Source organism: Patella vulgata, chromosome 8 (assembly GCF_932274485.2).
Source record: "Patella vulgata chromosome 8, xgPatVulg1.2, whole genome shotgun sequence".
NCBI lineage: Eukaryota > Metazoa > Mollusca > Gastropoda > Patellidae > Patella > Patella vulgata.
In genome coordinates, this window is record NC_065886.2 from 10585357 (window position 1) to 10657445 (window position 72089).

General features: G+C 37.5%; 1 protein-coding gene across 1 annotated transcript; it reads right to left on the minus strand.

Moving 5' to 3' along the window:
- Window positions 1-9377: 9377 nt before the first annotated feature.
- On the minus strand, window positions 9378-13221 carry LOC126830993 (uncharacterized). Its single transcript, XM_050561608.2, has 3 exons — window positions 12480-13221; window positions 11810-12136; window positions 9378-11335 (listed from the first exon to the last, which is right to left on the minus strand). The coding sequence occupies exons 1-3, from the start codon at window positions 13143-13145 to the stop codon at window positions 10952-10954; spliced, it is 1377 nt and encodes a 458-aa protein (XP_050417565.1). The 5' UTR covers window positions 13146-13221; the 3' UTR covers window positions 9378-10951.
- Window positions 13222-72089: the final 58868 nt, after the last annotated feature.

Here is a 72089-nt window from a genome sequence, read left to right on the forward strand (position 1 = left end):
CATCACAACCAAGTCAGTAACGGGTAAATCCTCATCTGTTTGCCAAACAAGCATTGATCCGACGTGGCATACTCCTAATGAGACGTCTAAGGTCATTTTGGTCCAGATTGTCCCATTCCTGTTGCAACGCAGCAGCAAGTTCTTGGACATTGGCAGGACGTTGTTGACGTTGACGTAACCTCTGTCCAAGCATGTCCCAGACATGCTCGATGGGGGAGAGGTCGGGACTCAGTGCTGGCCAAGGTAATGTGGTGATGTTCTGTTGTTGGAGGTAACCTGTAACGATCCTGGCCCTGTGACATCTTGCGTTGTCATCCTGGAAGATGAAACGGCGGCCATGACGTCGTGCGAACGGCACAACATGGACTGCCAAGATGTTGTCCCGGTAGTACTGGCCTGTAACACGCCCTGCAACAACATGTAAAGCCGTTCTTCCAGCAACAGTGATGCCTCCCCACACCATAACAGAACCACCCCCAAATCGATCATGTCTGATGACGTTAACGTCTTGGAAGCGCTCGTTTCGACGACGCCACACCCTCCTACGTCTGTCCAAAAAATCAACAGTGAACCTTGACTCATCTGAAAACATCACATTGCTCCAGCGTCGATTATCCCAGTGTTGACGATCCCTACACCAACGACGTCTTGCCTGAATGTGATGATCTCTCAAACAAGGGATCACGCGAGGACGTCGGGCGCGACGGTGACCCCTATGCAGTCGATTCCGAATCGTCTGGCCACTCACTCTCACACCAGTGTCTGTTTGAAGACGAGCGCTGATCTGATTTGCTGTGATGACACGATTTCTCAAGGCCAAGGTACGGATAAATCGATCCTGGGCTTGAGTTGTCGCCCTTGGTCGACCTGAGCGTGGTCTGTCCTGTACAGATTGTGTATCACGGTATCTGGACCATAGCCTGCTTATGACAGACTGAGAAACATTCATCGTCCGCGCCACAACCGCCTGTGTTGTGCCGATCTGTAGCATGCCAAGGGCACGTAACCTTTCATTTTGGGTAAGCCGACGCATATCAATATTTGTTTTCTGGTCACTAAAACAATTAAACTGATGTTTCCACCCTGGAATTCAATGCCACAATGACTGTAACATTCAAAGTCAGAGTCGTGCAAATCTTGGGTTGGACCCCCATGATGATCCCAAGCATCACCTGCATTCCATGCGGTAGCTATTGGTGCGTTTGGGCGTCACATGTAACTGGAAATGTTTCTTCTGTTAGGTTCTATAGTGACTTTTTTCGTAGTCATTTACATATTTTAGTATTATGCCCCCAAAATCAAATATCCCCTACTTTTTTTGAATAGTATATATTCGGTGTCTTCCCACTCAGAATCAGTCGGGATACCCATGCAATTGAAGTCATACCATTCGTTACAATGATCACAGCAAATCATTGGATTCCCATCGTCGGGTTTCCTGCAAACGCAAAAAAACTCAATTTCACCCGGATCAACCGGGATTGGATTTTTATTCTGTTTTCGACATACGACCGGGTCAAGTAAGATATCCCCGCGGCAGTAGACGCCGATTAATCATTTTGTTCATCTGAACGTTTACTATAACTTCTGTCATACCTACTACTACTACTCACCCCTTCATCATTTGAACAAGTCAGTCGTATATAAATTGATGTGGGGAGATCCATAACCCCTGGGACTTGTAATAAGTCAGCAGGTTTTAACTTGCCGCACAAACGCGAGGCTGCTGCATAAATACATTCTGCGGTGTTTGAGTTAACACCAATATCTAATAACTCTTCGATAGAGCATTTATTAATGTTTAGTTTATATTCCATTATACACTACTAAATATCAGCTTATAAATTCAATTTATTCTAAATTAAATTGAAATATCGTCATAACAAACACTCAATACTAAATATTGGGTATATAATATTGTTAAATAACAACCTTGTATCCTATGTAATACCTCAACAGAATATCTAAGTTTAAATACACACGTGTAAAAGCACGTGTGGGAGCGTGCTAAAACGCACGTGCGTTAACCTATAAAATGTGTTAACGATTTTGTATGTGCTCCGCGAGACACGCACAGGATACAAATCCTCACACATAGAATAAACAAAACTAACTATGATATTACTACATCTACTTATTTAATTAAAGAAAAGAAAATATTTATTGTTATTCGTACTACCATTAAAGTGGCACGAGGCAATATAACTATTCAATTCGGGATGACGAGGTCCAACTCGGAGGCGAGACCGTGATAAGCTGGCGACGGTGTATTTTTAGGTCATATCTTGATCTTGCATATCCAGTCCGTAATAAAGCGGAAGCGGCATCATATCTTGGTCTTGCATATCTAGTCCGTAATGAAGCGGAAGCGGCACCATATCTTGGTCTTGCGTATCCAGTCCGTAGTGAAGCGGAGGCGGCATGCACAACAGTAAGCAATTTTCGAGTCGTAGTGTCGCCTAGAACAGACAGTAGTTTTCTAGACGCATTGTTAAAGGATGAACAATCGTTAAAAACTTTTATTGCCGATCTATTGAAAAATGATAACACGAGAGCATATTTACTATCTCAGCCCGATATTATAAGTAATTTAAACCAGCGTATATCTCATTCAGAAAATAGGACTGATGATCTAGAACAATACTTGAGACGTACATGTCTCAAGTTTAGCTGATAACCTGAAGTCGGACCGGGTGAAAGGGAAAACACCGATTATATAATTCTTGACATTATGAATTGTGAAATTACTAATCATTTGAATGTCCAACTCTTATTACATGATATTGGCAGATCGTATCGCTTTAGTCCGGTGCGCCCAGGTTATTGCATGGACATTATAGTTCGATTTATAAGCTATCGATTCAGATATGTAGTGTTCGGAAACAAAAAGCGTCTAAAAACAAACAATAATAACATAAATTTTAAAATCTATATAAACGATGCCCTAATTAAAAGCAGGTCGATTCTGTATAGGAAAACCAGAGCCCTTACAAAAATAAACTTATAGAGGGTTGTTGGACAAACGACGGTAGAATTATGGTGAAATCTCTAGACTGTAAAATATCTACAGACCGTCGTCAGTTGATAAGGCCACAGGGTACTTTTGCCAACGCAGCAACTATCACCAATAATTGTCTGCCTGTTAACGACCAAACGGAATAAAAATTAATTGATTCGAGTCACATTGATGCAGTTCCAAACACCATCCAAGAATAGAATTCTCGGGGTCCGCTATCATCCACCCCTACAAATAGAAATTACGACACTCCATCAAACGAAGGTTTTCAAACGGTTGGCGCGCGATCAAGAAGGTCAAATGCCATTAAGCTTCCTGGTGATACCCGGTTTACATTACCAACACCAGATCTGTATAGCAGACGCTAGGTCAACTGATTATATTGCCATAGCTGCATGGAATATTCATGGATTGAATTCAGTAATGGATGATAATTCCTTTATCAATTATATATCTTATTTTGATATCGTACTGTTATGTGAAACCTGGTTAAAAGACGGTATGGAGAGTATATCTACTGGAAAGGTTTCACCTGGGGTGTTCACGGTTCGTGAATCGTGGCAACTTATATAAACTTGGTAAACGTAACTCAATCTGTGGTCGTTTAGCTATTCTACATAAGTGGAGTCTAAATAAATATGTTTCTGTAGTTCGCAGTGAACCGTGGGGTTTATGTGTCGTTAAGATAGATCGATCTCTGTTTGAATCTTTTGAAGACGTTTATATTATTTTTGTTTATATCCCGCCAGATTATAGTTCATTTACAATATATGTAATTTTGATTTATTTCTTGAGATAGAACAGATTTATGTCCAATATTCTAGTATAGGTAAAGCTTTGATATGTGGGGATTTCAAGAGCAGAACAAGAGATGAACCTGAACAAATAGAAAATGATAATTTAGATAGATATATTGGAACATTAGCTCATGTTTGTAATAATAGAAATAATATTCCTCGACTATCTCAAGATAAAGTTTTAAATTTGTTTGGAAACAAATTAATTGATCTATGCAAATCAACCGACTGTTTAATCGCCAATGGTCGGCTAGGCGAATATAAAAATTTAGTTAAATTTACGCTTTGCTCACCAAGAGGAACAAGTGTTATACAAATTAATTGATCTATGCAAATCAAACGACTGTTTAATCGCCAATGGTCGGCTAGGCGAAAATAAAAATTTAGTTAAATTTACGTTTTGCTCACCAAGGGGAACAAGTGTTATAGATTACCTTTTAGTCCCAAATGATTATTTAAATCTTATGCATAATTTTGAAGTTTTAGATGTAACGGGATTTTCGGACCATTCACCTTTAAAATTTAAACTACAGGTTAAATCTCTAAATGGTATTTATTAAATGGGACGTATCTAGAATTAATGAATTTCACGAGGTAGTTATAAGCAAGTATGAATCTCTAAATAACACTGTTTTGTGTAACGGGAACATTCATATTCTTGTCAAAGATATCACGGATATTTTTCGTGATATAACTGTTTCCGTATTTGGAAAAACAAGCCAACAGTGAGGCTGATGTCCCCCGCCGAAATCCCCAAATAAATAGATGACACATATTGAAATAACGTTGGGTTTTCCTATATATGGGATCACCAAAACGCTTTTGATATATCAATTTTATCAAATAGAAATTCGTATAAAAGATCAGTTTTACCAGACATGGTTCGCCACAGTAGACGACTCAAGTAAACTACGGTTTTATAAATTATATAGAACTATTCATGAACCAGAAACTTACCTCAAATCGAATATTCAAGTAAAGCATAAAACAGTTATGTCATTTTCGTTCAACTAAGCATTGAAACCGGACGATATAATAAAATCGAAAGATATAAAAGATTATGCAAATGTTGTAATATGAAAGCTGTTGAAGATAAATTTCACTTTCTGCTGTGCTGTCCCGCTTATATATCCATCCGTAAAAAATATTTTTCGCGATATTTTTGCTCTTTTCCATCTCTTCACAAACTAAAAAAAACCTCATGAATCATGGTGATAATAATATAAAACTACTTTATCTTGGAAAATATCTGTATCACTCAATGAAAATTAGAAATGGCAAACTTCTTTAGGTGTGTTTGTTTTTTTTTTTTGTTTTTTTTTTGAGGGGGTGGGGGTTGAGTTGGGGTAGGATTATTTAATTATGTATTTATATATGAATTTATTTTCAGTGATATACTGTTATCTATGTATATATAAATTACAATGCGTACTATTTATATCTATATATATTTTTGGGGCTATAGCAAACATTTTGCTTCGCCTGTAATAAAAAAAATTACTGCATAACAGATACACACTAGCTTACATAATTTTCACCTATAATAAACATTATGATTTTCCGTTAGATTTTGGCGGGGAAATGAGTTAATAGGTTTTGCTGTAGCAAATTCAGTTGAATGACACACATTTTTCCAAGGTAAAACGTAGTATGGAAGCTAACATAAAAGGCATTTCAACTAATCTTTTCCCTCGGCTAGTCCACACCGTTATGTATTTACGATAAATGTAAAGGAAATGTTCTCAGAAACTACTTCTCAGAACTTGAAACAATGGGGAAAGAGGGCTGCCATCTTTGTCTCTACATGTTTTAAGCCATTTGATTGGTAGACTAGACATGGGTGTAGCTGTTTACGTATACAAGAGATTGCAATATCTAGTACATCAATACGAAGTACATAACCTGGTTACTCCAAATATGGTCCCAACTCAAGTGACTTATTAAGTTTTGCCTTCGGACCGGGGAACTTAATACTCTCTAAAATTAGACCATCGTGTAATCGAATTGTTTACTGTCTTCGTTACATAACCAATAAATAGATCTAACAGGTGAGAACATAGCAAGCCACCAAATGCGATGTTCGATAATTAAAAAACTTCCCACATACTACACACCCGCCCCATATCTATTCCACCCACAATATTCGAATGCAAACAATAAATGCGTGGTTTTACGTAAAAAGATGTATCAATAGTAGCAACTGATAACGGTAAAGCCACAGTAATAATAGATACCTGTCACCTGAACTAATTAGTAAACAACACCTTGTCAGACAGTTCAACCTACAAGCAACATTAAAAACCCTTCGCGACAATAATGAAATAGACAAACAACTATATGAGAAATTAAACATATCCCATCCAACGCCATCGTATGCTAAAGTACAGGTTAAAATTCATAAAGACCCAATCAAAATAAGACTGTTAACTTGCTCTCTAGCGCTAATTCCTATATTAAAGACCTGGCAGAGGTCTGTGAAAGACTTAAGCAAAATGATGAAAATGGTCAGTTAGTTAGTTATGATTTACTTGATGTATTCACCAATATACCAAGAGATGAAGCAGTAATTCTTTTACGACAACGAGTTGAAGCTATTTACCATAAATTGTCTACAGACCTCAAAATCGATAGTATAATTCAACTCATAGAGGATTGCGTTAACTCTGCTTACTTCTCATGGCAAGCCGATATTTATGAACATGTCCATGGGTTACCCATGGGTTCTCCAAAAAGTCCACTCGTAACGGAAGTGTACATGACGCATTTTGAAGAAACTGCCCTCTTGTCTGCACCTTTCCAACCAATACAATGGATGAGAAAAGTCGATGCGTATTTGTCATCATGGAACCAAGGAAGAATCCTCAGCACCTTCTTGATCATCTTACAGTAGAACTAGAAAATGACAACTAGCTACCATTTCTAGACATATTGGTGAACAACTCTACTGATAATCTATAAACCACTGTTAATTAGACGCGGTAAATTATTGTGTGACGATGAACTACAACACATCAACAATGTCCTCATAGAATACAATAATTACCCAGAAATCAAAGTTAAATCTATAATGAAGGAAACCCTGACGCAAACGCGCAAACCACCCGAAGCTGTAAAAAATAATCACTGATAAAGACGGAAATTCTAGCCAGGAACTTGACAGTGTGGAAAAAACAGAATTCTCCGAGAAGCCATATAGAAATCCAGAAACATAAGCCTAAATTAAAGAGATTCGGGACATTTTCTTCCAAATCTATGGGTAGATTTACTTAATCCTTAATTAGTGTGTAGTTAATATTTTCTCCCCCGCCCCCTCGTTTCTTTTTCTTTTGACTGCTAAAATGGTTTCTACTTGTTATCTATATATTACATCTTTTCATTTCAATATTTGATTCTTTCATTTTAGTATGGATTTGGTTGAAGATTCAAATATAACGAAAATAGGAAGCATCGAGAAGGCCTGTGATAGGCAGATTTAGCTGTAGCATAATGTATGTTTACCATTTTAGTTTATTTTAAACCGAGCTATCGCCACCTTCATGCTAATCCAATCCTGAATAATAGTTGCATGTAGATAGTTGGTTGTTTCTATAAATGTAGAAAACTGCGTTCCTTTTCTTTTATTTATAACTAGCAGAATGCCACCTGGCCTATGTTACTCCCCGGTCCGAGCTACCCCTATACCCCAAATTTCAGACTCTGGGCAGACCTAGGGTAGCCGCCAACCCCGAACAGACAGACAGACAAACAGACAGACAAACGACAGTCACAAATATTAGTATAGATTTTGCTATTTTATTTCTTTCGTAGCTTTCTGTTATGTTTTTTTTTTATAAACAATCTTGAACATCCAGGTTTGTCAATCAGTAGAAGAACTGTCAGTTGACTAATTTCAAACTAAGGGATTGGGGATGGTAGTCTAGTGGTTTAACGCGTGCGCGTGAAATCATAATGTATGTCATTGAGCCAAGTGGTTTCGATTCCCCGCTTGAACATGACAAGGTTTAGGGTCGCTTGTCCAACCTCTTGTTTTTTTTCCGGCACTCTAATTTCCTCCCAGCACTGAAAATTGAAACATAGTTTTTGTCGAGTGGACGTTAAACTTTATTGCTCTCTCTCTCTCTCTTGTTATTATACCAAGGACACGTAAGCTGTTTTGCACCGTTGCCTTTTTTGGTTTTGTTTTAATTCGTTTTATATTATTAAATGCACCCATTAAATGTCAATTGTTTTGGTTAATATTTTTAGTTTAGAGACGGAAGGATAACCAGATTAAGAGAATAGCCTACACGGCCTGTGGTTACATTTTTACTGGTATGGTTGCGTCCAATTTGTGGGTTTCAAAGTTTCCACGGTGAACCCCATACAAGCTTTTGAGCAAGGAATTCCCAGGTGTTACTCCGTAGAGAGCGTACAAATTATAGGCAGGCAAAGAGATATTGTGGTCTGAATCCAGTTGATAATTAGAGTTCCCTCTCTTTAAATATTGCTTCTAAAGCGCAGAGGAGACCACACTATCGCACAATCTTCCACAGAATCAAAATGCCCGTAGCTAGTTTTAAAAGCCCCCAGGCCCAGTCACATCTTCTTACAAGGGGCGAATACCAGACATTAGCCTAAGAATTGAAATATATCACCCTTAAAATAGCAGACCGACAGGCGATGCCTTAATGGATAACTGGTTAGGGTTATGGATCAGGGATGGACTGGGGGATGGCTTGTCCCCTGTGCCTGTCCAAACTCTGTAGGTGCTTTGGTTGAAGAGGCGAGACATTATGTGTAAAACCGACTGTAAATGGGACCACGAAGAGTATATCCCAACGTTTCTAGCTTATGCACAAATATAAGTATAAAAAATATGACGTAAGTTTAAAACGAAAACTGTTCCCCAAATTACAGGAGAAAATTACCCTCTTTAGCCCTCCACCCCTCCCCCATACGTGTTAGAGATAGTGACAATGTTTTGGGCCTAGGGCATTCATGAAGTGACTAACTGCTTGGGAATGTACACGGCAAGTAAATACAATACAAACAGCAGACAAAATGAAATGAAATGAAATGAGGTTTAATGTCCTACTGTTCTGCCTCGACTTGGCTAATGAACACGGGCACACGCCATTCAGTGTGCAATGAGGGAAATTTTGCCCGGATAGCGGCACTATGGCCTACTCTTATATCGAATTCTAACTGCCACGGGATCTTTAACGTGCGCCTCAATGTATACACGGGGCCTCGGTTTTTCGACCCATCCGAAATACTAGACAGATGTCCCTTTCCGGCCCTCCGCCCTGTACCACTGACAAGGGGAACAACGTTGGAAAATCCCGATGAACCTTCTCGCCCAATGCAGGGATCGAACACCGTGGCTCCAAACAGCAGACAAAACCAGAGGACAAGACACTCAAGTGAATGGATCCGTCACAGGGGTTTGGTCACATTCCCACCCAAGCCCGATGGACTTTATGGAAACAAGTGGAGGTTTGTCTGAAAGTTTCCTTATGGACCTCGACATATTACGTCTGCACCATTATTCGGATGCTTCCGGCCAATAACAAAATACGTGCATGTATTGGTATATTTTCTATAATTGTTTTCAAATGGAGTGCGGTCTGAAGTAAATTGTCTACTTTTAGATATTAAAAAAAAGCATTTTAAAAGAATTTTATTCAACTGCAGCAGATAAATGAAATTAGCAGGATTAAACTGATATAAGCAGGAATACAAAATTCAAATTTTAATATTGATACAATACGAAACAAAACTTAGTACACACAATATTATAATAAAGGGCGAAAAAAATATATGTTAAGTAAATAAAAATATAAAAGGTAATAACTATATAAATATAGATAGCATTCAAATGTTCAAATTTGGAGAAGGCTTTTCCTAATAATGAAGAATCAATGTGCACAAGTTTTCAAAATATTAAACTAAAACGGTAAGATATGTAAGTGCCATTAAATAACCCGGAAATTTGGCAATCTTTGACATTAGTGTGACGTATACACACAGACATTTTCATTGTTCTTGTTGAAAATATGAAGTCACAAGTAATTTTACGTCTGGCTGTTCTGTTCTGAAGATAGAAAATACTGACTCATTTATCTGCAAAAGGTAAGCTTATTTTTTTTAAACATTCTTTGTCGATGAATTTATATGAGTTGTTTTATATGACAATATATTAATATTAAATTTATTTAGCCTTAAAGGGGGATTATGGAAGATTGGATAAATAGCTGACAGTTCTCACTATAATAGTTAATAAATAAATAATGTAAAGGGAATATGTTGAAAATTATAGCTATCTCAAGCTATTGAACATAATTAGATGGACGACCTCCTTTAAAGATGCATTATGGGAGATTAGATAAAGAGCTGGCAGTTCTCACTATAATAGTTAAAAACTAGATAATGTAAAGGGGGGTTTGCTTAAAAATTTTAGTCAAATTGATCCACTCTGAACCGATATATTAGCGATTGAATTGTAGGCCTAGCCTCAATCATCATTACTCAAGTCGGTACGATAAAACACAAAGTCTCCATTATCCATTTTGATGTTAAATCATCCATCACAAAATGTATTCAAATCCAGTATATATTTAAAATTTAGAGAACATTTCAGGCCTAAAGAAAGACCTGCGATACGTAGATTTAGCTCTTGTATAATGTATGTTTAATATTTGATTTAATAAAATCCAGCATGATGATAAAGGTCGATTAAATGAATTGAATTTTGACAAAGTTCTAATCTAATGAAGTATTTCAGCAAGTTTCATAAATATATGTCACGCACTTTGGTATAAGAGCGTTCGAGGGGATATACAAAAAGCATATGTCTAAAACAATAATTAAGAATTAATACAAATTTTATAATTTTTCTTTTCCGTAATTTTAAGTCTCAGTTATAGGCGTACGAAAATATCTTCTTGTTACCAAACTATTAGTGATAATGTCAAGATCGTGGTGTACTAAGATGGAATTTGTCTGAAGGTCGTCTTTCGTTCAAGACACATAAATAAAATTAACAATCCATTATTAGAATTAAAACTGAAAAAAATATAATTGGTTTGAGAAAAGCACATATCTTAAACAGGAATTAAAAACTTCACAGATGGCATTTGAAATTAATTGATTTTTATATTTATGAAATGGTATGTACAAAAGGCCGGAACAGATTTGGAAGACCATTGGTTTCCATGGTACCTGCAGACCCCTGTACAATAAATGGACCCATTGTATTGAGAACTGCATCAAAAATATACGGTACACCATTTGAATTAGGTGCTAGAATGAGATCCATGATAGCTCGCGGTGTGACATCATAGGCCACTCGGAATGGGGTCAAACCTGCATGGGCTGTTGTCGGGTAAACCTCAGAATAACACGAGGCCTGGATTCCATTTATAAGAACGTGACCGGATTTCGTCAACGGGGAAAAGGCGCCCGTTCTTTCAATTTCCTTTACATACTGCACCATTTCTAACAACTGCCCATCGCCATCAACCGTTACCAGAAAATCCCCTACCTGAAATCCAAATATTCATATATAAATGTAAATCCTATCATATTCGCAAGATGATTTGTGTTGCAACATGTCAGCGAATTCGAACTCATCGCATCGCAGACATCATAGACACAAATACAATGTTCTATTGTTTGCTTTATCACCAATGTGGATTAAACCGGAACTCAATCCTCATGTCGTAGATATATTGCCGGTACCAGGTATCATTAGAATTGTATGATAAATGTAGACCCTATCGCTTTCATAGGTACGTGTGGACGGATGGATGGGCCAACATGATAACGCACAATATCTGGGGTATACAAAGAATTCGAAAATAAGCATACATATGTTGTCTTAATCAGATTTTACTTTTATCGCCCACAATTACGTTCACTGAACAATAATGAATAATTCGGGAAAGTTTCACACACAATCAATAAAACAAAATAATTCAATATCCTAACCTAAATCCCTGTAAATATTTCACCATACCTTGACATCTTGTGCCATTTTATAGATGAAAGTTGAGTTAACAGCAACCGGAAGATAATGCCGATGACTGATGGGTAATACATGTGTCTGTGTTGTTATTTCCAGGTAGCTATTGGTCGAGTTGAGATCGTAATGACCATGACACCATACTTCACTGTAACCAACACTACCATCAGGGGAGATAACTTGTACTTCGTCGCCAATTTCTATATCTTCTATGTATTTAACACCATTTCGTGTTAATAGTTCTGTTTTAGCGGGAAAGCATTTTGTTTTAGCGGGCTTGCGTTTAAGACGAGGTATCGCTATAGTTGTGGCAACATTTTTCTGAAAAATTCAAAACAAAAATATTTTATCTTTATCCGAGTACAGAAATACATTTCCATCGGCCGTTGCGAGAGCCGTTTATAAGGTTTTATCAATTTATTTATCAATATGCCATACCTAGTTCAAAATTGTTTTTCATCTATTGTATTTAAGAAGTAAGGGAAATCCGAAATTCGAGGTTCTACTGCCTCCATCCCTGTTCTATTAAAACCTGGTTATTAGAGACGATTTGGGAGGCTGCGTACAGACCATAATACCTGTCTATAAAAACGTTATTTATTGACTTGGTACCAACAACATGCAACCGCTTTATAAACAAAAATTACCCCAAAAAACATCTTACTTGTAAATTCAAAATTGCAGTCTCATCCTTTACTTCCTCCGGTGTGTATTCTAGACCAAATGGTAACAAAAACTCATACTCCGGAGGAATAGCTGAACAATCTCCAATGTATGCGCCAGCCGGTGGGTTTTTGAATGTTGTTAAGTAATCTAGTCTACGATCGTCTCTATATTTTTCTGCCACATTCTTGTATATAGATGTGGAGGTAAATTGTACCAGTTTACCTTTACCTTTATTATAGGTCTTATAAACATCATCGTAGGATTCAGCACGGTATAGCTTGCCTGTGTGACGGCTGGTCTTGTGATTTCGTTGGTAGTCCCCGAGTTTTTTCAATGCTTTTGACAATGCAGCTTTGGCCTTTGGAAACTTCCTAGCTTTTGTAGTTGTACCTGTCCGTACATATTCATTTAATTCGCTGTGAAACGCCGTGTCCGTGGTATAAGCTATTATTATTCTCATCTCAGCTTGGTCAATCACGTTTTTGTATTTTGCACAAGCTGCAGGCAAATCTTTGTACATTGTAGCAGATTGTTTCCATGCTTCTTTAAACGAAGTATACTTGGAAGCCTCTTTGTCCAACTCAAGAACAGTAACAGACTCACTGAGATTTGCAAAGGTTACAGCTACAACTACTAACAATGCACAGTATCCTCGGAAATGCATGTCGTGTGTCTAGACCGGTAAATCAGGAATCAACAATAATAAGTAAGAAAAACAGAATACGCTCAAGTGGGTAGCTAGCACTTTGCAGCTCGTATTTATAGGCCCCAATAATGATCGTGACTATCATATTAGTTACCATGCAATCAGCATTTCCAGAGAATGTTTCTCCCCATGAATTGCATTACCCAACCTGCTACATATAATAGACTGTCGTAGTCTAGGACATGTTTACGATGTACGTACTATATAATTGGTCAAATAAAACGCAACCGTTCTTTTCGATATGGCTGTATTCCTTTCTTCAAAATACGTTGTATTACATGTATAAGTATCATTTGTAGTATTTCCAGAGAGTAACTTACTTTTAAAGAACCTTTTTACTCTGTCACGATTTTGCCTATATCGTTTTTTAGGACATCGAATTTTGTCTAATGGTTTGGATTGTTCGTACTTGGTTTTATTTTATTTATACTAGAAACTCATTTTATGTTTAATGCTATTATAATTAGCATACGGCCATTGATTGTAATTCCGTACTATTTCTGATTATAATATTCAAAACTACCACCATGCGTACCACCTTGAGACCCAGTATTATAGGATCCACGCAATCAATCTATCTACTCATAATTCGACGAAAATAGCATCTTAATAAAATCATATTTAATTCAACACCATATTTAAACCATATCATGAGCATGTATATCTGCTAAAAACTAATGTCATTCCATCATTTGGTATTCACATACAACCCCTTTTGTCTGAGGCTGGTATTGCGAATACCTCTTTCTTTAGGACTCCACTGTGGGCTGTTCCAATCTCTCTTCGGAGAGCTAAGGTCTTAAGTATGGTGATTATACCCCCATTTATAGAGGTGGTTCGAAAGATGGTGATCGGATAGTTTGGGCTACCATGAAGCCATCCAAGACCATTTCTGTTCGCCTACCACCTGCTGCTTATATTTTTAACAGCTGAGCTCCAGGCTATTTTCCAAGTCTTCGAGTTCATTCAGTCCTCATCAGTTTTGTAACACATTATCTGTTCTGATTCTTTGTCCTCGTTACAAGAAATTAGTAACAACAGCTTTATCACCCATTAGTAACAGGTATTTATCGTCTGCTACTATCATACGAGTTCATCAGCAAGGACAGTCATATGGATATCAAAGGGAATGATCAAGCAGACTCGTCTGCCATGTCTGCTTTAGATCCCCCCCTCCCTTATCCGAATTCTTAACACTCTATAAAGATTTTAAATACATTATAAATAACTTCATTTATGGTCGCTGGTAACGGTCTTGGAATCTTGCAGACACAAACAAACTTCTTCATCACATTAAGCCCCACTTAAGAGATTGGCCAATCTACTATCAAACTAACAGGAGAGATGAAGTTGTGTTGTGTAGCTCACGCATTGGTCATACACATTTTCATCTTGAAGCGAGAGCCTCAGCCAAAATGTGAACACTGTCACAATTGACAGTTAAACACATTTTGATTGAGTGCATGCATCTCAAAGATATTAGATCAAATTATTACAGATGCCAGTCACTTTGTCAATTATTTGCTCAACAGGAGTTATATTGTAAAACGGTAAACTTTTTAAAAGAGACAAATTTTTATCGAAAATTGTTATGTGTATATATAGTTTTGTTTTTCAGGATTTATAGTTTAACTATTAATATACATTAAATTTTGTTATTTAATTTTAATTATATCGACTGTGATACATGTTTTTATTGATGTATATATTAACGTGATATTACTTAATTTGTCTCGTTTATGTTACCATATGTTTGGCCCAATATAGCCCGGTTGAAATCAGACCCTATTGGGGTGTGCATGTATATTATCACATTTTATTCGTGGTATGTTCTGTGGGATAGTACTGAAAGACGGCGTCATAGAATTAAATAAACAATCTTCATCATTCGTATATTAAAGTTCAGTATTAAAAACATTATTCACATCCAGCACAACCATATATGGGCACATAAACACATACAGAGATTTTTATTTTTTATAGAAATTCTCTTGCCATTCTAAATTTTGTTTGTCAGAAACAAAATATCATCGAAGATCGTCATTTTTCCATTATTTGTTTCTAATTTGCCAGGTTGGTACAATAACTGAATTAATCCAATATTTTGTTTGAATGTATCTGAAATTTGAAATTGGATCAAATCATTGACACCCGGGTTATAACTCCCTTACTTACGCTCTCGCAATTAGCCATTACAAGGTACCAAATTAGTCTCAGTCTTGTAACTTTAACAAATAACTTTTAACATCTTAGTTTAATGTTCAAAAGTTTGTCCACTGAGCCCATCCATTGGACGACAAGCTAAAACACAAATAAAGTCGGGGACTGGAGATGTTCAATAAAAATCACACTATGAGGCCGTCTGCTGAATATCTAAGTGATATATTATGTTAAATAATACACCACTGGCTATCGTAATCTCTTGTGGTAAATAATATACAACTAGTTACTTCTTTTTTTAAAGTTTTGTAGACTCTGATAAAAATTGTGGCCTCTAAACGGTCCACAAGGTAATATACGATTTTCGTACAATCGGGGGCAATAATCCAAGAATTTATGATTCGATTTGTGCCAATATCGCACCATGCCGAGATGCGTGGGATAAGTTTCATTAAAATCGGATACATATTTTGATCCGCCGAGGGTCCACACACATATGTAAATGGACTTCCAGGTGCCCAGACGAACGTACATGAGCGACAGCATAATACGTTCACATGAAATTGTGAGCGTATAACAAAACGCCAAAAGCGAATAAACATTGTGATCTGCAGTGTCCACAAACACATGTAAATGGATGCTCGTGCTGACGGACAAGGGGGCTGTGGTATAATACGTCCACATGAAAATGTGGGCGCAAGGTGGGCTATTTGACTCAATAACACGTGGAAGAAGTGCCGACACGTCTTCATCAGCAATTGATCATATAGCGATGTTTTGAAAATGAATAATAATGACTTGAATGCATGTCTGTCATATTCTTTTACTGAAGACTGGAGTACGAAATGAGGGGGGGAAAGATTACAGGCCGAACACATTTATGGACTCGTTCTATCCAGCCAGCATTACCTACAATTCAATGGTACATCCTTCATTTTTCTCAGTCTAACGAACTAATTGTATGGATGATAAAGAGTTCCTTAGACTGAGAAAGGTTTTAGATAGTAAAATGAAGGATCTCTTCAGGTTTTAGACAGGAAATAGACTCGGATCATATAAAGCAGTATTGTAATGGGAAATGAAAAAGAAGAATTGTGCGAAAAGTTTTTAATTTTCTACTTCACAGGGAAATGTATAAATGGTATATATTCTCGGTAAATGTTGAAGGTCGGTGTCAATAAGAACAATCATTAGTCGTATATATTGAATTTCTTTATTAAGACTAAGATTAAATAAAATGATTCACATTCAGCCCGACCATATATGGCCACATAAACACATGCAGGTGGGTATTTTTACAGAGATTCTCTTGCTGAATGCCCTTGCCATTTACTATTGTTCGCTTTGTAATGAAGATCTATTTACAGACAATATTTTACACAATTTACCCAACGCCATAAATTAAAACTTATACAATATATTATTTCCAAGGATTATTTTGGGTACAGATATTCTTTCATTGGAGACCACCTTCAGAAAAAATACGAAGAAGTTTGTGGTTTATGTTTTCACGGAGAGTCATTTCGGGACTAACATGTGGTTCAATTTTCAGTCAATAATTCGCATGTAAGTAGGGGTCCATAGCAGAGTAAGGACAATGGAAAACCCGGAGAAACCCCAGAGCGGGGTGTCCATCCGATCTGTATCAAGGTAACATTAGCAGAAAAAACACCCAAAAAACTTTTTTGAAAACTAATTACCGATAAAATCCAAACAACCCAAAATACCGAAAAATCACTAAATATCGGGGAATAAAACAACACTAATTTCCGTAAAAAAAAACTGGGTCATGGCTCAGGCTAAGCCACGTATATAAATTGTGGGGAACTGTAGGTCACGCATGAAAATGGTGGACACTCTACGTCGGTAATGGGTAACGCTAGGCGACGCATAAATAAAGTGGGACACTCTAGGATGGCCATGGATCACAATAGGTCCAGCATAAGACTTATAGGGCACTGTAGGTGGGTCATGGGTCAGTCTAGGTCACTTATAAAAATTGTGGGGCACTCTAGTTGCTTTTTCAAACGACAATTTCTCCCGTTTACACCGTTTCAGCACGGCATTTTCTTTATGAACTATTTATAAAACATCCCGATGCAGGTTGTAAGCATTCTTCAGCGGCTTTTGATCTTTTAGATTTTGGTGTTCAGCATTCAGCCGATTGCGATATTCCATGTTTGCAAGTCGGAGCAGCCTAAAAGTTCATCAAATATGTTTCAATCTCCTCCTGGTAAAAGGTCATGGTCTACTTGCAGAAAAAAAAATGTACAAGGGTAGGGTGCCCTGAGCTAAAAATAAATCTGGAGAACTCTTTACAGTTATGACACTACATCTATATATACAACAATCCTAGATGGTCCTTTATCATAAACTATCAAGAAACTGTACCTGTCTGATATATGCATTTGAATGTCCGTTAGAATAGATTTCGTTTGTGTACAAGGGGCGAACATATTTGTTTTGGGTTTTCAATGTTAATGGGGTTACCTTCTTTTCCGAAAAGAATGAACGCCCGCCACCATTCGTTTAAATCGTGATTTGCTATCAGACGAACTCTGTCCCGAGATTCGATTGAATCTCTGGTCTTCGAGCATGCGCAACGGGGCTCAGTTTTGGATCGGCCATTCCCGTGTGCTTAATGTGTGCCGCCCAATTTTGTTTAAATATATGCATTTAAATTTATTTCAGTTTTTGTAGATATATTAGACCAATGTTTTTTATTTATATGTTCTGTATACCCATAGACAAATAGGTCTATTTATATTGGTATTTATGTGTGAACATGCCTTTTTAAACTTAAATTTGAAGCCCCATTTAAGAAAGTATGTTTATTCAAGAAAAGTATTAAGTAGATAATGACACACTCTTTTAATCAATCTGATAAAGACGCGGTTTTAAACTGCGCAAATTTCTGCAGTTCAGACGCACTTTTATCGGCCAAATCAGTTAATAGATGAAGACTGCATTTAAATGAATATTTCGCTCTTATTCTGTTACGGGGGGGTTGGATGGCTGAATGATCAGCGTGCGCGCGCTGTATCATAAAGTCTGTCATTGAGTCGACTGGCGTGGTTTCGAATCCCCGGTTGTACGTGACAAGGAGTAGGGTCGCCTGTCCAACCTCGTGGGTTTTCTCCGGGTTCTCCGGTTTCCTCCCACTGCTAAAGACCCCTACGCGCAAGCGAATTATTGAAATAAAATTAAACCACATGTTAGTCCCGAAATGACCTAGTTTGTGTCGAGTGGACGTTAAACCCCATTTCTCTCTCTCTCACTCTTATTCTGTTACATCCGACCAGTTTTCTACTATTATAGAACAAATATTGCCTCTGTACTGTGTAAATAAAGTGTTAAAAAGATTTTCGGTGCTGGTTCTGTCTGACATGGTATTAATAATTTCGAAAATACGGATTTACTAATGAGTCCAGCCATATCATCAAGATCTGACAAAATTTTATTGAAAATTTTAAGAGTAGTTTGTGCAAATTTATCAGCCATATTTCGACGACCAAGAATAATTTGCGTATGAGCCGAGTCAGCGATTATTGCATATGTACCGAATCTGGAACCCAATTTTGTAGTTTCGTATATAAAGTGGCGTTTTTCGCTGACTTTAGGATTTCCGAAACATGTTTTAAAGATACACCAACGCGTTCACATGATTTTCTTTGAACTGTAATTGTTGTTGGAGTGTAATTAGATTTGAGTCCCGCGACAGCCATACATGCGGTTATAATCGCGTTGACGTTCTTATCGGAAAAGTTGTTTTTTTTTAGTTGCATGATCAAATCATGGCATTCTGAAGTGTATCTTTGATTTTCGACATCATACAAAATTACTTCTTATCCCCAAGAGGTTGGTATTTACAACCAGTTGTTTATTTGTCAAAACTTTATTATTATTTAGCCTTCGCGCGAATCAATGCGTTTGAGGTCTTACTTAGTCGATTGTTATTTTAATCATAATGATCCTACTTTATATACTTATTTTTCCTATTTAATGTGGTCAAAGTCTCATCGATAGATGTCTGTGTCTCTCTATTAATTAAATGTATCGTGCTGGTATCTGCCGATGGTGTCTTGTCCACTATTCCGGGGAAAAAGGGAAAGTCGAGATAATCGTCATATAATTTTAAAGATTTATTAGAATCATTTATATTTCCACCCAGCTTTCTAGTCTTTGTCTTCAGTCTAACCAGCTTACTTCGAATATCTTTGATATCAAACGTCACGCCAGCACCGAAAAGCTTTTTAACGCTTTATTTACGCAGACAATCTCTAATGACGTTACAAACGCCTACTGCAGGGAATTGTCACCTTAAAACATCAATAGTTGCTATGGTAGATATAATCCGCAGGTGTGTAATGTAATTGAATGAATTAACATATTCAATATTAGGACATTTCGAATAGAATGATTCATATATCCATACATATAACCACACACGTTATTTCCAGGGATTGGTTTGTTTTACAGGGATTCTCTTCGTGGTGTTCGATATCATTCAATTTAAAAACAGTGATTGTTATTCGTCGATAGTTTAAATAATTCACCTTCTAAGTAACAATATTAAACACGTACCGACATGATTTCAAACCTGTATGACGGCTACAGAAATTCTCGCTACAAACCAGGTCATTTCATATGGTTCAATATTATTTCAATACTTCGCTTGCACGCAGGGGTCTCTTGTAGCGGGAGAAAACTGGATAACCTGGAAAAAAAATCCCACGAGGTTGTAAAGGCGACCTACTCCTTGTCACGTACAAGTGTGATATCAAAACAATGACAGACCTTATGATTCAAAGCGCTCTCAACACCCCACCCACCCTGCCTGGATCCCACTCCATTTCTGCTATAGTCGGTACTGAAATAACTAATACACAAAATACCCAACACAAAACCCGAAACGAACAGAAAAAATTAACGCAAATTATACATGTTCAAATCAATCATTTAATAATGAATCTGGAGATTAGGGTAATTGAAACATATGGATTACCTGGTTTGCGCGTCATTGGAATGGAGAATGAAAGGGGAGATATCCATTTGATGTCACGCGATTACCGCCAGATATTCCGGCTTCCAGATGCCGATAAAATTTTAGAAATAATTTAGTTATTTGTATTGTTATTATGCTAGGCTACTTTAAACATTTAGACATAATTTGTTGACTCATAATATAGATCATACTTTATTAATTAATAATATTACAAACAAATAAGTTCCCATTAGATGTTTTATTTTTAACTATAGTTCCAGAAATGTCACGCGATTGCCACTGTTGACAAAGAGGTCATGCAGGAAGTTATCGCTTTGATGTATCATTGCATGAACTAATATAGACATACAGGTGCCGTCAGGAATTGTATCGTAATCAACACTTAAAATATGATAATCTCGACTTTATGATTTATTATACGGCAAATAATTGTTCATAATACATGGTGTGTATTTTTGATATCGTAGGAAGCGTGACCTAATTATTTAAAAAAAAACAGCGTTCGTGTTTGATTCCCGCGGTAAAATAGTGTCATGCGTTTCCCGACTTACAATGGCAAATATCTACATAGATTATGATGCCATTCGAGGCATTTTAATGTGTAATAGTTTTTTATCCATCACTATCGGTAATTGTATCTGTATCGACCGATGTCTGTCATTGAGTCGACTGGCGTGGTTTCGAATCCCCGGTTGTACGTGACAAGGAGTAGGGTCGCCTGTCCAACCTCGTGGGTTTTCTCCGGGTCCTCCGGTTTCCTCCCACTGCTAAAGACCCCTATGCGCAAGCAAATTATTGAAATAAAATTAAAACCATATGTTAGTCCCGAAATGACCTAGTTTGTGTCGAGTGGACGTTAAACCCCATTTCTCTCTCTCTCTCTCTCTCTCTCTCGTATCGGCCGATATATTTCGCTGTCAATATCTGATATCGGTAAAACTGATAGGTGCCATATCGGACCATCACTAGTCACACGCAACAGGGGAATCGAAACCACGTCAGTTTCCTCAATGACAGACCTTGTAATACAGCGCGAACGCGCTAACTGTTCGACCATCCAATCCCACAGAGACAGAAACGCCCACTCGACACAAATTAGGCAATTTCTAGGCAATATCAAAAAAAAGCGGAAAAAAAACGTCAAAAGTTCCGGAAACAAGAATTATCAGGAAAATTTTATCCGTTTTTGGCTTTCCTGTAATTTACAGAAATTCCTTCAATTAACATAAATTCCATTTTCAAATAAAATACAGAAAAAAAAAATCCCGATAATTCTGTTTCCGGAGCATGAAAGAGAACAAAATGTCATTGAATTATACGCAATTAACTCTTCGCTGTTGTGACAGGTCCCAGGGCTTACCATTGACTTAATGCGCAACCTCTTTCCGCTAACATAAGAATACGGAATATCCTAATGTATTCGGTAGACGAGAACAAGGTAACGCAAACCGCTAGTCGTCAGTGATTGGAACGGGGAAAGGCTTTCAGGTTAAGCTTGCAGTGCTATCAATTTGCAGGAACACGAAATCTGCTATAGAGACAAGCCGGTTTACAATTATGTACACTATTTTAATTTAAGCGTGTTTGGATTACGAGATAGTACAACATACACACAGAACGTGAAAACATAATTTTATATATTTATGAAAATACTTAAAATCTGATTAACGTATGATGAAAAACAATATACTGTATAGATCTTATAAATAATAAATACTATAACATGATAATTATTAGGAATGATTATATACGTATACTTGCAAAAACAGAAATAATTCGTAAATTCCTTGTCATTCCGCCGTTCATTATAAAATGGAATAAAACATTTTATCCCTAAATTTCACGGATATTTCCTGTTTAATACTGAATATTCCATAGAAATACATAAAACAAGTAATTTGAAGAAATAATTGACACTTTTAACGCCCCCCCCCCCCAAAAAAAATCAAAATAATAAAAATAAAAAATAATTTTTTTTAAAAAAAATCATAAATTAACAGAAAAAAAGAGGTACTAACTACGGAATTCGGCCAAATTAAAAATGGATAATTTTTACAGTGTAGGGGGTCTTTAACTCTGGAAGGAAACCGCTGGTCCCGGAGAAAACCAACGAGGCTGAACAGGCGACTCTACACCTGGTCACGTACAAGCTGGGAATCGAAACCACGCCACTTGTCTCAGTGACAAACCTTATGAATAAACACGCACGTGTTAACACCACAACAACCCCTTCCCCCGGGAAAACCCGAACTGAAGGAGAAGATAGGATCTGTGGGATACGTTTCACTCAATCTGATTAAAATACAGATCTATATTTCGCTTCGTTTTTTATACTTTCGATGGTCTACACTACATGAAGATATGACAAGTTATAGCGATATGACACGTCAGGGGTCGTACGCGCGGAGTTTGACCCTATGACGTCAAACATTAATTAATCAATCAGCGTTGACGTTTCTAGTGGTTTACCCACAGTTCCATGCATGTCACGCCAAGAAGTCGCCGTAACAGTCCGTTGCATTGTCTTATCCCTCACTTCAGCCAAAAAGCCGGTAATATAACATCTCTTCCAGATCCGAGCGTAAAAAGGACAAATTAAACGAAATTTTGAACTATAAAAGATCTGTGGTTTAATCAGATTGCGTGTCACTAAAATAGGGGAAAGATTGCAGATCGAACTCATTTATGGACTAGGTCTATCCATCCATCATTATCTTTCATTCAATCATTGATTTTATGGATGATAGACTAAGAAAGGTTTTAAATGTTAATATGAAGGAACCCAGAAGACATTAATTAGACTCTAATCATCAAAAGTTGTTTATTTTCTAATTCACAGGGAATTCATGTTATATTCTCAGGGATATTCTCAGGGATGTTTTTGAAGGTAGTTGTCAATCGGAATAGCCATTATTCGTATACATTCAGCACGAGCATATTTGGGCATATAAACACATACAGTGGGCGGTATATTTGCAGGTATTGTCGTCTCATTCAGTGCGTTTTATCAAAAAAAATCTGTCATTGTTCACTTTGTATGGAAAATCTATTTACAGCCATTTTTTTTATATAACTTATCTCACGCCATAACTGAAAACAGATTAGGATTATTTTATTTACAGATATTCCGTTATTGGAGAACACCGTGACGAATAATATGACCAAGTTCTGTGGTTTGTTTTTACGGAGATTTATTCTAATAATGCCAGTTACTGAAAAGAAATGTTAATCAACTTTCAAGTCTTTACCTCTTAGAAATGCCCAACGGTTAAACACTGCTCGCTTAACATTCCTTTTCAGTACCAGCATCGAACTTTGGAACGGCATCTCCTTTAAAACAAGGACTAGTTCTTAGGTGTTTTTAAAAAGAATCTAAAAATAGAACTGTTCCAAAAAGTCTTTAATATGTGGCGATTATCGCATTTACCAAGCTTTTAATGTTTTATATTAAATATGTGATTATATATTGTTTAAATCAGCTTTACACACTGAACTTTATTAATTATTATTTTGTCTGCATATGTTTTTGTTCTCAGAAAATCAAAATATAGATTTATTTTCAGTGCGCCTTTTGTCATGAATGCTTTAATAGTAAATCATGTATTTCAATTGTATAGACTCGCACCTGATCTGTAATAGAACGAATTTACATCAGCAAAAGCCGTACCCCGAGATAAAGCAACATAAAAATAATAATACACATTAAAGAGGTATTATTTAAGATTTATATAAAGAGCTGGTCGTTCTCGCTATAATAGTTCAAACATAGATAATGCAAAATGAATATATTGAAAATGTTATTTAGATTACTTTATTCTGAACGAAGTTATCAGTATTTGTAGTTTTAACAAAATGTGTGCATAGATTATTTATTATCGTAACCACGGTTCTGGTATATTCGAGAGTAAGTCTCGCTATTCCATCTTTAAATAAAATCAATAAATGGCTGAACCGTTCTAATCTATTTCAAATCGGAGCCACCCGATGACCTACATAGTTGATTATGGTCACGCCATTATAATATAAAATTTGAAACCAAGATAACGAGCGAGCTGCAATATGCAGATTTGGTTAATGCATCTTTAAAATTATGAATGCTAAATATAAAGTGTAAGTGTATATGCTTGATTGATTGATTGATTGTGAGTTGATGCATATGTCCAATATGTCAGCTTTGTTGTTTAAAATAATATATGTAATCTTTATTTATTTTTACGTCGTGTGTAATCTTAGCAATTATAAGGCCCTGAATTATTCTCAAAATTACCTAATGGGTTTTATTTTTTATAAATATGCATTAATGTCGACTTTCTCGAACAAGGTAGATGAAAAGATTCACCTGTGAGTGATTAATTTAGTGAAACGAAACGAAAAAAAGAACCCGAAAAAACATTTTATTCATAAACTGTATATACTGTGTAGCAAAGGGCGGAAGGGACCCACGATGGCTCAATGAGTAAGGCGCTGGTTCGCTAACTTGGAGGTTGAGGGTATAGCCGAGAAAGTTGATCTGGACGGACGGATGGGGTGGGGTGTGGGAACGACGTACAGTCTTTCAGATGGGCTGAAAACCCGAGGTCCCCTGTGCTCATTGGCGTGCACATAAATGAGCAGAGAAGAGAATATTAGTTAAAGATGCATTATGTAAGATTTAGATGAAGACCTGGCTGTTCCCGTCAAAATAGTTCAAAATAGATAATTCAAAATCAATTTCATTCAAATTACTTTATTCTGAGCGACATTATCACTGTTTGAAGGTTTGACAGGGTGTGATTGTTTATTATCGTTATAGTCACCAAATCTAAATGTATTGCCCACAAATGTAAACTCTACCCGTAAAATAAGACTGTCGTGGTTTTTAAGAATTCTGTGGATATTTTCCAGGCCAATAAAATAATTACCTGGTGGATTCCCAAACCCATCTGGGAATTCCTCATAAATTCTGTTAAAATCAACAGGAACAATATTGAATAGTTTATCAGATTATCCTATTGTTAATATAGATATATTATTATGCGGTAGCAGAGAATCGGCAAATAAAATAAATGCACTGTTTATAAGAGGTTGAAAAAGTTTTAAATGAAAACTCAACATGTAATTGTTTACACAGTACTTTTGTGGATCACATTCTCTTCTCCTTCGTTTTATACCCAATCTCATGGGTTTTTTTTTATTCTCTTAGTTTTTTCTTATATTTGTCAGTGTAAACATAACACAATGCATTTGTACTACAATTACCAAGATTTAATTTCTACTCAAGAACCATATTTAACATAATGTACGTAGTGATGTTATAGATCCTTTCTCACTTTTATTCAAAGTTGCTATGATGTAATTTATAAATTGGGTAATACATAAATAGTTATTTTTTTTAATTTTAGTATATATACTATTTTCTCTATAGTGTTTAAAATTGTAATGTTTATAACATCTTGTATGGAATTGGATGTTCTGCGTTTTTGAAATTTGTGCCTACTCATTTTGAACTGAGTTCAACAAACATGTTTAAATCAAAGCATAGCCATGTTAAACTCAATTGCATTTTGAATTATTTCAAATTGTCAATAGATTATTTTTCATTGTTTACATTTTCAGGTTGGGTGGTAAAACAGGCTGCTGGGGACGAGGGGGGGGGGGTGAACGAATGTGGGCGAAAACTCTTACACTACTCTGTGTTTATTATTAATATTTTCTATGAAAAAACCGGTAAATAGGACAAGTTCAAATTTTATCGGAGAATTATTTTAATTTTTGTTTTGCATGTATATATTTTTTTAATAAACGCATTAAATAAAATCTGTAAAAAACAAACAGTTTATAAATGTATTTTCGGTGGGTCTTTTGTCATGAAATTTTTATGGTAAATCTCTTATTTCAATTGTATAGACTTGCACCTGAGAAGGGGAACCTGGGCCTTCATTGATGTTTTCCGTATACACTTCTGGGGATTTGCCGTTTTCGGAAGCATCTCAAAGATACAAGATTACGGCATTACCGTTGCCAGTCACTTCATCAGTTGTTTGCCCAACCGGGTATATACAGTAAAGCGCTAGATTTTTTAAAAGAGACAAATTTTTATCGAAAATGTTAATTGTATATATTTGAATTTCACCTTCATGTTTTAAATATATATACATAAAGTTTATATTTAGTTTTATTTGATGTTTACTGTGATATTTGTTTTTATTTATGTATATATAGATAATGTGATTATTTGTTTCTAGTTTGTCTCGTAACATCATCATATGTTTGGCGCAGTATAGCCCGGTTGGAGCTGACGTGCCATTAAACAACATTTCATTCATTCATTGCAGTTTTCGGAGAATTATTTTAATTTGCATTATTTATTGTCAAATAATAGATATTAACGCGTTTTGAATGCCTGTCTTGGTTTTGTTGTTATAAGAAACTGTATCTGAAGAATTAAATGACACCAATTCAATGTAAATAAAATTAAATAGGAACACAAAATATTATCTTTCTGTGGTAGAACCCATCTATAAATATATATTAAACAAAGATTAACTAGATTAGCAATGAACTGACCAGTAAATGCTATGGTTACACTTTGTTGTTGATTTTTTGATCTAGAATATAAAAAGAATAAACATTTCCTGTCAGGTTTAGGGAAATATTGGGTGTCTCAAAATGTCATTGGTTAACCTTATGATATATCTGGAGAAACGACATAACCATTTGTTGCTCTGTGTCTGTACTGAAAAAAAACGTTCAGCCAGACGACAATTTGGCGAAAAGTTGGAGCCGGGCAAATAGGTTAGAATTAACATTGAAGTCGATGAGGAAATTAATGGTGGGCTGCATCCTATATGTTTTAATCCTGGCAGTGGATGCGAGAGTTAAATTTGAAGATATAATCTCTAAATTGTCAGAAATGTAATTGACTTTTTGAGTACAAAATAGTAAAATGATAAAATTTTAAAAATATTTTCTAAATTTGTGAGAAAGATCTTCGTTTAATAAGAGAGAGAGAGAGAAATGGGGTTTAATGTCCACTCGACTCAAACTAGGTCATTTCGGGACTAACATATGGTTTAATTTTATTTCAACAATTCGCTTGCACGTAGAGGTCTTTAGCAGTGGGAGGAAACCGGAGGACCCGGAGAAAACCCACGAGTTGGACAGGTACCCCTACTCCTTGTCACGTACAACCGGGGATTCGAAACCACGCCAGTTGACTCAATGACACGTCGTATGATACAGCACGCACGTGCTAACCATTCGGCCATCCAACCCCCCTCGTTTAATAAGTCCCCAAACATACGCATATAAAATATTAGACTGGGTGATCCAACAAGGGTGATAGAAATGCCGAGATAGGTTTTCAGGTCTGTATTTTCACTTTTTTCTACCATCACCTTCAGTACAAAATATCTCAAATGACAGCTCATCCAAATTTTGCAGTTATATCGTACACTATCTTCTGAATAAGCAACAATATTTTCATATATAGGGGTCTCTTTCTTCGCTTCACAATACCTGCTTGGAGAGAGGGCGAGAGAGAGAGAGAGAGAGAGAGAGAGACAGAGATCATTTCGGGACTAACATTACGGTTCATTTGTATTTCAACAACTGACATATAATCTAAACTATTCGGTCACGCACCGCTTGTTTTACATTTGATTACCAGCTAGAATGAAAATAAATGAAATGAAGTTGGCTTTAACTTGCTGTTTTTCTGCAACTGGGATAATGAAAACGGGGAGGGGGGGGGGGGTTATTGCTTGGGCAATTCCAATCGCCAAGTCATTTTTAGGTGCATGCCCAAGTGTTAACGACGCCCCCATCCACTGGTAATCGTCATTGGATCACAATGTGGTCCAGATAATCGCGGTTATAATCAGGTCCCAGTGAGTTACGGGTCATTTATGCTGAGCACGCAAAGTTCTACTGCCTAATGCAACTTTCCTTGCAATTCATTTTTGTGCTGTATGCGGCGATACACGCGGGCATTCACAGATGAAACAGGCGCATAACGATTTAACCATGTGTGCCTTTTGACATCACACTCTGATTGGCTAATGAAAATCGTTCGCTCAAACTATTCCCAAAAATTCGCTCTGGAAGCAATCTCCACTGGAAAGAAATTCCAAACGCGTTCGCGTTCCTGTTAGTATAAACGACTCCATTCAAATAGTATTTAAATCAATCAAATGCGATCGCCACGCTACGTTCGCGGTGGCATTCGGGCTTAGTGTAAACGACCCGACAGACAGTTAGCGGGGTCATACAATGGGCAGGACGTACACATTACTCTTTTGGAAAGTTGAAACACTTACAAATATTATGTATTTGGGACAGCTAACAACTAGATCAGTGTAAATTAAATAAAATGATCATATTTGTTGAAAAGATTAAGTTTGTTTCCTTTAAAATTATGAAATATTTTTGTCAATTTCGTCAAACAACTTTTCCAGCCTTTAAGTAAGACTTTACATACATGAAAGTGAAGCTGAATGGAGGATAGTCTTCTGAATGAATACCAACAGACTTAAAATTGAAGCTGGATATTGATAGTAGACTTTTGAATGTAGACTAATTATAACAAATTAAAGTGAAATAGCATTTGAGGTGGAAGGATACCATATAATAACCAACCACAAAAATCACACATGAAATGAATTGTTTACATCTTTTTTACGTTATCAGTTTATTGTCAATACAGCTAGTACTAAGAAAAACTGATTTATTTTCACAGTCAAATTGGTTGACATGTTGAAGACTAAACACGGAATCCGATCGTGGCTCGTGCGTTATGGTCACATTATACAAGCTAAGAACGCGATTTTTTGTACAATCAGGGGCCATAATTCAGGAAGTTACGTTCCGATATGCGCAAATAGGACACAGATCACCAAATATTCCTACGCCGTCACCCACGAAACAAGGGCTAAAGCTATTTTTAGTCTTCCTCTCCCTTTTCCTTTTTCCCCCTTTTGCATGCCGACTTTTGTTGACTTTTTGGTGTAGAATCGAGGAAAAGGGTTTGAAAATACATTTTCTGCCAGGTTTTGGTGAATATTCATAATTTTGATGCGGAAGGATACAAGAGTTGAGAGGTTGGTTAGGTTGAAATGTATGGCCTGAAATTGCATGTTTACTTGTCTCTACTTCCAGCTTGTGTATCTCAAGTTTTTCATGAAGAACCTCATACATGCTTTTGGGCAAGTGGTTGCCACATGTTGCTCCATCTGTGGTAGAAAGCGTTCTACCCAACGAAAATTTGGGAAAAAGTTAGAGCCGGTCTAAGATACGAGAATTAACATTGGAGTCAATGGGGAAATCTTTAGTGATCTGTGTCCAAATATCGAAAGGAACAGAGATCAGTGGGTTATAATCATACATTTCAAGTTTACAATACATCGGATAAAAATTGTGACCTCTACCGTGTTCACAAGCTAAAAACGTGATTTTTCGTACAATCAGGAGCCATAATCCATGAAGTTACAGTCCGATACATGCCAATATCGAAAGGAACCTAGATCTTAGGGTGATAAACCTATATTTCAAGAAATAATTTGAACATGTAAAAACAGCATTTTCCGTCGAGAGAGGGATAAAGAGACATATAATAACGCCCACCCGACACAAACTAGGTAATGCAGGGACTAACATATGTTTCAATTTAAATTCAATAATGTGTTTGCGCGTAGGGGATGGTGGTGTATTTAGCTGTGGGGGAAGCCAGTCGACCCAGAGAAACCCCATGATCCTGGACAGGCGACCCAACTCCTTGTCACGTACAAGCGGGGATTCTCAACCACGCATATAGCTATCGCCACTCAAACTTTGTGCGTTTCACGAAATAAATTAAACTTTCAGAGAGGGGGCGGGTTATCCGGTGTGTAGTAAGGTAACATTAGCAGACAAAACAAAACAAAAAGGTATGGGAGAGCATGGATGGTAAATAATGTACCCCTATGTTAGTAATCTCTTATGGTAAATGATGTACCTCTATCTTATTAATCTGATATTTAAGTAATCTCATATTTGAAGCTTCATCAAACTCGTCCCCACCTTATGTCTTCGTCAGCACCCTCTTCATATAGAAATGAATAATAATGACTTGAATGAATCACTGTCATATTTTGTACGATATGTGAACGGGGAAAGATTACAGACCGACCAGACTGTTGTACTAGTTCTATCCATCCAGCATTGTCTGCGATTGAATGCTACATTTGTTAATTGTATGGATGATAATCAAGTTTAGACTCGGATCACATTAACCCGCTATTATAACGGTGAATGAAACAAGTGGAAAAAGTGTTTTTTATTTACTACTTCACAGGGAATTGCATTCAGGGTATATTCTCGGGGATGTTTGTGAAGGTCGGTGTCAATCGGGACAGCTAATGGTCGTATACATTTGAATTCTATATTTAGATTACGATTAAATAAAATGATCAACTTTTAATACGACCATATACGGGCACAGAAACACATATATGGATTCTCTTGTATACAATTGGAGTTTTTCTGGGGATTTTCAATCTTCGGAAAATTGTATTTATTTGAACTTAAACATTTTGGCAATTAATAATATTGACGCGTTTCTAACTTCTGACCTTTTTACTATACACATAGCTGAGGGGGAGCGGGACGGACATTTTAATATTTACAAAAGCAAAGGTTGATCAAGGGAAAATGTATAGTCGTTCTGATGGTACGAAAACCCAAGGCCCTCTGTACACTTGGCATGAACCTAAATCGATACAAGAGTAACCTTAGTGCCGCCGTCTGGGCACAATTTCCCTCATAGCACAGTGCATGGCGCAAGCCCGTCTTCATTAGCCAAATTGGTGCAGAAAAGTAGACATTATACCCAATTGCGATATGTAAATTATTTCTTGCTGGAAAAAAACGCCGCTGTCTGGTTAAACTCTTCCTCATTGCATGGCGTATGCCCGTCTTCGTTAGCCTGGTCGAACAGACAGAAAAAGTAGGAAGTTAAAGCTCTAGAAGGTTAATATTATCTAAATCAAACTCTAATGACGTTACAAACGCTTAACACGCGTTTAAGCCACCTTAAAACATCAATTGTTGCTATGGGAGATATAATCTGGAGGTGTGGATTTGAATACATTAACATTCAATATTAGGAGATTAAAAATAAAATGATTCATATTACTCAGCCAAATTAAAAACAGCTTGACACTGATGAATTTCAACAAATATTTTTTTCTGGTAAGTCAAATAAATTTTAAAGTGTTTCTAACGATAGTAAGTAGTAAGAAGCCTTTAATTTCATAAAATTGTAAGGTCACGTGGATCACGTGACTTTTGTGCATATAAAGATGAAAAACACGTGCAGACACAAACTCGTGAGGTCAATCGATGCAAGTTTGCTTAAACTGAACACGCACACGTATCTTGAACTGGACTTTCGGCGAGACGTATTCTTGTTTTCTGTTGATGTCAAGGTCGTCTGTGCACAACATAACACTAAAATAGTTGCCTTAAACCAAATATTAAAAATCTAGTCCGAAAAATCCCGAGTGTCAAGTTTTTAATTTGGCTGAGTATACATGTAACCATACCCGTTATTTCCAGGGATTGAGTGGTAGTTTTTTTTTGGAGAGATTCTCTTCGTGACCTTCGACATAATTCAATTTCAAATTTAAAAACAACCACCGTTCTGCATTGAAACTGACATCCGATAAATAATTCACCTTACGCCATAACAATATTCAACACGTATTGACGTGACTTCGAACATGTATGACCTCTAGAAAGATTCTCGAGACAAACTAGGTCATTTCATATGGTTCAATTCTATTTTAATGCTTCAATGCAGGTCTAATAGCAATATTAAACACGTAAAGACATAACTTTCAACCTGTATAACATCTACAGAGATTGTCAACACAAACTTCACGCAGGGGTCACGTGCAACGGGAGAAAACTGGATAACCTGGAGAAACCCCACGAGGTTGGAAAGGCGACTACTCCTTGTCACGTATAAGAGTGGTATCATGATTTAAAGCACACGAGTTAGACCACTCGACCCATTTCTATTATAGGCAAAATACCCAACACCAAAACCTGAAATAAACAGAAATGAAATGGGTTTCAAGTCCTTTTGTACTTGCCCCGTCGGTGCTAATGAAGATAGTCTAAGTTTAAAATGATCCTGTAACCGTTTTATCTAATTATATGAAACTGTATTACATCCAATAATCAGTGGTGTTGAAGCTTGTCCTGTAGTACGCCAGAATTATACAATAAAGTATGTCGACTGTTAATACTTTCTTCACCATTTTACTAGTAAATCATTCTTCTGTGTACATTCCAGGGACAAAATTACTCTTTAACACAACTATATGGAATACAAGTTATTGAAAGATTCTTTGCTTGATAAAGACGAGAAAACTCTCATCGAAACGTCGCCAGAAATAAATCTTTCAAGTAATTTGTATTCCATATAATTGTGTTACTGTTATCCAGTTACTAAATGCCGCTCAAACAATTTACCACAACTCTATATTACACAGGAGGCAGACCACAGTCAATCTCCCTATTGACACTACTGTTGCCTATGGTCTCTTTTTCTGGCTATACCTTTTTCCGAAATTTGGCTAAAAACTTTGCACTACAGACAGAGAAACAGCTGGTCATGTTACGGACCACGAATTTGTATGAGGTTGACCACCGAAATTCTGAGAAACACAGGCTTGAAGTAGCATACTAATAACATGTAACTTCCAACCGTACATATCGCCGTAACAAACCTCTTAATTAACTCCCTCCACCTCTAAACCATGAATATTTACCATAACCTGGAATAAAATGTCAATACAAACTCTCTTCTGCAAAACAGTGAATTGGGGGAGGGGGTGCAAAATATAGACGCACTAGAAAACGAGATTGCAAAAATTAATTGTGGTCTGCCACCACAAGGGAACAGCATTCCAATTTCAGCAATTCATTATAATTATTTTTTACGATTTAACATTTAGGTATCCGTGAAAACTGTATGTAGAGCTCGTGTATTTTTGGAGATGAATTTCTAAAGGTGTAACTGAAATGATTGAAGACTGTAACCCATGGTATTGGAAGAGATCCCAGAAAGCAATATCCCATGATGTGCTAAATGGAACCTCTCTCGGTCCTGCATGTTTCCAGATGACGGCGGGTATTAAATGATTAGAATAAAAAACACCCCTTGAGTAATTTGACCGATAATGTTTGCAATTGTACTTAAATTATGCCTCTACCTTCTACTAGATATGTTTAATTAGCCATACTAGTATAACAGTCTCTTATTTTAAAGGCGTCACAAACATTGATAAACAAATTTAAGTTTGCAATCTGAAACCAACAAGATCAAGTCGTAGCTTAAAATAAAAACATCAGAGATTGCTATCGGTTTGTTACACGTGGATTTCCCAAACCTTTTGTTTTCTTATAATGAAATGGAAATGAAATGTTGTTTAACGTCCTACAGTTCTGCACAGACTGGGATATTGAAAAGGAACATACGCTTTACAGTATATGGGAGAAATGTTTCCAGCTTTACGTGCACGCCAATGTGTACACCGAACATTGGTTCTCGTGCCATCCGAACGACTAGACATTGTCCTTGTCAGACCCTCCATCTTACACCACTGACAAGGGGAAACCACGCCGCAATTTATTTTTAAGTAGTGACGGGTATCGTGCACCAAGAAAACTTTATGGGGAACATTTATATTAGAAATATTTTAAGTATCCCATTTTAAGTCATTATACCCCCGGATTAGTCCAATTGTATGCATGGAAACGGACACATTTCTAAATAGCAATCGACCACTTACAAATAAACCACATGATCACCGCGATTACTCCACGATTTCAATCGTAGATATATGTTCAGTATCCCATTTTGAGTCAGTATACACGAGATAAGTCCAATTTTATGCGTGGAAACAGACATTTCTAAATAGCAATCGACCACATACAAGTACACCAAATGATCATCACGAGTAATATTTTTATTGTAATACATATATAAACACCTCTAGCATTAACGTTAGTGAAACATGCAAATACAAGCAAACAATATCACGACCATTAATATTATTGTAATATATACCAATACCTGATACGAACATCGGTAGCATTACCTTTGTTGTTAAACATACAACAAACACACCACACGAGCATCAATCGTATCGTTTCCATGTATACAAGTTGGGCTTGTAATATGTTGATTCGTTTTAGAGTTTGGGCAGATTTTCGCTCCGCGTACGTGTGAATATATGAGCTAATCTTAGTTCTTTTACATCATGATGGCAGTTATCTACCAGGATCACCATTAGTACAAGTCAAGTGCCTAGCCTACAAATTCCTGGAGGGGGTAAAGTCGCTCGACAGTCGTTTAGCTATTAAATGAAATTTAATGTCGAATCTTATTAAAAATCTTCGACCTCGACTCGACAGCAATTTTTGGTTTCACTAATGTATCATTTCAGAAAGTTTATACTCCTTTACCATAGAATCACATCATTTACAGATTCGCAAGGTGCGCTCCCTAAATTTAGCACGTAGATCAACCAGCATGCAGACAGGCGGGCAGATAGGTAAAACTCATCAAAAATAATGACTCAATTCAAGTCTTTATCGTGGTTTAAATCACATCAAATATAAACCTTCGTGTACGTTCTAGGATACACATAGATTCATAAAAACGCTATGGCACAACATTTCAGCGTCTAGAAAGACGACGATGTTATACGGATCTTTTCCGTGTCCCCTATCACGTATGAGAAATACACACATATCGATGACGTTACACGCAAAATCGATACGGATACGGAATAGGAATTTACGCTGATTCCACGATCTGGTACCTGCAGATACGAATCAATACGATCAACACGATTGCTACGACTGACCTCAATAATGATAAGACTTGATAGGGTCACAACAATAACTCCACGCTTAAAACCACGATTTCAATCGTATCGCGAATCGTGATAGTGGAAGCCTAGCATAAGGCACACTTGCATGTCCACGAAAACCTCGGTCTAATGCAAATGGATGGACAGTTTCTATATAACCTGCAAAGACGCGTACATTGGTAATTTGCACATTGAACATTGGTAGTAGTCACCTTATACTTTTAGTGACAAAAGCAGGTGGCTACTACCAATGTTCAATCTGCAAATTTACGGGGAATATACTATGCATTGAACCATGTTTTTATTTGTGAGAACCCGGTGATTATGTTCCTATAAATCAAAAGATTATAACAAGCACTTGAATGTGGGGAGCGATTTGATTAGGTCAGTTTGCTATGAGTGGTAAGAATCGGTATTACTGTCCAAACCCTTAAAATCAAAAAGAATATGCCAAAAGACTTCGGGGAGGGATGGGGTGGGGGGAATTATAAGTGAAGGCTATTCTTAAGGTCCAAAAATCCTAATATCCATTAACATTTGAAGAATGATATGAAATCTTTTGTTAAGATGTTGTAGATCTTATGGCGTCAGTTGCCGCCTTATAAAATCGCTGAGCAATCATTTTATTTACAAAAATACGCACGTCACATGTAAAACATGTTTTATTTATTTATTTGCAAGACAACATCACATATACAAAGATCATCACAAATACAAACATAATACAGCACAATATTTGTAATTTTGTTCCAGAATTCAAATGACCTTCCATATGTCCTGTATGAAAATAGAATCAAACGAAACTATTACACTTGATGCGTGAGCATCTCGTCGATTAAAAAATTTTGAGGTAAAGATACAAGGGCATATATTATTAAAAATTGTTGAGGTGAAGATACAGGTGCATATATTATTTTTTTTAGGTGAAGATATAAGGGCATATATTATTTTAATATAGTACATAATTTATTTTAATGTTTAATCCTAAATCCACAAACAATATATCCATCTTATTTTGAAAATAATTTATATATTCATTGAGATTGTATACATAACATGTAGAATGTAAGTAAATGGTTTTACAAGAGAAAAAAATATTTAAATTTTCATAGCATACACATATAAAGATAATTTATACAAATATACAAATGAAATGAGGTTTAACGTTCTACCTGTCTGCGCCGACTAGGCTAAAGAAACAAGCATACACCATGCAGTGTACTACGAGGAAAATTTTGTCCAGCCAGCGGCGTTACGGCCTACACGTAGGGCTACATCGAATTCCAACTGTCAAGGGTTCATTCACGAGCACGCCAGTGTGAACACGATGCATCGGATTTTCATACCATCAGAACAACTAGACACTGTCGCCAGATCCTCCGTCCTACACAGCCACTGAGGAACTTTCTCGGCCAACACCGGGATCGACCGACCCCGAGACCGACCTGGTGATACCCCCGTCAGACCTTTGTGGCGTCCTAACTGCGCTGCTACGGCGACGGAAAATGGTCTCAGAGCGCAACAACATCGCCATATGCGTGGTAAAAGCGTGGTGTAAACGCCAGATATCGTCCTATGGTCTCGATGGTCGCCAATGATCGCCGAGTCACGACGTTTGTTTTGAGCATGTTCAAAGCAAACGCAATGGTTATGCGATCTGGCCTGGAAAGCTGTGAGTACTCGACTTTTTTCAAGTTTGTAATTGATAGGAACATTTTCTCGCGTTGTGTTCACGTTTGCCGCGACCTTGTGTATTTTCTGGTCGCCATACGGTCGCAACGTCTTACTCACTGCCGGCTCCCCTTATACACTCAACACTAATGTTATTGTAACATATATATACCATTCATGAATATCATGAGCAATAAGTATTGTTACATATACAAATATACTACATACACGATACCTCTTCACTGGTTATCAGCTATCCACAAATATAGGATGCCCCACGATGACAAAAAACAAATCTTGAAACATATTGATAGTTATAACACTATATTAACAACCCTAACCAATTCCATTTCATAAAGAATAGCGAGAGAGAGATAGAGAGAAATGGGGTTTAACGTCCACTAGACACAAACCAGGTAATTTCGGGACTTAAATGGAAAGAAATAAAATGAAATGAAATGGAGTTTAACGTCCTACTGTTATGCTCCTAACCTGGGCTAATGAAGACGGGCATACGCCATACAGTGTGCTATGAGAGAAATTTTGCCCGGACAGCGGCACTACGGCCTACTCTTATATCGAATTCCAACTGCCAAGGGATCTTTTACGTGCACGCCAATGTGTACACGGGACCTCGGTTTTTGTCCCATCCGAACGACTAGACAGCTTTCCTTGTCAGCCCCTCCGTCCTGCATCACTGACAAGGGAGAACCACGCCGGAAAATCTGGATGAACTTTCTCGGCCAATGCAGGGATCGAACACCCGACCTCCAGGCTAGCGAGCTAGCGTCTTACCCACTTAGCCACGTGATCCCCTTAAATGGAAAGAACGATCTAAGTCACGTTTTTGTCTTTTCGCATAAAAGGCAAAACAGGCTTTTGGACTAGAATGCTTGACGCGAACAGAAGAACGAGTGGGTTTAATTACAACTTCAAAATGATGTTTTATACGACTCTTAATTACCAGTGCTAGGGTGACCCGTGCACCGTACAGGCGAATGTACACGTTTCTGTGTCTTATCTTGAAGTGATTTCTGGCATACACTACGCACTCAGCGGTAGAGTCTATGATACTATAAATATAGCCATCGCACGTGTAATTCACTACACTTCTATCAACTATTACAGCCGTAAAAAATCTATTGTTGACGATTCTGAATAGCAGTAATATTTAGCTTATTGGTTATTACAGCAGCTTTAGAAATTACGTTCGTTTATTTTTGAAATTGGTTTATCTTTAACTGTACCATTAGGAGCTGCATCTTTTGGTTTAGTACAAATAATATCTCTGAAATATTTGCGTTGGGCAAGAACATGATACTAGCAGTAGTTTCATTTTACTTTTAAAAGGTTCTTAAAACAATTGTTGAGTTGCGTAACGTGCGTGTTTCTAAATTCAATTTATTGTTCCAGCTTTCTGTCATGTTTCGTAAAAAAAAGTAGTCTTGATTATCCCGGCCTATTAATCAAACGTAGAATGGTTAAGCGAGAATACTTTCAAAACAAGGGCACGTAACTTATTTTTTACTCACACGTGCTCGGATGTTATGGGCGACACTCGGACCATCTTTCGGTGTATTATTTATGGATGATTAAATGGTCATAGCCTATTAAGCACAGCATGGTCGTTTATTTAGTGACTATAAATGTTTGAAGCTGATTTCAGGCTTGGTGTATATATAGATATTGTGGTGTAATTGTTGAGATATTTAGGGATATTTATTTATGGTGGGTCACCCTACCAGTGCAACAACTGACTTCCACTTTTCAGCCAAACTAAGGTCAAATAAAGGTTACGATGGACGTATTTGTCCGGGAGGCTATTTCAGAAGGGCCTAGGTTCGGACGGTTTTGCCTGCAATTGATTGTTCCACAGAAAGCTTATACAATTTGCTACCAGATGGCGTCATTAACTGGGTTCGTTGTAAAAGTGACTTAGATCGTTCTTCCCCGGGGCTCTTAAATGGTTCAAATTTATTTCAATAATTTGCTTGCGCGTAGGGGTCTTTAGCAGTGGGGGGGGGAGAACCGGAGGACCCGGAGAAAACCCGGGAGGTTGGACAGGCGACCCAGGTTGACTCAATGTCAGACCTTATAATACTAGTCATTCGGCCATCCAGCCCCTCCATAAAGAATAGCCTTTCGTGATGCATTTCATAAGACATACGACAATAACTGACAATGGCAATGGATCAATTCCTGATCAAATCAACCCCAATCCATCGTCTGTGGTGATGGTATTACAAAAATGGATATTAACATCTCATGGACATTAATCAAACACTAACTTATACGATTAAAGATAGCCAGGCAAATCGTGGAAATACGACCATAGATAGATAGCAGCATATCCGAAAGGAAAACGTGGATGTTGACCAAATATGATATTTTGGCAAAGGGGGCATAACTACACAATGCTGAATATCGATATGGTTCGTTTTGGAATAGCAACAACGCTTCACGCTAAATATGAAAAAAAATCCGTTAAAAACTATTGCGTATACATCGTTTTCGCCGAAGGTGAGTAACTCTGGCACGGAATATCGAATAACACTTAATATCATATCATGGCCACTATAATTCCCGCAGAATTTGAAAAGAATACACTGAAAACTATGGCCGGTTTTAGGCAAAATATCCATAACTCCAGTAAGGAAGGTCGCGGAACGTTCAATAATATATTACAGAGTTTGTCTATCTATGACCACAATGTTTCACACCAAATGTGAAAGGGATCCGTGAGACATCATAGCCGCTATCACGATTACAGGACAATTGTTGACGGGCGGGCGGACGGACGGGGTGACGACATAATACACCCACAGTAAAATGCGAACGTATAAAATATACTGACAATGACACTGATGATTCATTACACGAGTAGTTAACATCACAAAATATACAACATTAGTCACCATCAAGAACAATGATAAAATACAGATCTATATTTCGTTTCGGTTTTTTTTTTATATACTTTCGATGGCCTACACTGAAGATCTGACCACTTGTGCTGGAAGTTCGCGCCAGAGGTCGGTACGAGCGGTTTTGCCCTATGACGTCAGAAATTGATTAATCAATCAGCTTTGACGTTTTTAGTGGTTTACCCACAGATCACCCCAATAATTCGCCGTAACAGACCGTTTCATTGGCTAATCCCTCACTTCAAACAGAACGCCGGTAATACAACAACTCGTCCAGATCCTAGTATAGTAAAGACAAGACAAAACGAAACAGGATCTGTGTTTTAATCAGATTGGAACAATATACATATATTAGTTAAAGATGCATTATGTAAGATTTCGCTAGCCTGGAGGTCGGGTGTTCGATCCCTGCATTGGCCGAGTAAGTTCATCCCGATTTTCCGACGTGGTTTCCCCATGTCAGTGATGCAGGACCTGCAGGGGGGCCTGACAAGGACAGCTGTCTAGTCCTTCGGATGATACGAAAAACCGAGGTCCCGTGTAAACATTGGAATACACGTAATAGAGCCCTTGGCAGTTGGAATTTGATACAAGAGTAGGCGATAGTGCCGCTGCCCTGGCAAAATTTCCCTCATAGCACACTGTATGGCGTATGCCCGTCTTCATTAGCCCAGTATAGGAGCTATGTAAGATTTAGATGAAGACCTGACCGTTCCCGCTAAAATCGTGACCTCGCTTCTCCATTTTTAAATTAAAGGGGGGGGGGGGGTCGTATTCAATTTGTTTACATCGCCGCATTTCAATTGTTTAGAGAGTTGATTATAGGCTTGTCATGTGAATAACTGCATAAATAATAACTGACGCTAGAAACAAGACTTGCAATAGTCAGATTGAGCTCTTACATAATGCATCTTTATAAGCTTTCAAAATAAACTTTCAAAATATGAGTTCCAGACAAATGAAATAGATATCAATAATTCGGAAAAACTATGAGACTGATGGCCGCGAAAGATGTGTTTTTGCCAAAGTCATCCTGCCAGTGCCACGTGGATTCAAAATCCGCTCCGTGTCTTTTGCCATTGATATTACTGCGACTACAGACAGGGACATCAAGGTACCACTACCCGCCTCCAAAACGAACTGGACAACTGTGATTTGTGAAGTCTCGATCGAAAGTTGAAAATGGTCTCCCATTTAGATTATAAATCCCGTTGATTAACGAATCGCCGCTGAATGAAAGTCCGTTTCTATAGCTACCAATCAATAGACGACAATTATCAGTCTTGCTGGAGATCGCAAAATTGTTATAGTCACTAAATCTAAATGTATTGTCCACAAATGTAAACTCTACCCTTAAAATAAGACTGTCGTGGTTTTTAAGAATTCTGTGGATATTTTCCAGGCCAATAAAATAATTACCTGGTGGATTACCAAAACCATCTGAGAATGCCTCATAAGTTCTGTTAAAATGAACTTCCAGACAAGTTATTCTTCTCGATAGGATGCGTGTCCAGCCAAATTGCTTGAAACCACATATCACCTCTGTAATCGGACCATTGACCGCTGGTTGTATGAAGGACAACATAACCTTCGGTGGGAACAAAGCTCTTGTAAAACCGTCAGGACAATCTAAAACAAACGTAGATAGAAAATGAATTATTATGCATACCTCTAGTACAATGGTTCTCAACCCTTTTTCTTGCCAACGGGACACCTTGGAACACATGAACAAATAGCGGCACACCTGGCTAAATATATATGAAAAATATTTGAATTTTGCAAAATAAAAACGTGGTAAACCAGACGGAATACAATCGTAGACAGAGACTAGTTATAGAGTGACTCCAACTAAACATTTTTCGTGTGCCGTTCAAAGTTTCGCGGCACACTGTTTGATAATTACTGCTCTAGTATTTTTTCATACCTCTAGTTTTTACTAAATGAATTATAAAAATATTATAGCTTGCAATAATAAATACATGGGAAATTAATGAAAACAAACAAAGTCAAGACTATTTTTTTAACGGATGAAATTAATAGTAAAGTATGGAAAAAGAGATTTAAGCCAACTAGACTCTATTTCTATATTTCTGTTTTTGTATGATAAAATGTTTATGTATGATTAGTATTTTGAAATGTTAATGTTACACACTTTGAATTTAATGTGAACTTGATACTATGTCGTATGTTGTTGTTTTTCTTAAAATAAAGTTTAAAAAAGAAATAAAAATAAACGTAGATATTGACAAAAGGTTATTAGACTTGTGTAAGTATGAAGCTTCTTGTTAACCTGTCAGTATAACAATGACAATCCACCAAATTGTCAAACAATGATTACCTCACGAAGTCTATAAAGATCAGTTGGGGACGGGGGAAGGCAGAACTAAGGCGAATGGTTTAAAGTGTGCACATTTGATCATATTGTCTTTCATTGAGTCAATTGACGTGGTTTTGATTTACGGCTTGTACGTGACAAGGGGTAGGATTGCCTGTCTCTGGGTCCCCCGGTTTCCAACCACTGCTAAAGGCCCATACGCGTAAGCACATTATTGCAATAAAAAATGAATCATAATATGTTAGTCCGGAAATGACGTAGTTTGTGTGGTGTGGACGTTAAACCCCACCTGCCCCCCTCTTTACCGAACCATTTATCAGACTCTAATTTATCCATATTACATTATATATTTGTGGCTCTTGTTGTTTGTGTTTATTCTAAAGCGCCCCAGCCCCCATCCCCACGCAGCTATAGTCGGGGAATGGCAGAGGCCTTGTGGGGTTACACTATTACTTCCGGTAATACTGCTTCCGGTTTCACCAGAATCTTATAAGGAATTGTCTGAGTGCTTTTCGTCCATTTAGCCGAACATTTTCGTATAAAGTCAACACGGTTATTGCTAACAGTATCAAACTGTAAGTAGGCTTGCATTAGTTATCTCTGCTGACATTTGAAGTTGTACATCCACGCCGAGCGATATTAAAACGCGCGTTAAATGGAGGGTTAATCCCCTCAAAATACAAAATTGATATTTATTTAATGTTACATTATCGATAACCATTTGTACGCTCCAAGGGAGGGAGGTGGGCAGTGTTCAATAGACATGATCATGTTTTAACTACACTTTTCTATTAAAAATTAGAATATACCTTTTATTATATATTGACATTGATCACCATAGTAACCGATAGGACACCTTGTACAATTTGATTCACCACATACATATTTCTGTGGACTATGCTGTTTATCGTACCGACTTTAGTAATGATGATCGGGGCTCGGCGGAAATTTCAATTTCTTACTTCTCGGTTCATAGTGGATCAATTTGAATGAAATTTTCAGCAAATTGCCTTTACATTATCTAGTTGTTAACTGTTATAGTGAGAACTGCCAATTCGTTATCGAATCTCCCATAATGTATCTTTAACCGTGATTAAACCTGTACTATCGATGGCTCTAATCCAGGAAGTTACTAATACTGTCCGATGCGCCAATATAGCATGCCACCGAGATCGTTGGGCTAAATTGGATAGACATTCTGAGTGTCCACAAGTTAAAAACGTTATTGTCGTACAATCAGGGGCCATAATCCATGAAGTTACTTTTTGATACATGTTAATGTCAAAATGAACCGAGATCGTTGAGTTATAAACCTATAAAATCGGATCAAAATTCTGACCGGTAGAGGGACGGGTGCGACAACACTATACGTCCGCATGAAAATGTGGGGGTATAAAAATTTAACGATAAAATGGATAATCGGGGCTAAGTGTCGGTTGTCAAGTACCGTTGCTACGATAATAAACAATAACTTCTACCAGAATAAAGTAATTTGAATGAAATTTGCAGTATATTCATTTTCTGTTTTTGAACTATTATTAATAGCAATAACGTCCAGGCACCGAGTTCACTAAACAGGATCAGAACAGAGATTGTACACTTTACGAATCTTCTCGCAGTATATTCTAAAGTATTTACAAATACCACTGAAATTTAATTTAATACATAGTTAAATACATATATACATGTTACCTTAGAATAATAAGACCATATCGTTACATACTAAGTAAATATTAATAGTGATAAACCACTAGGGGATTACAATAATAGCTACAGATTACATGTGAATCTTTTCGTTTCTTTCATATCATTTTGTACGGTGAGAAATATATGGATATTAAAAGATTTCAGAAATAGAGAAGAACCATCAAAATAAATTTTGTGCAACTGAGATCGTGGTAGATTGCCTATATATATAAAGTCATGTTTATCAATTAAGTGATGGTGCTGTAAAACATATTTTGAGCAATCAAAAATATAGTGAAACGAATTTTCAATGCTTTTATTGTCCCATGTACAGTATGGATTTTGAACGATGTTTGATTTATTATTAAGATCATAATTTAGACCACTACAGGTGTGGCGTATACGATTATGGTAGGTAAATGGATAATTTTCTGCTGCCAATGATTCTTAATGTTGGAGGTTTGACTGTAGTCTTTATATTGGTTTTAAAATCAGATAAAGATAGTGTGGATTTTAAACCAGGACGTAAACTATTGAACTGTTGAATGTTTTTAGTAAAAGATGAGTTCTTTGTTACAGTTAAAGTGGTACTTTAAGATAATTACAGTTTCTAAGATTATAACTATATTGCCATGATAACCTATTATCTCTTGAAGACGGCCCTGTTTTGTGAATAAGCTTGTGTAATAAGCGCAATCGTCTTATCTTTCTGCGGTCATGTAATTTAGTCCATCGGGATCAGGTGGCTAAGTGGGTAAGACGCTGGCTCGCTAGCCTGGAGGTCGGGTGTTCGATCCCTGCATTGACCGAGAAAGTTCATCCAGATTTTCCCCTTGTCAGTGATGCATGACGGAGGGCCTGACAAGGACAGCTGTCTAGTCGTTCGGATGGGACGAAAAACCGAGGTCCCGTGTACATATTGACGTGCACGTAAAAGATCCCTTGGCAGTTGGAATTCGATATAAGAGTATGCCGTCGCGCCGCTGTCCGGGCAAAATTTCCCTCATAGCACATTGTATGGCGTATGCCCGTATTCATTAGCCCAGTTTACGAGCAGAACAGTAGGACGTTAAACCCCAATTCATTTCATTTCATTTCAATTTAGTTCATGCAGTTTCAAAATAAAGCGATTTACGAGATGCATAAATAGTACAACCAGTTACCGTGTGGGCAGCTTTAAGCTTGAATTTTTCAAGTTTTTCTGAGTTATAATTTGAACAGTTATCCCGTACTTCGCAGGCATACTCAAGAAATGGTAAGATATAACATTTATATAATTTATTTAAATTGGATTGTATAAGTTGTAATTTAGCTTTACGTAAGTGGTTAAGTTTAAAAGACGCGTATTTTATTATAGATTGATTCAATATCATAATTCCATTTAAGGTCATCTTAGATATACACACCTAGATGTTTATGAAAAGAAGCCGTATGTAGTTTATTTAATTAATAAGGGAAACATAACATTTCTGTTAATGAAGATCATTAATTCAGTTTTTTCAGGATTAAAGGTTATTTATAGCCATTTATGATTTAAATCATAATTCAATGCACCTTCAACATCCCATAAATCTGTTGACGAAGAACACAGCGTTGGGTTATCAGCAAATAATCTCGTTAAACCTTTAAGATGATCAGATACATCATTTATATTAATAATAAAAAGCAGAGGACCAAGAATCAAACCTTGTGGAACGCCAGAATTCGTAAACAAAGTATCAGATAAACAATTTTCTAACATAAAAATTTATTTCTGTTATTTAAGTAATTATAAATTAGTACGAGTCCGTCATCTTGAATTCCATAACTATTCAATTTCTGTAATAATCCTTTATGAGAAACTTTATCAAAAGCTTTGGAAATGTCGAAGACTAATAAGCCTGTGTATTTTTTTTTTTTTTTTTTTTTTATCTAATGATTTGCAAATATACTGATTTCTATAAGTTGATGTACCGTAGATATGCCTGGTAAAACCCCCGATTGGTACTTGTTAAAAAGTTCATTTTTTGAAAGATAACTAAAAAGATACTGATAAATTAATCGTTAAAAAACTTTAGATATACTATATATTTAACAGAGAAATGGGTCTATATTTTTTGGGGATCCGACCTATAACCTTATTTATACAGAGGAATAACATTGGCTTGTTTGTGTACTCGGGAATATGTTCTGTTTTATAATAACTTTGAAAAGTAAATAAAGAGGATTACAGATACTATATTTTACAGATTTTAATACTTTATTTTTAACTGGCCCGGTTCCGCTGGCTTTGGGATTCATTTATTGAATTTAATACATTTTTGACGTCCGTTAAAGTAAAGAAATAAGGGGGGCATATTGTGTAACGGCGTGTTGGGAATTCGGGTAACACTTTCATATCATGTATTGTCGAAATAGATGTGAAATACTGGTTCCAAAGATTGGCTTTAGATTTAGATTCGTTTACATAAAAACCATAAGTATTATTTAAGAAGGGGGGAAATTGATGTATTTATTTGTGAAGTGGGAATGAAATGTTTCATCGCTTATCCCTTTGGGAAAGATTGGACAAAATTGTTCACCTTATTTTAACTAACATATAGGCCTTTATAAAGCTTTTGTTGTTGCAATGTAGCAAATACATCAATAAGAAACTATGTACAAGGTGTTGTGTTTCTGGACCAAAGATATTTCTCATAAACAGTGATCGAAAGTTGAGTAAATTCTTAACTTAAATCTGAGAATGCTTTGTGAAGTCGGAGCCCGCTCTTTATCAAAATCTTGCATAATGTGGGTAAAAAAAAAATAAAATAAAAGCAAAACAAATAGAAGGTATTTTTGTTAATTTTGTCTTGTAATCCTTTTATAGTGAAGCCGGTACCATTATCATTGCAGGAAATAAAATAAAATATTGTTTTGCGTATCATTACAGGCCCGGGACCGTACAGCACAGTGGACGCTTACGGATGCCCCCCCCCCCCCCCCGCCCGGATCCATGAACTTAATTTGATATTTCTTGTTTAATTTGTTCATGTGTTGTGCATAGTGTCGAACATCTACACTTACTATGATTGTTATCCTGTAGCGAATCTTGGCGCTACACCAAATGGCTACGGTTGGTTTGTCTACCTGTCTTGATAAAATAGCCCTTACCTGTTTGTAACAAACTTTATTATCCACAATATCTGCAACAAAACAATTCTCCCCGTACTCGTAAAAGCTGCGTAACTTGGTTTTTTTATCATACATAAATCTCCTACAATTTTCATCATTTAAACATAACCGACTACATCTTATTCTACTGGAACTGGGTTGGTAGCTAATCGGAATTCTTAGATAGGTACACCTTTCACTTAACTCTAGTATTACTTTCGTTTGGGTGTATTGGGCACCAAGATACACACACCACATGTACAACCACAGCGCCGAGAATACAGATATTTTTCATCGAGGTAACCATATTTCGTCTTCCAGTGATACCCAACGATCAACTGCCCAAGTCTGTGTGCTTCGTCTTCCAAAGATGCCCAAGGATCAACTGCACAAGCCTGTCTGTTTCTAGAAATCAACATACCTTGTAAGCACCCAATGAAATTTTTAATTATTTGTCATCTTTATGCGTGGTAAAACTCAGTGTAGTTTTTGGTGATGTTTTGGAACATTTATCTAAGAAATTTTGTTATTCACCACACAAATTAATTGAGCTTTATTGGCAAGATTTAGTCGGGTCACAACCCTGTGATCCCTGACCATTTCTCGGAGAACAAGGTTTGACGACGGTTCCTGATAAAAGGGGCCCTATAGTGAAGGTATTTGTAGTTTGCTCACTCTGAAAACCACGGGCTTACTCGGAAAACTATGGGCTAACTCCAGGAGAGCCGAAAATCCAAGATGACATTCAAAAATCGTCTTAAATTGACCTTGACAAACATTGTTGGCGAAATGACCCGTGTAATATATCATTTTATAAGGTTTTGTTGGTGGCCAGACCCCTTTTGAACAGTTCTCGATTCATCTCACAAACGATTGCTGCAATATGACGAGAAACACGAATATACCATATCCAAGATGATAAAACTAATTTGAAAGGAGATAGCATACAAAAATTAAGCTACAGACCTACAGCTATCATAATACATTATAATGCACTATATAATAATGTATTCCGCAGTATGACTGGTTAATCTCAGAAAATAGGCACCAAGAGTATTTTGAGTCATCTATCGGACTTGCGCACTTAGACTGAGAAGTAATGTTATTTTGGGAGTTATCGACTGCCAAGTTGTTTAAACGCTGAGGCATGGGGCATCTGGTGTGTATCGTCTCGACACATTCAGGGTCTAACAGAAGTTATATTACCAAATCTGCATCTTTTTCATAATGACTAAATGGATATCTCTGAAACGCGGTAAGGATCACGCTAAGATGATAAAGTTATCCTGTAGATTTCAGAGTTAGCAAACTACAAATACCTTCACTAGTGTCCCTTTTATCAGCAACCATCACCATACCTTGTTCCCCGTGAAATGTTCAAGGATCGGGGGTTAGTGACCCGAGAATTATTTGGACTTTATTTTACCCAAAAACCATTCCAAATAAAATATTTAAAGTAAAACTTTGCGTAAAATACAATTATACACCATTACGCAATGTGGTTTCTGCCAGAAACAAATCTTGTGATCTAGCCGTAACACTATCTTTTCAATTTACACGCATTAAAGAATTATAGTTCAACTTATTGCCATGACAGAACATGCTAGCAAGGCAGCGCACAAAAAACAAAAGAAATGTTTGTAGGCATAATCAACTAATATATCAAGCATCGCAAAACCCTACTTAAATTCACACTCCCACAACGATGTACAGCCCCTGTCACAGCAAACCTTATAAAGGTTAGATTTCTAAAGATTTAAAAACAAAACTTGTCATTGTTTAAACAGGTTTTTCTTTGGGCCTTAAATGCTATATAATTAATTAGACATTTATTAACATGGCAGGACCATAATCAACTCTCGATGCCGTCGGATGCTTCCGATTTTAACCTGATTATAACGTTTCGGTCATTTAATGCTTTAATTTAAAAATGGGGGGTTTAACACCAACTCGACATTAACCAAGTCATTTTGGGACTAACAGATGGTTCAATTTTATTTCAATAATTCACTTGCGCGTGGGGATCTTTAGTAAGGTGAGGAAACCACAGGACCCGAAGAAAACCCACTAGGAATACTAGTCCTAAAATTGCACAATTCAGTTCAGTATTTCCAAAGACAGGATTTTGTCAACACACCCCAGCGCCACCTATTAGGTTATCTGCTTCTTTTTCATTCGGGGGGTTGGATGGCCGAATGGCTAGCACGTGCGTGCTGCATCATAAGGCCTGTCATTGAGTAAACTGGCGTGGTTTCGAATCCCCGGTTGTACGTGACAAGGAGTAGCGTAGCCTGTCCAACCTCGTGAGTTTTCCCCGGGTCACGCGCAAGCGAATTATTGAAATAAAATTAAACCATATGTTAGTCCCGAAATGACCTAGTTTGTGTCGATTGGACGTTAAACCCCATTTCTCTCTCTCTCTCTTTCATCCGATAGAATCTACGATTATCTACCGTTGATATTTTTTTGCGAATAGGGTTTATCGTCCACTCATCACAAACTAAGCGCAAGCGAATTGTTTGAATAAATTAATGTGACAAAATGTTGGATGCTTATATAAAGTGTCTGTGCATTTTGAAAGGGGGAGTGTGGAACGGATTGAATAAACTTTGCGTTTTTTGGTGATGATTGAATTTTCTAGTAAGCCAGTGTCTACTCGGGACCATGGTTTTTTGTCCCATCTGAACGACTATATGTTGTCCAATGCCTGGCCGTCTGTCTTGCATCACTTCCAAGGGGGATCCAAGCCGGAATATCCGAAGAAATTTCTCGGCCAACACCGGAATCGAACACGTAACTTCGGGTTAGATAACCAACGGTTTACTCACTGAATCACTACGACTTCTTTCCGTAAAAAAAATGTTTTACTGATCATAACAATGTACTGTTTTAAATCTAAATTACTCGTGTGTATGACATTGACAAAAACGAAACGAAATCTGATTCGCAAATTCTTTGATATTTAATAACTTCAATGAATATTTTATTCACACTTCAGTCATTTTTGTTTAGCAAGCGATAATGTGATACGGGGTTATCATATACCCTACTTTGTTAGTCATCGTAACACTGTACGCCATTAAGTGCGTACTTATTAATGTGATACGGGGTTATCATATACCCAACCTTGTTAGTCCTGGTAACACTGTACTACATCATTAAGTGCACACCTCTTAATGTGATACGGGGTTATCATATACCCTAAGTTTTTTGTCCTCGTAACACTGTACACCATTAAACATACATTATGCAAGAGCTAAACCTGCCTATAGCAGGTCTTCTTTAGGCCTGAAATGTTATCTAAAGTATTAATTAAACATTAATTAACCTATCCAGGCCACAATCAACTCTCGATGGCATCGGGTTTCTCTGATATTAAATAGATTAAAACACTTTAGCCTTATTTTGATTTAAGCTAAAAATGGAGGAGCGAGACTTAGCTTCGAACAACCAGTACGGTGGTTGAAATTATTGCACACGTCTTGTCAAACCTTCAAAGGCTAATATCTTCGCTCGCAATAGAGCAAATTTTCAAATTATTTATTTTGCATTATCTATTTTCGAACTATTATAGCAAGAATGGCTAGCTCTTTATCTAAATCTTACATAATGTATCTTTAAGTGCGTATTTCTTAATGTGATACGGGGTTATCATATACCCTGCGTTTTTTGTCCTAGTAACACTGTACACCATTACGTGCGTACTTCTTAGTGTTGTTCTCCATGTTTTATACATTATTGTAAAAATAGAATGAAATGGGGCTTAACGTCCTACTGATCTGTTCTGAACTGGGCTAATGAAGACAGGCATACGCAATACAGTGTGCTATGAGGGAAATTTTACCTGGACAGCGGCACTAAGGCCTACTCTTATATCGAATTCCAACTGTCAAGGGATCATCTACATGCACGCCAATGTGTACAATGTGTTTTTTCGTCCCATCGAACATTTTTGTAAAAACACACAAAGACAATAGACAGAGTATAAAATCTATATTCATACCATCTGTTGTATATTTAAATTAACAAGCGGTGTAGTACTACTCGACTTCTTCTTGTGTTCTCTCCGTGATCGAAATTACAACTACAGGTTAAGTCGTTTATTAAATTTTATTATTAAAGCGGCTTGGCACCAATGGTCCTCGTTCTTAAAAAAAAACTGTATAAAGCTTTTGATGGCTGCCCTAACAGATTTGGTGAGCTTTAATAAAATTTGCTCAACACTCTGTTTTATATCTTCCTACCCCCTTGTTTCTTTACGTTATAGATTGATTGACCTTGGTGTTAATTTCCCAAATATGGAATAAACATCCCACATACCCCGAAGACCGGGAGGAGAACGTTACCTTATTTGGTCTACTAAACACATTTCATAAACATTCAATTTGTGTGCGTGAGATATAATTTAAACAATATTTTATTCATTTGAAAAGGACTGAACAACAGGCAAAGCCTATATAAGTTCTTGTAGTTGTGACGATATCAGATATCAATCTCTGATGACGTCACAACAGGTTTACCGACTCTGCAAAGAAAAGGGAAACAAATTTTTTCTTTTAACATTTTATTCACTTATTGTACAATGTTTTCAAACGATTCGGACGACGAACTTTGCCAGATCCATGTTACTAAAGCTGTGTTCACACTGCGTGCGCATTGTTTTTCCCGGATTAAAAGCGGTGCGTCATATTACATTTTATTCGCCACACCGAATGTGCAGTGAAGGTCATTCATATCCAAGATGGATGCGCCAGACATTCGTATTGGTGATCTTATGTTACTTATGTTTATTTTCCTGAGGTAAGCAAGGCTACATCAGCCACGCCGGGTCTTACATCTTCGACACCTTGCGAAGCAGCGCCGGGCGCGATTTCGTTAGCACCAAAATTAAATGGGAATGAGAATGATTACTCTTTTGGTGGCGTTTGCTATACATCAACACGTATGTACATGTACTTTACTCTATACTAGCGAAGATACATTTCATAATTGAAATGTAATGAAATGGTGTTGAACTTCCTACTGTACTGCTCCATTATAAACATTTAAAGATGCCTTCCCGTGTAAGACTGGTTGCGATGGGAGGCCTGCAGCTGTGCCTCCACATCGTCATCTCTCCGAAGTTGGAGAAGGCGAAGCCTCTCCTCCTTAGCCCAAACTGCACCTCGGTTATTTTCCATAACATCAGTTTCATAAATACATGTACACATTTCCCACGATAAGACGGAATTTATCATTTCCGGTAAAACTGTTCATCTGAATCAAGCGTGTCACACTCAAATCTTGATTGGGAATAACCCGATTCGGAATAATTGTTCCGGGTTGAATTCGAAGAAATATACGGATTTGTTAATTCAGATTCAGTTCGGTTTTTAGCGAATTGAGTGTGAAGCCAAAGTCCGGAATAAGACTTTATCTGAATTCAATTCAGATTAAACCCCTAGTGTGAACGCAGCTTTAGTTTCTTCATCTGACCATCAAGAATTTGTCTGAAACTCAAAGTCTGGATTGTGTAGTATATCAACATCAGTTTTATTTGTAATCCGTAAATGTGAAACTATTCCCATAACTAAATACGGAATTCGGTGGGTAATATTCATCATTTTATATTGCTTACTTCCAAGACGAATCTAGACATCCAAAAAATAAGATCTTATATATTCATATCTTCCAGCGCACACAGGATTTTTCGCTGACTATCGTGTTTATTATTCCGCCACACTGACCAACTGTTAAAAAATTGAAAAGGGTGTATCATATGTATCTTTCTCAACTATCCTCAACATCTGAGCACATTAAATCCTTGTTAAATATTCTGCACTTTGACTAGCTTTAAATAATTCTTTGTCGGAATCTACGTTTTCTTTTTCATCCATATTTTCTACAAACTGACTTGCGCGCATCATTTCGTCACCCGAAGCGTTTGGCAACATTGCACATAATGGCATTCATTTTGTGTTTGTGAACACGTGGTTACTAAAAATTTAATGCACTTGCTACTTACGACTTGTTTTCTTAATTTTGTCATATCAGTCGCAGGTCCGATATGGGGTATACCATTGTCTTATAGGTGAAATCAGTTAGGATAAATTTAGCATTGCCCCCTCTCCCACTTGTCTGCGACGCCTCCACCCCCACCCCGCATTAAAGTTTAATCCGGATCCGACTGTTGGAGTGCGCCACCTGAGTGAGTAAGGCGCTGGTTCACTTACCAACAGATCTGGGTTTAGTCGTTTTGGTGGGACGAAAAAGCACGTTCCCTTGTAAACGTTGACCTGTACGTAAAAAAAATATCCTTAGCAGCTGAAATTGTGCGGGCAGTAGTAAAATACCCGCCAATCTATAGTAACACGCGGCTATATAGTGTTTTCTATTCACAGACATTACGATTTTTGACAATATGTAACAATAAAGAACTATTTCTTTCCCTAATAAAATCTCTTTATTCTAAATGCACTACCAAAGGCGGTACACAATTACGCATTTTAAAAGAAATTTCGAAAGAAACTTCCATTTCTGCAACATACAAAGTTTGGCATTTCTTATAAGTATATAACCGACTACATATTGGATAATGAATGATCTTCCATTTCTTCAACATACAAAGTTTGGCATTTCTTATAAGTATATAACCGACTACATATTGGATAATGATCCAATTTAAATTTTCTGTAGTTACCTAATCCTGTCTGAATTATCCCCCTTGTTTTATGCTTTTATAAATACACTTACATAGCGCGGTTTCTTCAGCATGCCCGTTTTGCATTTCTTGTGTGGGGTATTATATTAATATATTATAAATTGTAGGCTACGATTACATAACTTAATAATTCCGATTAGTCGCTAAAACTTATGGTTTCTTGGGCTGTTAACGAAATTTCATCTGGATTATCGCCCTTTTTATTGTGATTTTTTAGTCACCTAAGTTATGACGTCATATCAGAAATAACGGCTTTTTTACGTCACGCAATTCAGTCAGCAGCTGCAGACGGCTGTCTCTCGAGACATTCTACATTTCCTATTTGCTTCTTTGTATTCAGTTTTGTTTTGTTTTTTTGTGACGGATGGAACATGTATGTGCCCTAAATGTATTCAATATACCCCGATTCCATTGAATACTGAAACGTTTCTTGATTGATTTAGGCTTAGACTAGGCCTACTCTTTTTTTTATACATTTCACCGATGTGGTTACTTGTATTATGTATAGTTGAATTTTACTACTACATATATGCTTACATTCGCACTTCCTGTAGCATATAGCAGATACTGACTCATGCTGGCAATACACAATGGTTTCTTTGGGTTGTATTCCTGATTGTTTTTAAATTTGAGTGAAGTCTGTGTTACTACAGGCCCGGGACTGTACAGCGCAGTGGACGCTTACGGCTAGCCCCGGGATCCATTCACTTTTTTAAAAATTATTTGTGTTTTGTCCATTTGTTTTTGTGTAAATTGTGTGGTGCAATCCCCCTGCATTTATTATTAGCGCACGTCATGGCGTTAGCCCAGATGGTGTAGAAATATTAAACCCATTGTCATATCATTCATTTCATAGAGAGAGTGTCTTAACAAGCTGTCAAATTAATTATTTCTCGTTAATCGTGAAGGGAGTCGCGGTGGCTGAGCCAGAGTGCGTGATGAACAAGGAGAGTATAGCTAGGGACAGCATCGAGTTGTTAAGATGCTACAAAAAGTATGACCGTGTACATATTGGTGAGCTTATAAAAGAACCCGTGAAAGTTGGATATCCGGTCAAAATGTTTCAAATACAGGGGCGGATCTAGGAATTTTGAAAGGGGGGGGGGGCGCCGCAAAATGAGGGCACTGACCGCGGAGACGGGGCACGCCGAAAATTATCCGTCATTTCCCTGCATCTGTAGCCATAAGTAAACGTTCGGAAATCGTTGAAAAAGAGCCTTAAAATCGAGCAAAAAAGACAGTTGAACATGCGACTCGAAAATTATCAAGGCGAGCGAGGCATTATGATGGGAAAAAGACGATTCTATTCCATAGCCACTTCACTATTTAAGCCTTGTAACTTGTCCTGTGTACTGTCCACACATGAAACAATGCTACATCAAGTTGCACTCATGCGCGTCAGTGAATGGCATGAGTATACGCCGCCGATTTCACAAGATGCTATCATTGATGTCTGTCTATAGTCACCCTATAGGATTACGGTAACGTCAGCTAAACAACAAAAATTCGTTTGGAAGTGGAAGCACTAATTAGACCAAACTGGTGTGTTTGAGTCATTTGGGATCCCTGCAACGGGTTGGAAACGGACATATTTGGGTCTGAGAAAAGGGCAGTAAAAAAGGGCACTTGCGCCCCCCCCCCCCTGGATCCGCCTCTGAAATAACATACTGCATGGCACGAGCCTGTGTTCATTAGCCCGGCCGTTGCTTCAAAGTAGCACGTTCAACATAAAATTTTATTTGCGCTTGTATTTTAAGGAAGAGAACTCCAGATATCAATTATGGAACCAGACTAGTAATCATATTAGTTGTCACCCAGATCAGAGTAGCCCCTAACCTTTATTCGGGGGAGCGTTACACTTTAAAAACTATAATAATAATAATAACTTTATTTAATGAGGCAACTTTTTTGGTTTGCGAAAACCCCTAATCACCTATAAGTCCCTCCTCAGCTAGCATGAACATGTGAGGGTATAAAAATCTAACGATAAAATGGACAATCGAGGCTAAGTGTCGGTTGTCAAGTACCGTCGCTACGATAATAAACAATCTACCCTATAGGATCAAACATAACGTCTACCAGAATAAAGTAATTTGAATGAAATTTTCAGTATATTCATTTTCTGTTTTTGAACTATTATTAATAGCATTAACGTCCAGGCACCGAGTTCACTAAACATTCCCAGACTTAAGTCTAGAATTTTCAGGAAACAATGCCTAACAATGTTCAATTCTGGTAAGTACACTATGATAGCTATGGCGGGTGTGGCGCCAGGCAGGGTAAGCTTACTCTTCCGGACACCTGTTACCACTGTTTGTCGTGTAATTTGTACACGAGGAGCAGTCCATTTGCTGATTACACTATTTTGCTTGAATACACTATTTTGCCTATAACGTTTTTTAGGACTTCGAATTCTGTCTTATGGTTTGGATTGTTCGTACTTGGTTTTATTTTATTTTATTATCTGACCATCTACAGAACAGCATTAGAAAAACAACACACGCGGAAACAACAATGTCACATGTTAAATTCTGGAAAACTTAATAATAATATGTATATGACGATCCCAACAACAATGTTGATATTATTCATGATTACTAGTATTCATTTAATTTGTTCTTTACCAGTCTTTTCAGCCCATCCAACCTATATATAAAATGCGGCTTCACATAGGATTTCTTCTAAAAGAATGGAGTTGTTGGGCAGAAACCTTGAGGATATATCATTATAACTGAAATGTTGTGGATCCATGTCGATGAAGTAACAATACACTTCCCAACTTTGTATGGTTTAAATGGACTTCCTCTCGAGATCATCCTGGCAAGAAGGCTTTTTGGGTCAGCGGCCAGTGTCTCACATGTAATTTTTTAACGTAACTCCGCCAACATTTAACAACACTTTAGCGTTCTGACTTAAAGACATCTGTTGGAGTAGGAGATCTATTAGTAGTGGAAGGAGGCTTCAAAGTGATGATGGGAACTGATGGTCGGACAAAACTCTGTTTTATGTTGATGATTTGTGCTACTGGTTCTGCTGTATATTCAAGTTCTTCATCTGATGATGATGATGCATCTAATATACAAGTAATCCAAAAAATATAGATCCCCGGCAACAAACTTAACAACACTGTGTAGTAGTTTTAAAAATATAAACTAGAACATGTTTCGGGCTGTTCGCCCTTCATCAGCTAGAGGTGGATACAATATGTTACAAAAAAATAATTCTAGGTTTATATACAAACATTCGCACATGCGCCTTAATATAAATTTAAGAAAAAATAATCCCTGGATTGGGATTAAAAATTGAAGGTTTTAAAAATAATCTCTATACTGGGATTAAAAATAAATGATGATTTTTGTAATCCCTGTACTGGGATTAAAAAAGGAGTTTTTCAGAGGTCAAATTCTTTACTTGAGTTATTTCAGACATCTTCTAAATGATCTTTATCGGCTTGTTTTTTTTGGGTTTTTTTTTTGGATTTCGTTGTCTTCTTTGCTGTTTACTGTTTCTAGATCAAATAGTTCTAGATTATATTTTTTAAACTATTACACAGTGTTGTCAAGTTTGTTGCCGGGGATCTATATTTTTTGGATTCTTTTCACGGATTGGTTCCTGCTCTTCCCCGGATGCATCACTGAGATCCAAACTTGCCTGCACTGTTCCAGGGAATCTTCCACCCTCCTTTTTTCTCGAGTGTGGGGGTTTTATCGTCCTCTACTTGGATTTTCTAATATACAAGTACTTGGAGAGATCGGTGACCCTACTGGGTATAAATCCAGCTCTATTTTGGTCTGTGATAAAACAACTGGTGACAAGGGTAGGGGAGAATTTAGTGACGGAAGCTGGATTGTTGGTAAAGGTGTGGCTGGAACAGATGAGGACTGTTGATTAATGGGCAAGGATGTGGCTGCTGGAACAATTGAGGAAAGTTGATTAGTAGACAATGATGCGACTGCTGTAATAATTGAGGAAGGTTGATTAGTAGGCACGGATGCGGCTGCTGAATCAGGTGAGGTAAGTTGATTAATAGGTGACATAGATCAGGGGGTAGTCGTCAAGTTCGAAGTCTAATCCATATCTTGGAATTTTTCTGCTGGTGGTTTTCTTATTGTTGGATTTGGTGACGAGAACTGGGGCAGGGGTGGCTGTGTATGGACCAACTTCCTTCTTTTCGCTTGCACCATTTCTCTCTCCTTTTAACGTTTTGGTATAGATGAGGGTTTCTGTAGGGAAGTGGTTTAGGTTTTGGGCATTATTGGAAGACATCCTTGTCGGCAGACTGGCCACAAACTCATTATATTCTTTTTTTTCTTCAGGGCCATACATCATATTTATGCGTTTGATCCGGCTAACAGTTGAGCCTGCACACCGGGGATGGATGGCGTCATTCCTGTTAGATACAAAGGAACACATTGAGCAGCATACGTACTAGTTACTATACTTGTAACGTTAAACTGTGTGTTTAACGTTACAATTGTTACAGTCTAAGACTCCTTACGCAAGTTCAAATAGGTTCAAACGCACAATTGTCAACACATTTCATTACAGTTTGTATTGGAATACGTAATTCTATGACAAATAGTGAAGACTGGGCCACTAAAATAGTTACCGAACAGTTTTTCTTAGTGGTTATGCGTTCTACATTTGCATATCGATGTTTCTTGTAATGACGTATTACGCAAGCCGCCATGACACCGGCCAGTTGAATTTCGCATAGCAGTTGGGTTTCATCAAATCATATAAATATGCGGTAAGGCTTCACCTTTATTTTAATGGGAATTGATTTATTATATGTTAAGCTATGTGCAGTACTGTTTTGGTCAGTTTATGTGTAAATTAAGGGAGCTATAGGCCAGTAACCTTTTGTTAGTAATTTGACTAAAAAAAACTTGCGCAAAGGAACTCTGTAGGACGAGCCACTACTTGGCTGGAGTAAGGCGGAAGACATCAGCAGTGGAACAATTTCTACATACGTAATCTCTTCTATGAAAATCTATCTTCGTACATAAGTTTCTTGAAAATTAAAGGTAGTATCTTGAAAATTCAAAGTAGTATCTTGAAAATGCTAGATAATTACAAGAAAATTAAAGTTAGTAGTTTAAAAAGTTAGGTTAATACCTTAAAAGGTTAAACAATTAAGTTAATATCTTAAAAGTTTAAGTTCGTTTAATCTATCAAATATTTGCTCCAAATCCGTCTCAAAGCATTGTATTCGGGAGGAAGTGTCCCAAGATGTAAAAATTTATTTCAGAAGCCATGTTTGTCACCATATTTGATTGAGGGGGGGGGGGGGGTCATTTCAGTATGTATTTGTTGTTACTTACTGTTCAATTACCGTATATATTGAAGCCTAAGTAAATTCTTTGATTATCCTCTGCTAAATTATTTTTCCGCCGTTAGATTGCAGGGTGTGTTGTACGTTTAAACCCCTCATTGCCCCCCAAACCATTTAACTATTCGATTAAGAAATAATAACTGATTCCTAAGTCAATCTGGCAGACAATAAGCCATCGGGCTGACAGTAAGTAATACCCTGACATTGCCCAGTGCCTGCCCCCGATCCAGTATTTTCCTAGTAAGATTGGGTGTCTCTACTTTCCATATATAACAGATTCGCCTTACCTTTATTGGAATAAAATAAAACCAGTACGAATAATCCAAACCATTAGTCAAAATTCGAAGTCCTTAAAAAACGGTATAGGCAAAATAGTGTAATCACAAATACACGACAAACAGTGGTAACAGGGGTCCAGAAGGGTAAGCTTACCCTGCCTGGCGCCACACCCGCCATTGCTGCATCCAAACTATTATGTAAAATAGCGTGATTGGCCAATGGACTGTCGGTATGCAAAATGCACGTGATGAACAGTGTTAACGATGTAGCAAAATTTCCCTCATAGCACACTGTATGGCGTATGCCCGTCTTCATTAGCCCAGGTCAGGAGCAGAACAGTAGGACGTTAAACTCCATTTCATTTCATTTCAGTAGACATAATCAGGGAGATAGTATACGCGTCAATTAAATATATCTAGAATAATAGCCGAGAGACATGCTATATTTACCAATCAAATCAGTATGACGGCCCAAAAACTTTTTAAAGGTTTTTAAAAGTTTAGTGCGTAAGTAACCCTGTAGTTGAAGCTTATTATCTTGTCCCAAAGCATTGACCAATGAAATTGATTAGCTCTACTTAGCTTCAGCTCGAAATGTTAATCATTGAACTCAGTCAAGACATTCATCTAATGAACATTCTACCTCAATTAAAAGCAGAGTTGTTATGTTCCAAAATCTTGACCAATCAAATTGCTTATCGCTCATTAGCAGAAAATTATCACCATCGAAATTAGTCAAGGTAATGATATAATGAATCTATATTCGGAGTTCCATCGCTCTCACTTTATTATAACCAAAGTTATTGTGCCTTAAAGCATCAACCAATCAGATTGCTTATTTCTGCTTGCCGTAAGCAGACAATGTTCATCATAGATCTCCATCAAGGCATTCACCTAACGAACGCCTACACCAAGGTTAAACATACTACCTCAATTAGAAGGAGAGTTATTGTGTTCCAAAGTCTCGAACAATCAAATTGCTTATCGCTCTGCTTACCCTCAGCAGAAAATATTCATAATCGAACTTAGTCAAGGTACGGATGTAATAAAGCTATACACCAAGTGTCCTCACTCTCACTTAATTAGAACTAAAGTTATTGTGTTTCAAGTATATCAACCAATCAAATTGCTTATCTCTGCTTACCCTAAGCCGGAAATTCTCATCTTCGAACTCCATCAAGGCATTCACCTAATAGACACCTATGCCAAGTGTGAACATTCTAACTCAATTAGAAGGAGAGTTATTGTGTTTCAAAGTCTCAGCCAATCAAATTGTTTATCGCTCTGCTTACCCTGAGCAGAAAATGCTCATTATCGAACTTGGTCAAGGTATTGATGTAATGAAACTATAAACCAAGTGTCGAAAAGCATCAACCAATCAAATTGTATATCTCTGCTTACCCTAAGCAGAAAATGCTCATCCTCAAACTCCAAAAAGGCATTGGCCTAATAAACACTTACACCAAGTTTGAATATTCTAGCTCAATTCAAAGGAGAGTTATTGCTTATCGCTCTGCTTACCCTGAGCAGAAAATGCTCATTATCGAACTTAGTCAAGGTACTGATGTAAAGAAACTATACACCAAGTTTCATCAGTCACTTAATTAGAACTAAAGTTATCGTGTCCCAAAGTATCAACCAATCAAATTGCTTGTCAGTCAAGGTATTGATGTAATAAAACTATACACACAATTTTATCACTCTCACTTAATTAGAACTAAAGTTACCGTGTCCCAAAGCATCAACCAATCAAATTGCTTATCTCTGCTTACCCTAAGCAGACATCACGGCATTCGCCTAATGAACACCTACACCAAGTTTGAACGCTCTAGCTCAATTAGGAGAGTTATTGTGTTCCAACGTCGCGGGCAATCAAATTGCTTATCGCTCTGCTTATCCTGAGCAGAAAATGCTCATTATCGAACTCAGTCAACTAAAGTTATTGTGTCACAAAGCATCAACCAATCAAATTGCTTATCTCTGCTTACCCTAAGCAGAAAATGCTCATCTTGGAACTCCATCGAAGCATTGACCTAATCAACACATACACCAAGTGCATTTTCGCCCATCACGCTTCTTCGCCGCGCTCCACCCACACATTATTATGTGGTATTAAATTAACCAGCATCCCAACATGTTTTAAGCCAGTGAATTCGGGCCCAGGCGAATTACGCTTCGTCGGCGCGCTCCATCCACACATATCTCGTATCAAATTAAAAAGCATGGCCAGGTGAATGTTTAAGGAATCGAATTTGGGCCACGAACGAATTGGGCCTCAGGCTAAAATTGGTCCCGTGAAAATTTGAGCACTGGGCGAATATGGGCCCGGGCGAATTTGGACCCGTGTAAAGCTGGGTATCCTACTAGTAATTTGATAATGCATCATAGAAAGGTAAAAAACATTAGTTTGTTCATAACTTATTCATCCGTTAATTCGACATAAACATCTTGGAACCACCAAAGCTAGATTAGAAGTTATTATGTGCGCTGTGAGCCTAAAGTAACCCGATTTTCCCATATTTTTGGTATGTATATGGTAATAGGTGTCGACAAAACAGCAAAGGAGGCTTCTGAAATTTTTCACTCTAGTGGCTTATTCATCCCTTGATTCTGTGAAATATTAAGCATGCTGCCACCGTAGCTGGTTTGAAAACTTTTTGATGCACGTACCCTTTTCTGTGTGCTCACTTAATCTAGTGTGTAACATTTTAGTGTGTGTAAAAAGTAATGACTTAATGTGGTTATTTTTGTGTAGTACTTATGTATTAATGTGTCTTAAAACGTTATTTTCTAATACAAAGGTGTTATGAATCGTTATGATCCATGTCCACATATTATTGTTCCATTTCATAATTATTATCTAATATGTACTATTTATTTGACTTTTCATTTATAACATGCTTTGAAAATCATAACAGACAAGGGACCGCGTGCATATGACTGACAGGTAGTAGGTGTGGTTAAGCTGTCACGTGACTCACTAGCATATAAAAGTACGTTTGGTCGGGAAATGAACAATGAAATGGGGTTTAACGTTCTACTGTTCTGCTCCTAACCTGGGCTAATGAAGACGGGCATACGCCTTACAGTGTGCTATGAGGGAAATTTTGCCCGGACAGCGGCGCTACGGCCTACTCTTATATCGAATTCCAACACTGCCAAGGGATCTTTTACCTGCACGCCAATGTGTACACGGGACCTCGGTTTTCGTCCCATCCGAACGACTAGACAGCTGTCCTTGTCAGGCCCTCCGTCCTGTATCACTGACAAGGGGGAAACCACGCCGCAAAATCTGGATGAACTTTCTCGGCCAATGCAGGGATCGAACACCCGACCTCCAGGCTAGCGAGCCAACGTCTTACCCACGTGATCCCCCGAGAAATGAACAGAAGTCATGGTGCGTCTGTGGAGGTAACACCTTGTCAGTAGATGGACTCGTGGGATTGGCGCGGCGGTTCGAGAGAGAGAGTGGGGGCTTGAGAGAGCCGAGCAGTGTAAATAGAGGATTTATAATAAAGAAAAGAAAAACTACAAGTCGTTGTCCTTCGCCACCTTTTGGTTGGCTACCCGACCCTCCGCTAAAAAAGTGAACTACTCTACCATTTAGGGGCTATAGCTGGGCCCCTGTCCGTTTGTTCACTACAAAAGGTAACAATTATTGTCGGTTTCTATTGACGTTCGAAATGAAATGAGAGGGTGGGGGGGGGTGAATGGTGTTGAACGTCCAGTCGACAAATCAAGCAATTTCGGGACTAATAATTTGTTTGCGCGTAGGGGTCTTTAACAGTATTTTCTTCTTTTTTTTGGGGGGGGGGACCTGGAGAAAACCCTACACCACCACGCCAATGTGTACACGGGACCTCGGTTTTTCATGCCATCCGAACGACATGCTGGCCCTAGGCCATCCGTCCTACACCACTGACAACGGGGTGCCTTGCCAGCAAAGTCCCGGCTACGCACTGAACCCACTTCATTTCGAATCCGGACACAGGACCTTGGTCTTTTTTATCCCATCCTTCCTTCACCACTGACAAAGGTAAACCCCGCCAGAAAAATTCCGATGAACTTTGCTATGAAGGAATTTGTGCCCGGGCAGCGGCACCAAGGCCTCCTCTTATATCGAATTTCAACGGCCAAGGGATCTTTTACATGCACGCCAATTTATAACCTCGGTTTTTCGTCCCATTCGAACAACTAGACAAATGTCCTTGCCAAGCCCTCCGTCCTGCACCACTGAAAAGGGGAAACCACGTCGGAAAACCCCGATGAACTTTCTCGGCCAATGCAGGGATCGAACACGTGACCTCCAGTTTAGTGAGCCACATTTGATTAATACCACTAAGAGAGTATATTTTGTCACAGTATTTTTGAATACCCTCTTTAACTGCCGTTAGTATAGATGCAAATACTTTTGAAAGTGGTTTTGTGGAACAACGGGATGAACCTGCTATAAAAACGTTGCTTGTAGGGATTTTATGCAGTTTAGGTATCCAATATAACAAGGGCAGATCTGTATAGGAATCTCAACATGGGAGTACCAAATGAAGCGAGTACAGATCTGTGATTAGATATAATTTCATCCTTACTAAAGATACATTATGGGAGATTTTTTATAGAGAGTTGGCCATTCTTGCTATAACAGTTCAAAAGTAGATGATGAAAGAAGACTATATTGAAAATTTCAGTCAAATTACTTTATTTTGAACATAGTTATCATCGTTGTAATATTTGCCTAGAAATGGTAGCGAAATGTGTCTTCGCCGAATGTTTGATTGACAGGCGTTAACTCCACCTTATCAAGTAAAGTTTTCAATGGCATACGGAAACGCTTTACAGCGGCCTCGCTAAGTACACTCTATCATTTAGCCTCGATCTAACTGACGTATTTTCATCAGGTTACCCCTTATTTGATTTAATCAATTAGTGAAATCCTATTTAAATCCGAGCTGTAGCCGAGCCATCCATTGGTCTACAGAGTTGATTTTGGTCTTGTTGTTTAAATAAAGATCTAATTTATAATTTCTATAACATCTGAAGCCTAAATTAAGACTTGCAATAATCAGATGTAGCTCTTGCATAATGCATAAGGGTAGAGCGTTTAATAACTACCCTATAAATACTTTAGTGAGAATGTATCTTTAATGTCTTAAAACGTTTAAGTTATAATATCTTAAAAGGTTAAGTTCAAGTTGAAATTTAAAAGTGTTAGTAGTGTAAAAGCTCAAGTAATCTTAAACGGTTTTATATCAAGATGTCAACTTGACTTTTCAAGATGTCAACTTGACTTTTCAAGATGTCAACTTGACATGTAAATAATTAAATGAGGATCCATTTTGGGATTATCGTTTACTGTAATATTACAACAAACGAGCATTAGAGAGTTTTTACACACCGTAATCATATACACTTATAACGTATGTGAGTGTGTTCACCATACACAAAGTCCCCATTTGTCCGTATTAAAACATAATTGAACCGCACATCAATTATTAACGGTTATATTGTCTTTATCCCCATGTGTGGTCAAAGGGGCGGGGGACAAAAACGTAGTTATTTACAGGTTAAAGATCACAACGAGTTTCAAATCCTCAAGTCCTCGATTGTTTACATATAGTCTGTAAAACCTCAGTCAGATTGGTTTAAAAAATAAAAGTTTTAAGTGGCTAAATCAATAGAAATGTTCTTTCAGCGGGCTGCTCCTGTGGTCAAACGGGGCCTGTTCTCGGATATAGATTGTTGAACCCACTCAATTTATATTATTTAGATACACTTGTAACGTCCTCGGATGTGAGTGTGTATGTACTCGGTTGTTGGTGTTCACCATGTACAAAGTTCACATTTGTGTTTTCCTTTGGCGTTCGTCACTTCCGATTCAAGAAACCTGCATTACTCAGCTATCGTAGCAATGATCTCTGTGTTAAAATTATATTTGGTATGTGTTTAACCAGCTCTATCACATATGTGATAATGACTGGCACCAATATTGTCCTTTAACACCATATACGTGTGTGTGTGGAGGAGTCGTTAATTCCTCTTACATTACAGTAGAGAAGTTACACAAAGTTGTCATAGTGTTTTCGGTTAAGTCATGACTAAATCGAGACAATTAACCTAATCTGTACATCGAATTCATTGTAATTATGGTACCATTGTATATGAAGGGCAAATAAACCTGTTGTAGACACAGGCTCTGATCTATATCCAAGCCTTTCAGGTTTTCGTATATATACTGAGCGCCATGGAAAACGCATCACTTAGTTTTTCGTATAACAAAATGATCCTGTAAACATATCTTATTTATTTTGCTTCTTATTGTGAACAATATTCAAATGGGAACACATCAATAACAACACATTTGTACACTTATGGATGTTTAATCTGTAATCAACGGTACAATGTCAGAGGGGTCAAAACCAAAAGTACGACACAGATGTCAGTAGCGCGTGTGTCCTCCGCGGTCTCTTACGCACGCTGTGCAGCGACGTCACATGGAATTTACCAATGTTTGAAAGAAGTCCTGGGCAAATTCTTCCATTCTTGGACAAGAGCAGCTTCTAAAGCAGCAATGGTGTGCATCTGTGATCTCCGATACAGACGGCGTCCAATCTCATCCCAGACATGTTCTATCGGTGCCATGTCCGGAGACATGGCTGGCCAGTCCAAGACATTGATGTTGTTAGCAGCCAGGTAGTCCATACTAAAAGGGCGGTATGCGGACGCGCATTATCCTGTTGGAAGTGCTGAAGTTGTGGGTGCGCTGGAAACATCGGAACAACAATTGGCTGCAAGACATCATCACGGTAGGCTACAGCATGAACGCGACCCCTGCAAATGTGTAGGGCGGTCCGGTGATGAAATGTGAAGCCTCCCCCCACACCATTACATTTCCCCCACCCCATCGATTCGTTTCGAAGACGCAGCAGTCTTCAAGACGTTCCCCAAGACGTCGCCACACACGTTGACGGCCATCAGCGTGATAAAGATGAAAGCGACTCTCATCACGGAAGAGCACACTTTGCCAGTCTACTCTTCTCCGTGTCTGGTGTCCTTGAGCCCGTATCAAACGCCGCTGACGGTGATGATCCCCGAGGATAGCTCCAACATGAGATCGTCGTGCACGGAGTCCTACTTCTCTTAGACGACGCCTTACGGAGTTGGCACTTACTGGTCCTTGTCTTTCGACGACTGCTGCACCTGTTCGAGTAGCTTGGCGGAATCTGTCACGCAGATGAGTGACCCGGATGTAGCGGTCTTGAGCCTGGGTTGTAACGCGTTGTGGACCAGGACATTGACGGTCACGTGTTGATCCAGTAACTCGAACACGTTCCACCAACCTTGCAATAGTGGACTGATGACAATTGAAGTTTCTGGCAATAGCACGTGTAGACATGCCAGCCCTGGACATTCACATGGCTTCATTCCGTTGATTTTCAGTAAGTCTCGGCATCTCTAGCTCGATTCCTTCACACGTCCAACAACAAATTACGACAGACTGACGTTTCACAGTTCATGTACATTAAGTTGAAAACATGCTTTTAAAGGGCTCACACACAATGCTGCACGTGAATATTGGGTTTTTCATCTGCATCTCGCGCAATTTTTTTTTTTGTACACACGGGCCGATATTTTTTGCGTTCGGGAGCATTGTGTGAAACAATAGTTCATAGTATTGCATAATATTATACATACAAAACCACCTAGTAATAAAATATTTGGGGAAAAAAAGTGATGCGTTTACCATGGCGCTCAGTATATCATATTAATCCGGGAGCCCAGTGAGATTTAATCAAAATATTGAGTCCAAAAGGTTTGAGGTCTACAACACATATATTTGGAAAGCCAAGTCTTAAGTTTTGTAACCTGTGCATTTAATGGGAGTTAAAATTCAATGTCCATCTACAATTTGTTTGCAAGCGTTTCACACTTAACACTAAGAAACAGAATGCATGACTTAAGAGCATACAATGTTGTGTTAATGCTACTTAAGAGCTTAATTAATTAGCACTAATTAGTGACCGTAATTAAAATTTAGAGTCCATAACTCAAACAAAGCCTAAAAGCTAGCTTACCGAGTCATGAAACCAAAAATATGTCTTAAGAGCGACAAAAGTTGAACAAACCTTGCTTAAGACTCGTTCAAAGGTCACTAATGTATGACCATAATTAAAATTTATAGTCCATAACTGAAACAAAGCCTAAAAGCTAGCTAACCAAGTCAGGAAACCAAAAATATCACTTAAGAGTGACAAAAGTTGAACAAACCTTGCTTAAGACTCGTTCAAAGGTCACTATCGAATAACCATAATTAAAATTTTGAGTCCATAACTGAAACAAAGTCTAAAAGCTAGCTAACCAAATCAGGAAACAAAAAATACCACTTCAGAGCGACACAAATTGAACAAACCTTGCTTAAGAGTGGTTCAAGGGTGACAAGGGTTAAATTTTAGATCACATAATGACGTTTGAGTGTATTTGATTAAATTGTCTTGTCCGGGATTATTTTTCTTTCTAACACCATTTTCTATGAGTTTCACTGCACAAAATGACTGCTTAAGAGCTAATAAGTAGCACTAATTTGTGACCATAATTAAAATTTAGAATCCATAGTGATGCAGACACTGGAACAGATTGATGGTGTTAATTTTTAATCTTGCAAATATTACTGACACTTTCAGTGCCGACTCCTACGTCACTGTAAGTGCTTTACTCCCCGTTCTTGATTTCATAACTCACAGTCTTCTGAATATAAATTACGATGACCCTTCTCTTGTCAACGAAATGAAAGATTCCATTTCTAAATCACTTCAAAAAAAGATATGACAAAGATTCAATTTGTTTATTCACATCAGTGTGTTCATTTTTAGATCCACGATTTAAATGTTGTTTTATAAGTGATGAACTGTTTAACGAAGTCAAGAAATGCATATTTGAGAAATCTGTTGAAAATACTCATGTAACAGATAATGTTGACAGTGTGAAAACAGTGGATAATAATAATTAGATGGTTAGTTCTGGGGAAACAGAAGGTCCATCTGACAATACCCAATCCTTAAACGACAAAGATGAACCCCCTCCTAAGAAACGCTTAAGTGGCAATGTTTCAGCATTATTAAATATTGTAATGACTGAAAAGAACATAAAACATATGTGTTAACTTTCAGACAGAGAATCCAAAGGGAGATTGACACTTACTGTTCAGTAGAAAATATCTCTTCAGAATCGGATCCATTATATTGGTGGAAGGCTAATCAACCAACTTTTCCAATATTATCTGAGTTAGCTAAGTCACATTTGTGTGTGCCAGCCACAAGTTGTTCCTCGGAGAAACTGTTCAGCGGTGCCGGATTACTTGCCACAAAATCTAGAAATCGTTTACACCCGGAAAGTGTCAACAGAATGCTGTTTTTGAACAGAAATTTGAAACTGGACAATTGACACTTTGCAAAGATATCATACCTAGGTTACAATTATGTTACAATACATTCCAGTTGTTTGTATTAGTTTGTGTTTTGAATCGTGTGCCAAACTTTAATTATACGTCTTTAAACATTTGATTGACAATGTCTTTTAGCTTATTCGGATTTAAATGATGACTATCTTAGTTAAATCTAACCAGTATACATAAATATGATAATTGCAAAAGATTGGACAATTGGTCAGCTTTTTCCTTAAAATAATCTAGAATAATCACTCATGTTTAATTTGAACACTGTCATAATAAGTACATGTAGCTAATGTTATTTCATTATTGATATATTGAAATTCACAAATAATAATTTGATTCTGTGTGAATGATCGGAAATCCAAATTATAATTTGATTCTATTCTATGTAAATAATCTTATATTGAAATTCCCTGTGTGTGAATAATCGGAAATTCAAATTCCCAAATCGTTTGTGAATAATACACATTTCTGTGTATGATAATCATATATTTTTAAACAGTTGATTAATACACATGCATCTTCATAAAGACTAAAGGTTTAAGTTTACAGTAGTGATTACTTCATTTCATTTTGATTTGTTAACATAGCTGCTGAGGGGTTTTTTTTGCAACAGAAAACTGAATAGATTTATATAAACATGTACACCAAACGAACAGTTATACCCAGAAAGAGTTACTATAACATTTTGTTTATAAAAACTACTACTACACGTATAACTACTTATTTGGAATTGTTAAAATAAAAGTTGAAAACAAATTGTGACTTTTATTTATTCATTTGTATTGATTGATTTTCTTCAACTTTGAGAATTAATATTGTTTTCTTGAAATAGAAATCACCTGCAAGCTAAAGAGAAATTACAGACGGTTACCAGTAATATGCATGACTACTGACTGGACCTTAGTCCCCTAGTTCTCACTTCAGTAACAAGATACAATGTATGTGTAACTAACCATTTTTTATTATGGTATATTTTCAGGAACATTCCATTATCACGATTATTATATAAATTAAATTATCGCGATAAAAGAGAACTATCATGATAAAATACATAATCGCATACTGCTAGTTATCGCGATTGTTGCAAAAACTTTTATCGTGATAAAATAATTTGATATCGTTGCAACCTTACTTTGCAGTCATGTTCACTTCTACTTCCGTCTTATCGTGCGAAATGTGTATTTATGAAACTGATGCTATGGAAAATAACCGAGGTGCAGTTTGGTCTAAGGAGAAGAGGCTTCTCATTCTCCAACTTTGGAGAGCTGACGATGTGGAGGCACGGCTGCAGGCCTCCCATCCCAACCAGTCTGTACACGGGAAGGCATTTTTAAATGTTGAAAATGGAGCAGTACAGTAGGAAGTTCAACACCATTTCATTATATTTCAATTATGAAATGTATCTTCGCTAGTGCAGAGTCAAGCGTAAAGTACATGTACATACGTGTTGATGTATAGCAAACGCCACAAAAAGGGTATTCATTCTCATTCCCATTTGATTTTGGTGCTAACGAAATTGTGCCCGGCGCTGCATGGCAAGGTGCCGAAGATGTAAGACCCGGCGTGGCTGATGTAGCCTTGCTTGCCTCAGGAAAATAAACATAAGTAACATAAGATCACCAATACGAATGTCTGGCGCATCCATCTTGAATATGAACGACCTTCACTGCGCATTCGGTGTGGCCAATTAGTTGTAATGTGACGCACCGCTTTTAATCGGGACAAATCAATCCGAATTCTGGAGACAGGCTTTAGTAATATGAGGTTGGCAAAGTTCGTCGCCCGAATCGTTTGAATACATTGTACGGTAAGTGAATAAAATGTTAAAAGAAAGAATTTCTGTCCCTTTTCTTTGCAGAGTTGGTAAATATGTTGTGACGTCATCAGGGAGTGATATCTGATATCATCACCCTCGGATGACGTCACAACAGGTTGATACGTTTCATAACATACATGGGAGATCAAAGGAAATACCATCCCAAGGCTGTGTAACATTAATTATTGGGAAATGAAATGAAATGGGGTTTAACGTCATACTGTTCTGCTCCTAACCTAGGCTAATGAAGACGGACATACGCCATACAGTGTGCTATGAGGGACATTTTGCCCGGGCAGCGGCGTTACGGCTTACTCTTATATCGAATTCCAACTGTCAAGGGATCTTTTACGTGCACGCCAATGTGTACAAGGGACCTCGGTTTTCGTCCCATCCGAACGACTAGACAGCTGTCCCTCCTGCATCACTGACAAGGGGAAACCACGCCGGAAAAGCTGGATGGACTTTCTCGGCCAATGCAGGGGTCGAACACCCGACCTCCAGACTAGCGAGCCAGCGTCTTACCCGCTTGGCCACGTGATCCCCATAATTATTGGGTTAACATATTGTAGAGAAGTCATATCTCACGCACACAAATTGAATGTTTATGAAATGTGTTTAGTAGACCAAATAAGGTAACGTTCTCCTCCCGGTCTTCGGGGTATGTGGAATGTTTATTCCATATTTGGAAAATTTACACCAAGTTCAGTCTATGACGTAAAGAAATTATGGGGTAGGAAGATATAAAAGAGAGTGTTGGACAAAATTCATTAGAGCTCACCCAGTCCGTCAGAGCAGCCATCAAAAGCTATATACAGATTTTTTGAGAACGAGGACCATTGGTGCCAAGCCGCTTTAATAATAAAATTTAATAAACGACTTAACCTGTAGTTGTAATTTCGATCACGGAGAGAACACAAGAAGTCCAGTAGTACTACACCGCTTGTTAATTTAAATATACAACAGATGGCATGAATATAGATTTTATACTCTGTCTATTGTCTTTGTGTGTTTTTACAAAAATGTTCGGATGGGACGAAAAAACGAGGTCCCGTAAACATATCGGCGTGCGCATAGAAGATCCCTTTATAGCTGGAATTCGATATAAGAGTAGGCCGTGGCGCCGCTGTCCAGGTAAAAGTTCTCTCATAGCACACTGTATGGCGTCTTCATTAGCCCAGTTCGGAGCAGAACAGTAGGACGTTAAACCCCATTTCATTCTATTTTTACAATAATGTATAAAACATGGAGAACAACATTAAAAAGTGAGCGCTTAATGGTGTAGTACAGTGTTACGAGGACTAACAAGGTTGGGTATATGATAACCCCGTATCACATTAAATCAAATAAACGATTAGTCAGACATTTTAATTTCACTTTTCGATATATCGATGATGTTCTATCACTGAATAATCCAAAATTTAGTGATTATGTAGAATTCATATATCCTGATGAGCTCAAATTCAAAAACACTACTGACGGTGACAATTACACTTCCTACTTGGATTTGCGTCTCGA

Excerpts from the sequence above, each read along its gene's own strand:
- LOC126830993 (XM_050561608.2), bottom strand. The coding sequence starts at position 13,145 with ATGCATTTCCGAGGATACTGTGCATTGTTAGTAGTTGTAGCTGTAACC. Across the intron at positions 12,137-12,479 it reads CTGCAATTTTGAATTTACAA|AAAAATGTTGCCACAACTAT; the intron begins GTAAGATGTTTT and ends TGAATTTTTCAG. Across the intron at positions 11,336-11,809 it reads AAATGGCACAAGATGTCAAG|GTAGGGGATTTTCTGGTAAC; the intron begins GTATGGTGAAAT and ends TTTGGATTTCAG.